The sequence below is a fragment of the Haemaphysalis longicornis genome, unplaced genomic scaffold (genome assembly GCF_048455015.1).
Source record: "Haemaphysalis longicornis isolate Haplotype H1 unplaced genomic scaffold, Haemaphysalis longicornis Haplotype H1 scaffold_4, whole genome shotgun sequence".
Taxonomy (NCBI): domain Eukaryota; kingdom Metazoa; phylum Arthropoda; class Arachnida; order Ixodida; family Ixodidae; genus Haemaphysalis; species Haemaphysalis longicornis.
The window spans coordinates 121,384,556-121,456,254 of record NW_027526361.1 but is presented as its reverse complement, the minus strand read 5'-3'; the positions used below and the strand labels follow the sequence as shown (position 1 = coordinate 121,456,254).

Genomic DNA, 71,699 nt, shown 5'->3' with positions numbered 1-71,699 from the left:
TTAGAAATTTCGCTCGTGGTCTTATTTCGCCACTCGCCCTCCAAATTACGAACCGCAATTGTCCAACCACCCCGGTAGAACTAATTTGGGACCCCGGCTCATGCTGGCCCCGGGGGGAAATGAGGCAGCCTACGCAGTCCCACGAGGACTTACAATCCGATTGGGCCCTCATTTCCTACCATGGGGCCACACCTGCCAGGGACAGACCGACAACTTACCACGACAGTCAATCATTGCCGCCTCTCCCGCCGCAAATATCCACCACACGAAGGGACGCACATGGAGAGTCCTCTAGGCCCACACTCTCGCTTTCCGAGCTCTACTCCACCTCATCCACCCCTCTCTTTACGCCTCTCCCAATTTTCCTGCCTGTGGTCATTGGGGTAGCCACTAGAGTGGCTACACCAATTACCCTTTCCCCATTACTCCCTCCGACGAGAAGTGATAGGGGCGCCGGGCAGCTTGGACAAGGGGACAACTCCCCCTCGTGGACAGGGCTACGCTAGTCGTCGATAAGCTGGACCCTGGGGCCACCCCGACCCTCTAACCCTACTGCGACCAATAAAGCTCTCTATCTCTCCCTCCTGCAGTAGCACGACTCTCGGCAACTGTCGAGTCACCGCTGCAGCGTTGGCGAGACGCTCCCACCAACGGAAGGAACAGCAATTACCGTGCAGAGGCGCTGATGGCGTCCCGGTCTTCTAATGCGCCGACTTGGGCGAAATCGTATGCTTCGACGTCCACAGATGGCCTACCACTTGCAGCGAGCAGGAAGCTTGCTTCGTCCTGTACTGATGCCGCACGGGCCGCGGCATCGGTCGCGCTGCGGATGTCGGAGCAGTACTCAGTGCTTCCCGCGCTGCCCGCTGGCGTGGTCGAGCGCACCGAAGGAGACGTGGGCGGGGATGGCCCGGGAACGTCGGGGTCCATGTCTCGGGAGCGGCTGCTGCTACCCCGGAACAGACAGGCTGCACAACTCCGTCGGTCTGGACGTGGACGAAGCGAGCCGCAGCTGGATTGCTGTGATTCTTCCACGAGACTGTGCATGCACACGCGAGTCGTCGTCGTCGTTGTTGTTGCAGTTGTTGTCGTTCCTTCACTCGTAGCGCATACCCACTTGGGGGATTGGCCAAGAAACAGGGTATGTTTTATGCGCTTAGCTCATAGAACTATAAAATGAGTGTATAGAATTGAAGTGAAAGAACGATTACGCAATTGCGCACTAAAGCTGGAAAAGAATTGTAGATTGATGTTGGAAGGACTCAGACGAAAACAGTTTTCATGCGGGTTAACAGGGTAGACGCCTGGTCTCCGAAAAAATTTCCCCGCATTTCCCCGAGGGGAAGAATGTGAAAGTGCGAATGCAGGAGTTGAATTTGCGCGGTTCGGTAATGTTCGCGAAAGAGAGATCACACACACACACAACTACAAAGAAAGAAAGATGCATTTATTCACAGACACCTATTTGTGTTGTCGTTGTACTTGATTGCTAGAGCGGATCTCAGCTTTGAAATTTCGTGTCAGTACTCCTTTAAGCGGGTGCATTAGCCCTTCTCACGCCCGATTCCTGGCCAATCCCCCACGTGGGTATGTGTCATGTCAGCGGCCAGGCAGCGCGCGCCCATCTCCCCCCGTTGCCAAGGAAGACGAGGAGCGCGCGCACCCGCAGCTGTTGCTATGTGGACGGACGGCGGTCAACGGAATTCAGGGTCGCTTATAAAGTGCATTCGCACTTAATACGCGTGCATGGGCGCGACCACACCACCTAGCTGTGAAAGAATCCCATGGATGCGGTCCAGAACAATATGAGGACAGGCATCGAAAGAGTAAGGCCAAGGCTTTGACTCAGGGCGGCTAGGTAACGTTTTCTAATTAAACCAAAACCGCGGAAATAGATTCTCACGTGTTGCCTGTGCGGCTAATGGTGGTAGTGAAGCAGTGATGTGGCAATAAGTATGACCAACGCGGGGGGCGTTAAGAGTATGCCAGTCGGCGGACCCAGTGACGAGTTAAATGGGTGTTTATTTCAAGAACACCCTGACGAACAGGGCCCCTGGTCCATCGTCTCCCGGGCGGACCTTCGCGGGTAGCCGCTTCCTGCTTGTTCCTTTCTCCTGTTGAAGGCTCAGGTCACTCACACCGCCACGGCAGCGCAGTTCTGAGAAACCGACCTTGATCCCAGCCGACGCCGCACTCGCTATCCCCGAATCTGGCTTCGCGCACTCCGCGGGAAGAGAGAGAGAAATGAACTTTATTGCTAATGATATTTAGGAGGGAATTGCAGCTTGCCGGTGACCAAGGCAGCCCGTTCCGTCAGGCTTTTCTACATCATCGGGTCGGAGCTACCCAGCGCCGCCTCCCATTGTTTAGACCTACGGATTAATAGGAAGGGATCTTCGTTACAAGCCCGTAAGGTTTGGATGGTGTCGTTCAAGCCACATGCGGGACAGTGGGGGGATTGAAACAGGGTGCAGTTTGGCGCGACAGGGCAAACTGTTTGTTTGAATGAGGCGCCATATATAGCGTTCTTTAGAGTGAGACAGGGTAGGATGAGCTTGCGGGAATATGCGGCGGGCGAGGCGGTAATGCCCAGTTATGTCCCGATAGCTAAGCAAGCTGTCTCACGCTGATCGGGCTGATCGGGCTCCGTGTAAGGGGACGAGGCTCTAGCCTGCTCGGTCAGTGAGTTCTCGAGCTGTTTTTTGGCTGCCTCGTTGCCCACCAGCCCTGTATGAGCAGAAGTCCAAATCAGCGCCACAGGGTCGGTAGGGGGATTTCGAACAAGAATTCGAAGCGCTTGAGGAGAGGTGGTACCTCTGGCAAGGTTTTGAAGGACCATTTTCGAACTAATGATGATTGTGGGGGTTGGCCGTTGCGTATATAGTGCTAAGGCGATTGCCGTTCCCTCCGTCGTTTCCGGATGACGGGAGGGTATTGTGAGGGAGCTGAGGGTGGGGAATTTTGGATGAATATTGCCGCCACAGCGTACGAGTAGTGATGCCTATTGTATGCCGCGTCTACGTAGAGCGTGCTCGCCTTAATGGGGGTATTTCTAAGCCAAGGCCCGCGCTAGTTGTTCCCTGTGTGCTTTGTTCTGCACTGGGCGCATATTGCGTGGGAGAGGGCGGATGCAGAGGTGTGCATGAATGCATTGGGGGACTGGGGACTTTGGGAGCAGTTATTAGCGGAGCTCGCAGACTTAATCTATGCACGATCTGTCGACCAGTGGGTGTTGTCGATAGGCGTCTAAATTGATTGAGTCTATGGACAGTCGACTATTTCTTCTGCAGAGTTTTAGATGCCCAGCTGTACCAATCTGACAGTAGGAATGCTGTGAGGTAACGGCAATGCCGTCTTGTGTGTCTGGCGAATGAGGCAATTAATTTTTGCCAACTCTGCTTCAGAGGGATTGAGGTGTGGCGAAGAATACGTAACGCGGCTTACTACAAATCATCGGCATATTAAGCAGGATTACAGCTTTCAACAAAGGCCTTAAAAAAGCAGAGAGAATCCGCCTCGTACAGGCATTTGTAATCAGCCACAGCCGACAGAGCGCGGTCGAAACAGTCGCGGCTCTTCGGCCTTGCCTACCTACCCAATGTCTCCCCGAGGCGACAGGCGTACGGAGAACGAGAGAGAGAGAGAGAGAGAGAGAATGTTTATTGAAAGGAGGAATGGCCGCACTCAGAGAATGATGTTAGGCCTGCTAATTTCCACTGAGGAAAGGGTACGGGGTCAAAGGGACTAAGAGAGAAAGGAATGAATATTAAAGGCATGAGAAATGAACGTTCGGCAGCGGGCCAGAGCCGAAATTTTATCAGAGATTCGCAAGTGTCGCGCACGCAACAGAGGCTAGTGGTAGCATCACGAACAACAGCTGGTACAACCACGCTGCGACGCTGAACGAGACGGGGAAGATTTGGGGAAAAGGCGCAAAATTAGCTTTATCGGCTGCTGCTTGCCATGCATACGAGATCGCATGGTAATTCAGCCCATGAACGCGAGGGTTTCAGGTCACTCTGGACATTGTATGTTTATAGATAGCGCAGTGTTTATAAGAGAGAGAGAGACAACTTTATTACGCAATAATGCGAGAGTGGTTCCTCAGTCCAGGAGCCCATGTGATGTCCAGGCTGCCGTAGCCCTGGTCACAAGCAAGAGCTGGTCCTCGGGTTGACAGCTGGACAGCAGTATCTCCCACTACTCAGTGGAAGGGGACGGGTTCAGGGGCGGAAGGTCCGAGTTTTTTGTGCAGTCGAATAATATGTGTGTCAGAGTTCCTGGTTCGTGGCAGAATTTACACTTATCAGAGTACTGTGTAGGAAAGAGTAAATGCATATGGATGGGGTGAGAAAAAGTACCTCCTTGAATTTGTCTGAGTGTGGTTTCTTGGCTTTTGTTCAAAGATGTGTGAGCACTGGGGAATGTTCTGCCCCATGGTTCTGTAGTATTGGGTGATTTCTTGGTAGGTGAGGAGAGGTGCGGAAACAGCCCCGGTCTCAGCGGCTCGGCGAGTGAGGTCTCGAGCCTGTTGATTAGCAAAATTGTTGCCTGTCAGTGCAGAGTGGGCGGGAGTCCACACAATGTCCACCCGATGGGCAGGCGGATGTTCATTTAAAAGTCGGCATGTGGCGGGGGCCACCCGTCCCGACAAGAGCCTGTGGCAGGCGGCTTGCGAATCCGTCAATATAATCTTGGAGGTGGTTTGGGTAAGGGCGAGCGCAATAGCTAATTCTTCAGCGTCCAGGGAGGAATTTGTCCGAATTGAAGCGGTGGTGATGAGGGCGTTCTTAGATGTTACCACTGCCACCATAGTTTGGTTATCTGGGTAACTGCCCGCATCTGTGTAGATTACGTCGTATCGGCTGCTGTAAAGTTTTTTGTGGGCTTTGCTACGGGCTTCTCTAAGACCAGGGTGGAGGTCCGGGTGCATATTTCTGGGAATGTGGCGCACAAAAATGGACTGGCGCCAAGTGTCGGGGACGGTTACCAGGTGCGTCTGGTCAGGGCATAACCATTGAATATTTCGAAGGACTGCGCGGCCTGCTTTGGTTTTGGCAAGTCGAAGGCGTTGACTGGAAAGGTGTCCTTCGATGAGCTCCTCTATGGTATTGTGAAGCCCCATGCTAAGCAGTTTGGCCGTAGACGTGCTCATCGGGAGACCCAAAGCTTGTTTTGTTGCTTTACGAATGAGGCGATCGAGTTTGTCGGTGTCGGTTCGAGTTGGGACAATGTATGGCGCGACGTAAGTGAGGCGGGAGATGACAAACGCCTGAACGAGTCGAAGAGTATCTTTTTCTTTCATGCCTTGGTGCCGGTTGGTGATGCGACGAATCATATGTATTACCTGATCAGTCGCTTTACTTAAGTTGTGAAGTGTTTGGTCGTTTCTAGTGTTGGCTTGGATAGTAAGACCCAGGATATTCAAGGCTTTAGCCGGTTGTATAGTGTGTCCGTCGAGGGTAATCGAGATTTTGTCAGGGTTAGAGTTGAGGCTGTGCTTACGAACTATAATTAATTCGGACTTTTGAGGAGAACAGCGGAGGCCATTGCCTTGGGCATACGCGTTCACTGTGTCCACAGCCCGTTGGAGAGTTTCTTGAATTCCCCCGGGGGAATCGGTGCCCGTCCACAGGGTGATATCATCCGCATAAGGGTATGTCCAAGGTTGGGTATTTGCTCTAGGGCAGCGGGTACGAAAACGTGATGTCTGCGCATAAACCCAACTGGAAAAACCTTTAGGACGACCACGCTCTGCTACATCGCTGTCGTAACAGTTTTCCTATCAACCCATTCCGTCCTCTCAACTCATTCTCCTCTCATTTTTTTGCGATGAAACGCAAGGGGGGAGCGATGGTGGGGTCCTTATATCCAGCGATGGAGGTCAGGTGGTCTGCCAGGGTGAAGGCCTGTGCCTCGAAGGTGTCGTGTTCTGGCCGCTTGCAATGAAGGGCACGTCCACAGCAAATGTTCTGTGTCGGCATCTTCGGCAGGAGCCGTGCAGAAGGGGCAGTTCTGTGCGAACGGGGCATGGTAGCAGGGGTGGCCACTCCCGGGTCACAGCGGGAAAGAGGGCTACACCAGCACAAAATCTTCGCAGCAAGACCTCCTCCCAGCGAGCGAGTCTACTGGGGAGGTCAGTTCCACAAAGTGGAACTAGAGCCGCTGTGGCGCGACGAAGATCTTTCTGTTGGAGAAATTGTCCTGAAGCATCTATTGTCAGTGATGGCAATGGTCGTGGAACGAATGCAGTGTGGCAGGCACCATCCGCCGCAATGTGAGCGGGGAGCGTATTTCGCCAGACCCATGGGAGCCGAGAGGGCAGGGGCACGTATGCAGTATGGAATAAATGTACCTCGAGATAGCTAAGTTATTTACTCACCGTAAATCACGTATGCACGCCGTGGAGTCTGTATAGATTTCTAAAATAAAGCTCCAGGTGCCTAAAGAAAAGCAGGAGTTGGGGCTTGTAAGCCGTCCCGAATGGCTGTAAGCTCGGCCAGCATAGATGGCGGGGCGCGACGTGTTTCATGGAAGCAATTTTGACAAGCCTCAAGGGGGGAAGGGGGGTGGGTATTGAGTGCTGTGATGTCAGCTCGTCGTCCTTGGCCCCAGCGCCCACAAATGCCTGCACCACCTCGGGTTGAGACTCAGCCGCCAGTTCTTGTGCGACCGCGAAAAGTGTCAGAATGTCCGCCGGATCGATTGTGCAGTCGCGTTAAGGCCTGTTGTCGGTTATCTGGTGGTGCAGCCAGGGTTGCCTGGTAACGATGCAGGCTGGGGATGTGGTCAGTTAACGACCCACGTACTTACCTAACGCCGTTGCCTCAGCAACAAAAGTGAGTTTATGCATGCGGGCGTACCGACGCTGACGGACAAGCTCATCCAAGGTGTTAACTTGAGCCTGAAGAGCAGGGATCGCTGTTATCCTAGGGAGGCAAGTAATTGTACTCATGGCGGCTCGGTTAATCGCCTCGAGTCGGGCCCACTCCGCCTGGTTCAGGTGTAGGAATTGGGCCTGGTAAACAAGCCAAGGCTGGAGTACAGACGTAGTGCCGGCCACCCTAACGAGTCTTCGCCGAGCACTGGAGGGGCATCTACGTCAAGTGGTGCTAGACCACAAGGGAGGCAGCCCAAGGTGAACGCAGAGAAGGTGGAGACCAAATTTGTACGTTCTGGGGGAGCACATGAGATGAGAAAGAGAGAGAGACTTTATTGAGCCAAGCTCTGTTACGAGGACGTGGTGGCCGCTGGCTTTAGCTTGGCGGCGACAATTTTAGCCCCACTCGTCAAAGAGGCTTGAACCACCGTATCGTAGCTGCTTCCCCTCTGCCAGATCTCGTTGAAGGTAATGGAAGGAAAGGGATAATCGGGACATGATGGGCAGTTTGGGAAGGGAAATAGTGACGGGATAATATGGTCAAGAAGCGCGCGACAGGAGAGGCGATTTGTCTGCAGTAGGCGCCACGTGCGTTCTTGCACGTTGTCAAGACTTACATCGGCGCTAAAGGGTTGAACAATGCGCTCAAACGCCGAAGGAAAAGGGCAGCAAGAAACTTTGTTATGTGCGCAGAACAGCGAAATAATATAAAATGTGATGATCACCTGCCAGATAAAAATAAGGAGGAAGTCGTACAGTGGACAAATAGAAGAGTGTTGTGCCATATCATTCACGTGACTACGTGACTCGAAAGCACGATAAGCGAATGATAATCTGAAGCGAACGGGGCCCAATAATGCTATCGCATTCTACGCTTAATAAAATGCGAAGCTTAAGCGTGCCTCAAACTTTAATCGCTGGGGAGGGACGAGGGGAGGGCCGGGCGGGGGTGGAGGGGGTAGCGGGGAGCGGGGTGTTTCGTAACTGTCGTTGTCAGGACCACCCCTCAAATTTTCTGAATATCGCCTACCCGCATCCCCCCCCCAACTCCTCTTCGACATACTAAAATGCAAAATCGAAAAAAAAAGAAGAGTGTCGGTTCATTAAAAAAATATGGTTGATCCCTCTTTCATAGGAATCGGCAAAACACTAAAGTGAGATGTGCCTTCACAAGATCAGTTGAATGCTTGTTCTGCATCGATATGAGCTTGCACATCGCTATTTATATTTCGTCGGTATGACACCATCAGACTTATCAACTTTAGACACTGGATTGCACGCGGCGGAGCACTGCGTAAACCCGAATGAAACCACACGTGCTCGCAAACCATACGAACGAAACCGAACGGGTTGCCAGCGAATCGTTTGGTGAATACACGGTCCGCTGCAGCGGAAGAGCATCATTTGGGGGGGGGGGGGGGGGGCTGTCTTGTGGGTGTGCTTGGCGTACGACAACCTGCTGGTGCGCCGCTTTCGCGAGTGTGCGACCACTGTGTCCCTGCTCCGTGGAGTGTACGGCAGACGGTTGCGTTGCGGCGAGCTCAGCTAGCGCCAACTGTCGGCGCTCATTAGCATCGTGATGCACTACTTCGCTTCACTTCTCTGAGACGGCAGCACCATCGAAATAGAGGTGGTTATAAGAAAGATATATGGCGCATTCATACGGCTGTCTGCGCTTCAGCTCCTAGCGGAGTCGGTAGAGCGCCTGGCACCTCCGTTGCGGCGACGGAGCACCCAGCTCGGATCCTGGCGCAGCCGCGTTTTTCTGGCGATGTCATTTCCGTGACGGATATGACGTCAGTCAGATCTTGGTGGATCGCGGCATAAAACACTTTCGTGTTAAAATGGTTCCCCGGAGTCTCCTGTGCACTCGTAATTTTAAGTAGATGTTTCAGTGAACGAAACAAATCCTTTGGATGCAGGCCGTTTTTGTCTTTATTTTTTATCGGCTGCTTATAAAACCATAAAACTAAAATATTTCTGGAAACGTGCATCACTTGTCAGCGATTATTTTTGGGAACTTAATTAGTGGCTCTAGAACCAACGAAGCCATGGGAGACATTCTTAATGCCATGGCATTGGCTTTTCTGAAAAGCAAACTCCGCACAGACAATTGTTGACGTATTTCTGCGCAGTATCCGCGCCTTGGTGTAGTACCGCAAAGTGGTTAATACTTATTAGACCATGTTTGAGTGTCTATAACGAGTAGGCTGAGGGGCTCGAAAAGCGTATACCAACGAAAACTAATTGGCAATTCCCTTACGAAAAAGAAATGCGCAAACCGTGCAGTGTTCGGCTACGCCTTGTGACACGTTATCAAGTTTCGTCCTTGCTTCACTGAACGATAAAAGCGGTAACAATTAAAGGCAACAACAGTGACTGTCCGTCGTTAAAAGCACTCAAAAAAATTTTAAATGCGGAGCATTTCTTAGGCTCGCCTGGTCCTCCGTCGTTGATGGCGGCGCCGTCCACACTCACACTGCGCATGCGCAACTTTCCTCCTTACACCCACAGCTCCGCGATACTACACTATAAAAAAAAAGAAATAGTTAGCGGCGCCCGGTTTCGATCCCACGACTCTCTGGCCGCAACGGGAGGTACGCGGTGCTCTTCCCACTACGCTACAAATCCGGGACAGGAGCAAGTGCTACGAACGCGCCTTATGTCCTTGACTCATTTAAACTACGTCAAGAAGCTACTGATACAACGAAGGCACTCGAAGCTAAACGTCAATGGAAACGACGAACTGAAAACTTTAGAGGGGGATGCTGAATTTCCCGTGGGAAAGCTGTGGCGGGAAGCGCCACGCGCCTTGCAGCTCAACCAGCCCCGTCCGCAGAGCCTCTAATGCTGATTGTGGCAGGATGCCCCTAGGGATTGGCCAACCAAAGAATCCATCACGAGATAGGTTCGCGTTCAACCACCGTCGTCATCTTCCCGTAGGGGAACCGCCGAAGAAGAAGAAGAACGAGAAGGCAAAGTGCCGGTTCTTTTATCATTTGGGGCTTCAGAAACTGGATATGGCCGCCGGGATGTTTGCTCTGCTCTTCTGCGCTTCATAGAAAATTCCAAAAGATTCACAACCTAATTCGTATCTTATTCTGGAACCTCACCAGAGCCCTCCAAACGTTTCCATTGCTGTTTTTTTTTAATAATTATTATTCTCCTCCTCCTCCTCCTCCTCCTCCTCCTCCTCCTCCTCCTCCTCCTCCTCCTCCTTCTTCTTCTTCTTCTTCTTCTTCTTCTTCTTCGTCTTCTTCTTCGTCTTTCTTTCTTTCTTTCTCTATTTATTTTGTTTCAATTTTGACTAATTTCCAATCTCGATTCCTCAAAAACAAGAAGAAAAAAGCTTCCAAAATTTTCTAACTTTCCTTGCATCATCCACCTAGGCAGCAATCTCATTCGAATTAGCAACTGATGTTTGGCCGATCCCCTGATTGGGTATGCGCCATTTTGCGAAGGAACAACAACAACAACAACAACAAAGCTGCGAAGAGGAGGGCGTGTACATTTCTCTCAGCCGGTGCACCAATGTCAACAACCTTTACCTCACCAAAGCTGACGGAGACTACCGATTCTACCACAGAGACAACATCGACAAGAACATGATGGACCGAGTTTCGGCGCCTCGAGAACCACCGCCTACTCACCGTAGCACAACAGCACTTGCGTGCCTTTGCCACCGGTGTGGACCCGGACGCGGAATTCCCTCTGGCGCTAGTAAAAACCAGATCACTCAACATAACGGCAACACAATGGAACCACACGGAACCGCCACGATGCTTCGCATCCTCATCAGGATTCCCCACGGGAAGATGGTGTAATTTTTTTCCTTGCTGTTCATTCAGACAAATGCTAGAGGCACTAACAAATGCTATCTGATTTCGAGAGTACAAGCAGGGATGAGACTCCAAAACAGTCCATACGTCGAGAACTTCGGTGTCAAGAACCTGACCCACAGCATGAGCGAAAAATTGGCAACCATTAATCATAGTACTGCGTGCAATTCTCCAAATTTTCATTTCAATGTTTCGCAGTACGGCTTAACGCCTCCCCGTTTGCAATAAAAAAATCCCTTCTTTATTACGGCGGAGTCATTTAGTACTGTTAGGGGGGCGCGGGGGTGTAGTGGGGATAAGATAAGAGGACGTCATCTTCTCTATGTAGGCGAGTTAAGGCTCAGGGCAATGAAATCGGGCGGGCTTAAAAGAAGTGCGAGGAAGGCTCACATCTGCATCCAGGGACTCCGGAACGCTTTGGGGAGTGGAGGCCAAGTATTGTCGTCTTTGTATGTTGTGCTTATCATGTACTTTTTTAAAATATTTGTCAACTTTTATTTGCTTACATTACAATTTATTATTTTATTAATTAGTATTATTTCAACGGTATGAATTATTAATGTTCTAATTCATTTAATCTGTAATAAATTTTACATATTTGCATCCGCATTGATATACACTTCAAAATTGAGTGGAAGTCAGAGACGTACTAAAAACCCGCGCAGACCGCGCAAATGACGTAACGCGCAAATGACGTAACGTAAACCACGTCGCAAAGGGTTCGACAGCTGCGAAAAATCATTTTTAATATTTCTGCATTCGCTCCCGCAGTGAAGGAAATGTAAACTGACGCAAGTACACAAACGCGATACAATAGACAAGAAAGTAGGCACTGTATAGGTACAAAGCTATTATCGCATACTGATGAGTTTCATGGCTGACATGGCAAGAGGGCGACGGGCAGTTGAGGTTGTCAAATGTGACCGAAGGTTGGTGTTCGTTCGGCCGTTCTGGACACGAACTCTTTCATAACGGCACAGTGCAAGTGCAGTTTCGCAGCTCCCTTCTTGTGCACGTGGAGGAGGAGAAGGTAAGGTATGTCAGCCTCCTCTGCGTCATTCGACTGCACAAAAATGTTTTTACTCGCCTCACAGCACTGAGAGATCGCTCTCCTCAAGCAGCTGACGCATGCACAAAACAAGGCTTGCAGGTACCGGAAAACTTAAATTTTACTGAAATCTGCAGACTTCCCCCGCAGAATCTGCAAAATTCGTTCACCAATTGCGACCGGACCTTCGTTCGTTACGCAGAAGCGTTGGGAGAAGCACAATTTGCGCTATCAGCCTGCTGATATCAAAATCTCCATCCAGCGTGTGCTCCTAAAAGCTCATCCAGGTCGTTTGCGGCGATGTTTGGAAATTCAGCCGGCGTCCGTCAAAATGCGCTCGCGGCTGATCAGCTGCTTCATGCCAGGCTGTTCAAATCGCCGCCGGATCATCGATAGCGGTAAAAAGCTATTTTCTCTGTGACGACTTGCCGCCATGCATGCGCTGCAGCCTCCTCACGCTTGTCCGGGAGCGGGCCACAAAACACGAGCAAAACATACGAAAGGATGATGCAGAGAAGATTTTAGTTTTGAGATATCTCGGGGAACCTTAAACTTCTTTCATGAATAAAAGCGCAAAAGAAAAATGTGGAACCCCCCACGATTTTGCATGCCTTCTGGGCGGCTGCGAAACTCCAAGCACACGAGGTTCCTTGAGAACTAACTCTCTTGCACTTGATGTTTGTCCGCTGCAGTAAGACGTCAAACAAGGCGTCAGAGCGTGGCTGTGACAAGCGGCCACAAACAGCCTCTGCTGCTTCTTTAATCCTGCAGCACGGTAAACTGGACGTTGAAGCATACTCGCTAATTGCTCGCATGGGCCAAACAGTACTATATAAAGGTTGACACCCACTAAGGTTGCGAAGTTCTTTAGTACTTACTCATATCGTCGTATGGCGGTCTTGGTGGTTCCACTGAGACAGCTTTGAACTTGTACCAGTTTCTGCTAAGTCGCCTGCACCCTACACTCTTAGGCAAAAAAAAATTGCCCCCACCTCCCCGAAGGGAATCGTGAGGAAGTGCGAATGCATTTCTTGCGCCGAGAGTACACGGCGTAGTAATTCTGCCATCGCCTTGAGAGGTGCAGTACCGGCGAGGGGGAGCTGTCAGGCGAGGGGAGAGGCGCGCGCCGAGGGTGAGTGCAAACCTAACGGGGGGAGAGGCGCGCCAGCTGCAGAGCATGTGACGTCATGGCGCGAGGAGAGGGGGAGCAGACGCAAAGGCGCCAGCGCGCGGTCACGTGGGAGTGTGACGTCACGGCGCGAGGAGCGGTGCGGGAGCCGGCGCGGGCGCGCGCAGCCACGGCGCGGGAGGCGGAGCGCGCGTGGGTCACGTGGGGTGTGACGTCGCTGCGCCGTTGCTGCAGACGCTCCTCTCCGCTCCTCGCGCCGTTGCTAGGGGAGAGGTGGAGGAGCAATGCGGACGGCGGAAGGTTCGGGGTCGCTTATAAAGTGCATCGCACTTAAGAGGTCTAAAAGTTCGTCCTTTGGGGGACTAACGGCCTTTGCCACAATCATTAGTCCCTTTGGGGACTAAATGTGAGGGGACGAACGGTTAGTCCGCCACCCGGTTGGTCCGTTCCGATACTCACCAAGGGACGAACTTCCGAGTCTCAGAAAAAAAAATCACGCCATATCCACGGAATGAATGATGATAAGTGGGGCGAAGCTCGAGAGGGGGAGATCATCGGTAACCGTAACTCTCCCGTGAAAGTTCGCCCATTACATCATTAAGAGAGACGTAAGACTGTGTGCGTACATTGTACAAATCAACTTTTATTTTTGGAGTCAATGCTCCCAGGCTCAGACCTGGTGAAAGACCCCGCGCCATCGAGGACTACCCCGCACCTCCACCACAATTTGTCACGTAGGATGGGACACAACGGTAAAGAAAGAACTTTTATTTAGGGCGAACTTGTGCCCGAACAAGACGAGAGGAAACGAGCAAAGGTCCTTGCGTCTCGTTCGATCTCCGAGAACGACTGCCTGCGTTCGTGGCGTGCTCTCTTGCGTGATCTCCCCCTCGCAGTGCACGTGCGCTCGCGCCTCCGTTGGCGAACACAGACAAGCTCGCGCTCCCGGTGCCGAGTTTGCGCTGCCGGTTGCAGCCGGTTCTTGCGCGTACAACGCGGCCCACTGTGCGACATCTCCGAAAGCATGCGGCGGTCACGTACCACGATACACAAGGGATGGACAGGCCCATGGCTTTAGGAGCTTCGCCCCTAAAAAACAATAACAACAACAACAACAACAAAAAAAAACAGACGTCCAACAGCAGGGATCGAACCGCTGATGGCCGCAAATACACGCAATGATCCCGACGCGCTACCACTTCACCACGCCGCCGGACGGTTTTTTTTTTTTTTTTTTTTCCAAACACAACTTTTATTTACAAGTATATACATATATACATTATGCACTGGCACGCTCGATGCGTTGGTCGGGTAGATAATTTTCAAGTGTGCAGTGTGTAGTGCTGTGCCAGGTGATGGATTCATTGCAACTGGTGCCGGAATTTCTATCCGTGCAAACGACCGTGACCGCGATTTGCGGTTTGGGCTTAAATTAGCGCTTTGCTAACTTGAGGGTCCATTGCTCATTTCGATTCTAAGTACAGCCTCACAATCAGTTTTTTCTCGTAAAGAGCAATCAACTCGTCGCCTGTTGAGATAGATGGCTGGGTGATCGGACGACTCATTTGCTTACGCACAAATTAGCGCAAACTTAGTGTATTCTTAGTGTTCGGTACATGCGTTAAGTGCTCTAGGTACCTTGTGTGAAAGCGGTCGTCTGTGTGAGTGTCAGAATAGGGAAACAGACCATATTTTCCTGCAACGGCGAAATCAAATTTGGTGTTGCTTAGCCTGAATTCTTCAAGTTAGCGTCGCTAGGCGATCTGGACTGGGTGATGCAACTGGGTTTTACAGCAGTTGCAGCATTGTCATAGATTTGGTTCACATGGCAATTATGTACCGAGTGTAAAAGATAACTTCAAGACGCTTACCTGTAGCGAGCATTTTTATTTTGCAGTTGTTGTCATCAGCAACTAATGCGTTTTTTCGCGTTAAACATATATTCATTACGCTTGGGGATCAACGTTTGCTATTGTCAGTAATATTTGTGTTATTGTTGACGGGCTTGAAATCTTTCTTTGGCCTTTAATTATTACCTCGCCCGAATCGTATGCAACACAGCGTATCAACATAACCTCGCCGAGAAGCGTCTGTTGATCACGCATCTCCGCTCCTTGCCATTACCAGCCGCTCGATTGACACTAGGCGTTTTTTTTATAATTAACATAGAGATTTTTTCCAGTGGCACCATGTAAAGAACCCACTGACTGCAATAACTTGCATGTGTTTTGGAAATCTGAAACTGTCCACAGATATATGCGCGAAATGGAAACGACGACGCCATTAGGAGATTAACGACGCAGCAATGCGTTTCGTCTTCCCGTTACTGGTTATAGATCGGCGGGGACGAACAGTTAGTCCGCATTTGTGCACACGGCACACACTCTGCTACAGCTACTCCCATTGGAGATGAACATGTTGCCCGCGAAGACTAAAAGCTGTATTTTATTATTTAGGCCTTTTTGCCTAAGAGTGTAGTTCATAGACCTCAATGAACCTTTCCATTTATTTCACTCTATACTGCCCGCCTCTTTGGGCATAGTGGTAGAAGTAGGGTGTCCGGCTAGGAAAAATCATCGATCATTACCCGGAGAATGTACAACGCCAAAAAAAAAAACAGTCTATAAATCGGCATACGTGTGGTAAATTGTCGAAATACGTCAGTGATTACGTCAAAATACGTCAGTGAATAAAATACCTAACAGACAACAAGAAAAGATAGCTTCTTATATGGAACAGAAAAAAAAGTTGAACTTAGGGTACGCTATTGTACCTGACTGATAAGTTTCCGTTCAGTAGCATTACAGAAAGAGCTGCCATAAAGCCGACATGCTGGTCAATGATATGGTTGATCGTTTTTACGAGTTTTTCTACGGCTTGGTGTGTGCATACCCTGGCGTTTGATTATTTCAGGTTTCTATTCTGTGGTGTTTGGAAATTTGCGTGTCAGGACTATTCTTTCCGTTCTTGTTAATGGAGCGCCGTCTACGAGCTGGTCATCGATTTCCGCATATTTTCGCATTAGCAAGAGTTGTGGTCAGTTTTGTTGGGAGAGTTTTGTTGCCTGGTTTGTGTATTTGTAGAGAAGTGGGGTCGCATATGCTTCTTATTCATTGATGTGTTGTTGTTCCCTCTCCGTGTGCAAGCCAATATCCCGCTAGTTTTTGTGTGCATCTGTTTGGCGTGCCAAATTAATTCACGGCATCTTAACCGGCCATACTGCCACCGTTGTACGTCCAATAAATCATCGGCCTTTGGAAATAATTGGACCGCACAACCACATACCAGATTGAAAATTTAAGCACAGGTCTTGTCACCATTTTCATTTCGTCGTAGACGGTCGGAAAGTGTGTGTGTGTGTGTGTGTGTGTGTGTGTGAGGAAGGGGAAAGGGGGGGAGGCGGTCCTCCGGGGGTTCCGGAGTCCTTGTGTGCATCCTAGGATCACTAAGGATAACAATCGCCGTACCAGCAGGCCACAAAACACGAGCAAAGACACAAAAGAATGATGGAGAGAAGATACAGGCATTAAGATACCTCGGTGAGCGTAACTTCTTTCATGAATGAAACTGAAACTGCAAAAAAATGTGGAACGCTTCACGATTTTGCGTGTCATCCTTGCGCAGGGGCCATGCTAATCTTCTCTGTATCGTTCCAATTTTAGTATATGTACTTTGGAAGTACACTGCCAGCACAATGATTCACATATTTATAGTCGGCATATTTGCAAAGCATGTCATCCGGTGTGCACAACAGTTTTGTCAAAAAGAATAATATTATGTGCGTAATTTATTTACAATTTTATAATTATATCACAAATATGTTCTCAGGTTACACAATTCTGTTAGTTAAAACTTTGAAATTAATACAATTTTTAGTTGCAAACAATGTAATTTAGGGATGGACAGAATGGCAGCACAAAGGGAGGGCTTGAAGATGCGTTAGGAGTAAAGGTTGTAGTATTTGTACAGCATTCTTCCAATTTACCTTTCGTCAATTTTCCAAAAAACTGTTAAGTGCACTAATTGTAAGAATATGCTCAATGTAGAGTACTTTGAATTACTCTAACTGCCGCAGCGGCCACAAAAGGTCGAAGAAGAAGCCAAGTCGAGCCAAGCTGCTAGCCCCTCGTGTCAAAAAAAGAAAAAAATTGCGGCTTGACGCTCTACTTTTACGCTGTGCTGCTACTTTATCACACACCCCAGGCAAAATTTGGTTGCATTAGTGCCTGACGACGTAGATACGTTTACAAATATTCGAGTCCGTACTTTTAAAGCCGGAAAATTCGTAGCGGTTCCGTACAATTCGACGCCAAGGCCGAGACACACACTGGCTGCGGAGAACCCGCCTTGCTGCTTTTTTGAGTTGCGCCCGCAGGTCATGTAGACGCGCCAAGGTAAATTTGACGCGCCTTCCGCACCTTCCGTGCCCACCGACTGTGCAAACAGTCGATAAGTGTGACCCCGCCAGAACTCGCTTTTGATAGCAAACATAAGAGAACGCGGCGGGACGCGATCGCGGAGAAAACGAGCAACGCACTCCAATCCACCTCGGCGGCGAATCAGCTGGCCCTCGACAGCCGGGAGAGAAGCGCTGTGGTATGACGACATGACAGGAAACTCGGCGTCGATCTGTAGTGCGCCGGGCAGCGGGCGACGCGTTGCGACGGCGCTTTCGCTAAGCGGAAGAAATGAGCGGCTTGTTTCGACCGAGCAGCAGCTGCGAGTCGCGGTGTGCGTCGAGGGAAGCGCACGCTACAATGACGGCGGACAGCGAGGAGTGGGACAGTTTCTTCCACATTAACAAGCCGCCCCCGGACTACGACGCCGAGCTTCGGCGTATCCAGGACTTCTGTGACAAGTTTGCGAACGGCAAAGAACGTGTGGTGCTGATCACGGTAGGCACTGCGCGGCGTGTTTGAAATTTGGCGTCTGTAGACGACAGTGGAGAAATATCGCGCCCTTCGATCCGTAGTCGATTTGGCAGTGGGCGACTTGGGTTCCCGTATTTGTGTGCCGTATTTAGCGCATCTATACATCGCGGTTGTTGAGGCGCGTGCGCGGGTTTCAGGGAGTTGTAGTTTGATATCTTTCTGTGATCGGAGTGAGCGTCGCGTTCGTTTATGGCGTCCGCTGCCGCGTGTTTTTTCCTTTTTTTTTTTTTCTGGTGAAAGAGCGCATGGATTGCGAGTTTTGATGAAAACAAAAGCAGTTCAGTAAGTCCTGAGTATAGTTTGCAGTGTACTTTGAAGGCCTTAGCAGCTACTATAAAAGAGGGGAAAAAAAAGACCAATGAAATTACTCGGTCCCATAATCTCAATATATATATTTAACAAATTCATTAATACCACGTGCCTACTTTTATTAGAATATATGAAGAATGACACTGTCTGCACGAAAAAAATCACTGTACATGTATTACTGCAGGAAGGCATCTTCATATGAAAGGAGATTTATTTTTCCCCCCCCCCCCCAAATAGTGCAGCAAATTGCATGTCAGACTTATCAGCATCGAGGTCTCAATGAGGGGAAGTTACGTACAAACAAGCCAGCAGTTTAAGCGTGAAATTATCTTAAATTTGTTAACACTTCGCTGTTGCGTAACCCACTGGTACATCGTAACTTATAGGTACAAAAGCTCTGGAAAAAAAAAGACGACGTTGCTCAAAGAGAATGAACATATTAGCCACGCAGGTCACTCATGAGACTGGCTTCCCCTGTAATTTTTTCTTTTGGTGTTACGCAACACACCACTGCTGCTTTCCTTGTGAAACCACTTGCAGCATTTACGACTGCGAACGGCAACAAAGTGCCATAGAATTTAGACGGAGTTTCATTGTGTTCACATAGAGTAGAATCACTGGATTGTACGCACAGGTCACATAAAATCAAGTGTTTCAAACCCCATTCCCACTTTGTATTTTAAGGACAGGCACTTATCGTAAATGGTCTATAAAAGGAAAGATAGCTGTATGCTTCAAAAGATAGATAGGGACTGCATAGCGCGGTCTTCAGCCTTCTTGGATGCAGTGGCCGCGTTCGCATATTTGTGCCGTGCATTTTGATCTTACCTCGCATCATTTGGCCTGCGCCCTTAATTATAAAGTGCTGGTGTCACCACTAATTGGCTGCGGGTTGATGTTCTGCTAGTACCTGTACATCAAATTATTCCTTGGCTGACGCGAGTGTAGGAACATTTCAGAAGGCTGCTTTGGTCTAGGCAGCCGTAAATCAACTAGCCACATCTTTTACTGGTTAAAGGTACCCTGCAACACTTTCGATAAGCGCTTTCACTCTTTCCTTCGCGTCGAGAACCGCTGCGAAAGCTACAGTTATCGGCAGCACTAAGCGGCACTGTGTGATTTGCTCGTCGCCTTCCATTTCTGCTTTCTTTTTCCCACGTTTTTTTTTGAAGGTGCTGTCGGAAAACATTGATTGCTGCAACTGAAGGAAAACCGGCCAACAGCCGGTACATGGCCTTAAGTGACGCAATTCGAGCCGTCAAAGAACGTGAAGACTGAAAAAGAGAAAAATGTTTTGAGTGAGTTTACAAGTTATCTGGTGGGCATAGGGCAGTAATTTTTGGCTGAGGTACTTTGTAACCCCCTAATCTAAGTACTGGGTGTGTTGGGTTACTACGTTCTGCAAGCATTTGAGATTTCAAAAAAAGTTGAAAAGAGTGTTGCGGGGGCCCTTTAAGACACAAATTATCTTGCTTTTGGACGTCACAAGCCGGAACGGTCCAATGCACCTGTATTCTATAGGGCATAGAGAGCAAAATTGACGTTCCAGTTCACGTTAGCGATACAAGGCCTCTGTTGTTCGTATGTCTGGAATAGAGCAGCCAGCAGCTTGTTGCCGGCTGTACAGCACGCTAAGCAAGTAGAAAAACTTATCAGAACAAAAGAAAAGAGAGAGCAAAAGCATCGGATGAAATGTCAAGTAAGGAATGTAGGATGCTAGTAAATGCTTAGTGGTCCCTCTGTGTATGTGCTATGCAAATAGATGCGGAGTAAAAGCCTAATAACCTCTCTAAGCTTGTCAGTTTGAAACTTCACATAATTAGAGCTGCCTGCGTGATATCTAAAAAAAAAAAAGAACCTGATTTGTTGTTGCTTCCCTACTTTGAAGTAGAGATAATTGAGATATGTTTGCATTGTAACAAACTCAGATAGGGATGGTCAGGTAGGGATAATTCAGATATATACTCAGCACCGTCTGATCCCCTGGGTGATACTGCCTGGGGTCTTCAGCAAGTAACCTTCGGCGTTTTTTAAGACTGCAGAGAAAAAGCTCAGAGGATCGGAGGAATCTCCTAATGGGCTGGGTAAATACGACGTTACAGGGATGGCTGGGTACTATGCAAACCGTGTTACAAGGGAATGATGAAATTGGGCAATGTGGTAATAAAATGCTGTGTATCAGTGTTAGGGAAGTAGAATTTCTGAAAGGAAAAAAAAACCAATCTGTGCCCCCGTCATTCTCCCCGAGACGCTCTTTTTACATTTCGATGGATGACCTGCTCTGGGAGCATTACATATGAACAAGGTGTTTCTGGCAAAGAACTCCGTGCTGTCTTTACATAATAACGGGTACACCATAATATTGTCACGGGGCTCGCATATGTGGACAATGTCCTACAGCGTTTTGACCCAAGACTACGTGATGACCATGTACATAGTGTAAATACATCGCTCCTTATTCTCAACCATGGTTCCTTTCACTTCTGTCCTGCCACCACATAACCATATCTTTCTTTTTTTCCCTATAGAGAGCACGAAGTGTAAATACATCGCTCCTTATTCTCAACCATGGTTCCTTTCACTTCTGTCCTGCCACCACATAACCATATCTTTCTTTTTTTCCCTATAGAGAGCACGAATATACGATTTGTGCAAAAGCAGCAGTTTAGGAAAACAGTTTGCTTTCTTTTCCTTTTTTTTTATGCTTCGCTTAAATGGCTTTTGCCCGCACGAACCTTACAAAAACAAAAAAAGAGCGTATTAACTGATTATGTGCATAAATGCAGGGTTCTTTCTTCCTTTTTCGTCAAAGGTCTCGGTCCAACTTCCCATTTTTTTTGCAGAAGCTCACCGAATGCATTATCCCCTTCACCTTTCATTAACTGTTTTGAATGCTTTTTTTCTTTTTCTACTTGGCCTGGCAGTCTGGCGGAACATCCGTGCCTCTGGAGCACAACACCGTGCGATTCGTCGACAACTTCAGCGCTGGAACCAGGGGCTCCGCTTCAGCCGAGTATCCTTTGCGTTTCTGCTTCCCATTTCCAGCTGCGTTTGTTTCAGTGGTCTCGGGTTCGCATAATTTGCAGAGTCTAACCTAGCATGCACGGCGTAGTAGTACCGTCAGTACTGTCAGTGATGTTCCCTCGACAAGCTGCTCTTGTGTGCTGTCTCTCATGGCAGCTTCATAATATTGCCTATCTTGTGGTTCTTGCTTCTCTGAAAAGCTGTGTTAACTTGAACGTCATGCATTTTGTTGGAACGCTAGAGGAGGGCAGCGTCATTCTGCGCGAAATGGAATTAACCGGTTTTTGTTGAATACTGCCGCCTTCTGTCATCAGTCGGGCTACTTGCTTTGAGCAGCCGTTGCAAGTAATATCTACGAATACTGAAGGAATACTACAAAAAAAATTTCTGAAACTTCTACCTTCGTTCTTTTGTGGCATTTTCACAACACGGTTGTTTCTAGTTAAAAATTTATACCCTGGATTTCCTCAAGCCACAATAATACAGTTTTGCAATGATGCAAGTTTTGTTTCTTTTCTAAACTGAATTGCTAACGTTAAGAAAAACAAAACGCTTGGGTTTTTGCTAAACCTACAAAGTGTCCTTTGTGGCAAGAAGAGCATTCACAATCCAGGCAGTGGTATAGTGGGATGTGTGAGCTGTTTAGTGGAGGCCTGGGAAAGATACTGTCTGCTCCCATTCGATTACCTCAGTGAGGCGACGACACAATTACCCACTGCTCGAAAACAGCCTGAATGAAGCACGCACTTTCAGTGTTGCTGAAATAGCTGCGTCGAATTAAATGGATTTTCGGCTGATGAGGTAGTTTCGTTCCTATTTTCACTTGAGTAGTTCCGCATTTTTCGCTGCAATAAACGTTTAATATTACAGCTAAAACCAGTTTTAGTCAGTTTGAGTGCCCAGTAAAACTGCTAACCCTGTTTTAATTAAGCGTGTCGGTGCCAAATTAATCGAAATCAAGGCATCCTAAAGGTTGGGTTCTTTGAAAGGGCCATGCAGACAAAACGCAAGTTTGGTTCATTCGAAAGATTGCCTCGTTAGATTCATACTGACCCCACTGTTAACATAAACTTTGCTCAAATAAGGTTTATAATTAGGGAAAAAAGGAATGGCCACGCAACCCACTAGCTCATTTCCCGCAACAGAACCTGTAATGTCATATGCGACAGCTCTTCAATTGGCTGAGGCCAGCAGAAGCAAACACAAATTTTCAGGGCTTATAAGCTTGCCAAACGAGCTATTTGCGCTTACATTTAGGGCATATTCTGTTTATAGCAGTAAGAATTGTGGGGTAAACAGTGAAAATTACGAAAGTACATGCAAACGTAAAAGTACTGATGCGTACTCCCGTTGGTACTGCGCACACTATGCTGTTTTAGCTGCACAGCACTGTGGTGCTTTGGGGTTGTCCACGGCGTGGCTTGTCTCAGACGACACTGGCTGATTGGTGTAAGCGACGGTGTCCTACGTGACCATATGTGTCGAGGAAACATCGTGTTTCACGAAACGATAGTTTTCTACCTGAACAAAAGCAATGCAGGTAGAAGTACGATAAAAAAAAAGGCAGAAAACGGTCTGCCGCGGCATGGTGGCGCCATCTAGTTGAACTAACGGTAAACAAGGCTCCCCACCACATATGCCATCATTGCAGATGTCACGGAAACACACGAATTGGCGGGAGAATCAAAATTTTAATTTAAATTGATGAATTTCGCAGTGAATAGAGCATCGTTTGCTTCTGGACAAGCGCTGGGGGCGCCACAAAACACGAAATCTTTCGAATAAAACAAACTTGTTGGTGTTCGTGGCCCCTCTAAGCCTTGCTGGTTATCTCTGAAGTGGAGAGGTGTGAGGCCCCTTAACCCGGCGCTATGTTCAAAAGGTACTTCCTGGAGGAAGGCTATGCAGTGTTGTTCCTGTTCCGATCGACGAGCCTGCAGCCTTTCGCAAGGCGCTTCAAGCCCGGTGAGCTCCTCAGCTGCCTCCAGTTTGCGCCCGGGGACAGCAGCCGCATTGAGGGTGAGTAGCCATCGACTTTGAGCACAGTTGAACCCCTTTATAAGAGACATGATGCGGGGAGCAGTTTCTGTCTCTTATATGAGAGGTCTCTTATAAGCAGGGTGCCATGTTTTCACGTACGATCAACCCCTAGTTCAAAGGGGGCGCTGTACGCTAATAAGCTAAATAGAACGCTACAGCATGTCATAAAAGGTTTATTCTAATTTATGTTTTGCAACCAGAATTTATGAAATGGTTTTGCATCTGTGTTTTCTTCACGACTATTTGCACTGGTTTTTACAACAGCTTCTGCAAGCTTTTTCTTGTTTCACTGTTTGCAGAAGATGAATCATAGGTGTTGAGTTCACAAGCCTCATGAATAGCCAGAGCTCACAGTTGCTCCAATTATGTGCTGTGGCTATTCATCAGGCTTGCAAGACTCGACATCTGCGATGCTTCTTAATTGGGAGCTACGCGATTGGGAGAGTCCACTGCGCACTCCTGGTATTCTTGTGTTGCGCAGATGCCGGCATGCGCGGCTGCGCTCGTACGCCTGGCAGTAAGCTTTAAGCACTTCTGTGCTTGGCAGTAAGCTTTAACCACTTCTGTACATTGCATTTCCATTGGCAGGGCTTTTCGTCGTCGTTTCATACCTGACTGAACCACTGTGTGTTTGCTGAAGTCATAATAGCGTCTGCGGGCGTCTGTCATCCCCTTTGATTCCACTACGGACACAACTGCAGTTAGGGACGGCTGGCACAACATCTAAAGTTGAATGTTTCTTACAAGCGAGATTGTTGACCAAAATTCGAGGATAACTTGTCCTTTTGTAACCAAATATTTTCTACATCTGATGTCTGTCATAAAAGTGGTCAATTTAAGATCGGGCGGCCATCCATGTGGGTGAATAGTGTCTCTTATATCAATGCCTCTTATAACGAGGCTCAACTGTAGTCATTTGTTTCGTTGTTCGCATCATGTTGGGCGCTCTAAGCTATCCATGCACCAAGTCATGCCTGGAATCGTGTAGCATATTTTGCAGTATCAAGCAGAGGTGAGGCATTTAGTGTCAAAACATTTGTGCGTGTGGACTGACTGAAAAAAACATCTTCAAAGCAGACTCAGGGGAATAATGGTGCAATAGCCCCCTTCGCTGCTTTCTAGTGTAGTGCTGATTTCTAAGGGAACCAGCTCCTTGCAGCAAGAACAGACAGGACCACAGCGCCACGGTCTTGTCTTTTCTTCACCTTCGTCCAGCATCTTTTCTTGCGCAGCTTGAACCAAGTTGTCTGAGCGCAAACTTGCCCAACAATGCACTTTAATCTAATATATTTCGTGCTGCTGCCAGGTAATATCTGACAGACAGTATTGTTTCGCAGTGAGAGTTCGGCAGCTTGGAGAGATTTAACGTATTTTCCTTGGGAAGCTCACAGGTGGAGCCTAAGCATTTGTCCAAGTATTTAAAAGAATCCTACACATTTCCCACTGTCTAGTGTTCACTTCGGTGGAGTGGTCATGCTTGTGAAAAACTGCTTAATTAAAGAATCGACAACATGTTCGATAACTTCCGCAAGAATTTTATCACTACTTGGCAGAAAAAAATGTCAAAGCACAGGTACCACGCAGGATCCAGTTTTGAGGAAAGAAGCTTATCGTTCTGCAAGGTCCTTCTTGCAGTCGGGTAAAATTTCAACGAGGACATAGAATCTAAAAAAAACAAATGCTGGCTGCGGTTTGGAAGAACCCCGCTGTTCACCTCAGTGAGAGAAACAACTGAGGAAAAGAAGTTAATTTTGCAGAATGGGGTAGAGCAGAAACTGTGCAGCCAAATTTGCCGACAATGACACGTGGAACTGTTACCTTTCCATCTTTCAGCTTTGTGGGTGCTGGCAGAAAACACAAAGGAGGAAACGTGCGAGGGGAATTATTTAGATTTTTTACCCAAGGGTATAAAGACGTAATGAGGCTCCTTAAGTGGCATAGCGGCATTACTTTCATTTTCCTTTATTTCTTTGTAGTATAAAATAAGCAGGTTCACGTTTATTCATATCTGTGTTGCTGGAGTTGTGCTATTTTTATCACCAGGAAGCTTGTCTCACTTGGGTGCTTTTTTTCCTCGTCAGACTTTCCTTTCTTTTTCCTCATCGTCACCAACTGTTGTTCCTTTTCCTGTCTGACTGCTTTTGTAGCTGTGGCTCTTTTTGTCTTCAGAATCACAATGAGTATAAATGTGCTCCAACCTGTGCCTTTAAGCTTAGGTGAGACACGGTTTTTGCTTTGTCAAATTGTACGCTGTGCACTCAAGCAAAGTAACTGTGTTGCACATGTAAGAAATTAACATATTTTTCTTGTACTCATTTCCAGATTGGCCGGGATGTATATTTCAACCACGTGTCAACATTGTTGTAATTTTTGCTGCGATAATTGCAATCATTGATGGTGATCGTAAGCAGTTGCAATGACAATGTTTGTAACAATCGCACGAAACAGAATCGCGGAAAGTGCAGTAGGTATATCAGTGTTTGGCCTTGGTAGTGGTTGCGGCATTGCTGTCAGGTACTGTGGAGGAAATAAGTGGAAGGAAATGGAATTCATTTTGCGGAACCAGCCCTGGGCAGCCGCAGGACAGAATTGTTAATGGTGATCCTTTTGGCTAAGAGCAGCTCAATACCTGAGTTACTCCCATTACTTCTGGGCATAGTTACGAGTGTACTCTATGGTGTTAAAACAGTGGGTTGTTTTTTCCTTCGATCACAGCCAGTGTGAGGCTAACGTCACATGCTTAGTAATTTATCGTCCCTGCATGTGAATTGTCACGATGAACCGTTACAAGTTTTTTTTTTTTTTATGTTTGAACATTGCGCCATGGGTAGGAAATTACAGAGCTTGCATTTGATGATAACTTGAGAGTTGTTCATGCTCAAACATCGAGTAATTGGGAGGCAGTTTTAAAGAGTGTTACTCAGCTGGAAAACTGGGTGACAGTGTTTGGAGTGGTGTTGTACTGTAGGGGCATGCTACTTTAGGTGAGTTTTGGCTTGGCTTCCTCGAGCTGCTGTAAATGGTACGTTCAAAATAACGCCCCATCAAGTTGAACAAAGCAAGATAGCGCAACAGTATGGTAACAGCACAATTTTACCAGAACTTCTGGTACTTCTATTGATCAAATATGTAGTAAAAAAAGGTAATAAGGGCGTAAGCAGAATTTGAAATGAGCATGAAGCAAGGTGTGAGACTTAGATGGGCCTTGAGAGGAAGGGCTTCACAATGTAAGGTATTTGTTGAGTTGATGATACGTTTGCACTGCCAGTCAGCACAGTAAGAAAGTCGTATAGCACGCAGAACAGTCACTTAAGTGACTGTTCTATGCATGCTTCACAAGTCTGTGTGCTTCATGAGAATGGATTGGTCCTCATTGGCGCCAGTCCATTCTCCATCTGGACTCATCACGCAATGACACGTGGAACTATGAGAACCTGATGTGTGCTGGCTACAACTGAGGAACATTTGTCAGTGCGGAATCTGCCTAAGTTCTCTCTCTGGTGTATGGTTTTGCTTGGGGGTTGCATGGTTTCAAAGGTGTACTTAGTGCGTGGCCAACTAGCCCAGACTTTCCTAACGCTGCTGCCCGTAATATTGTAGTTTGACCCGCCATGGTGGCTCAGTGGCTAAGGCGTCGCGCTTCTGAGGCCAAGGATGCGGGTTTAATCCTGGCTGTGGTGGCTGCTTTTTAAATGGAGGTGAAAAGCGAAAAATGCCCACGTGTTCAGATTTCGGCACATGTTAAAGGGACCCCGCAACGGTTTTGCGAATGTTTTTCGAAATCTGAAATGCTCGCAGAACGCAGTCAACCAACTCATCCAGTGCTTTGATTAGGGCACCACAAAGTACTTCAGCCAGACATTTTTGCTCTATGCCTGTCAGATAATGTCTAAACTTGCTCAAAAGATGTTTCTCCCTTTTCCTGTCCTGACATTCTTCGACGGCCCGAATTACGCCATTACAGCGCTGCAGTGGCTATTGGGCAACCTTCCTTCAGTTGCAGCAATGAACGTAATCGATAGCCACTTTAAAAAGAAGGGCCACAAAAGCAAAGCATAAATGGAAGGCGTATCGGCTGCAGCGAGCAAATCACGTCGTGCTGCTCCGTGCTGGAAGTAATCGTAGCTTTCGCAGTGCTTCCAGACGCGAAGCATAGAGTGATTGAATATGTTGCAGTGCTCCTTTAAGTATCCCCTGCAGGTGGTCAAAATTACTCGGGGGGAACCCTTCACTACGGCGTGCCTTTCAGCCTAGGGCTAGCTTCACCATGTTAAACCCCACAAGCAAAGAATCAATCTGTCGATCGATCGGCATCGCAGTGCAGACTTGGCAGTAATGAAATTACAGTAATTAAATTACTTTTTGCTGTAATGAGTAATGTAATTAATTACATTTGTGTGTTGGTAATTTAGTAATTTAAGAAATTACTTCGGGCCAGTAATTTCACCGATATTACTCATTACTTTCCCATTTACTTTTGACTACGATATAGCCTGTCCGCTTCTCTTACGGCACATAAAGTTGACCAAGAAAAGTTGCCCAAGTAGAGTTCCAGTGCCCATAAAGTCTCTGGGCATTGGAACTCTACACGAATGCGAAGGAAAGAATGCTTCGATCAGAGCTCTGCCTGCTTTCTCGTGCCTCTTCGTTCCCTTTTCATGCGTTCCGGGAATGCCGTGGCGACAGTCAGTCGGGTTAAACAAACATGTGCAGATTGTGTTCAAGGCTTTGTTACACTGGTCACTGGTGTAAGCCTGCTGCTAGGAAGGCACTTTTTTTCCATGAGTGTAAATAAAGTGTGTATGAGTTGGTAGCATATGAATGATGAATTTTTGTTAAAGTAATTTCAAAGTAATTTCATTGCTTTTGAAAAGTAGTAGCAGAGTCCTTCAATGCTTTACTGGTCACGAAACTGCTCCGTAACTCAATGGGAGAGCTTCATATGCTGCGTTTGGCTGCCGTGCGGTGGCACCACCCTCTCACTGAGGTCACTCCTCGGGCGGCGTTGCGCTGGCTCGAACAGCGGAGCCGCGGCGAGTTGGGTTTGTTTTGTGCGGGAAAAAAAATGTAACGTGCATCTCGTGCTCTTGTGATGCGACTTAAGTAGTGCAACGACGATGCCTAACATGTGTTGCGTCCCGGGATGTCGTTCCTTGTACAACGATACCACAGAAAATATTTCCTTGTTCTGTTGACTGAGCGATGGGGAGCTGCGAGAGAAATGGAGGCGCGCCATTCCAAGGCAAGAAACGGGAGATTTCAGCTTCGATTATAAGTGTTACAGACAGTGCGTGGAAATCCACTGTGTGTGAGAATGGAAAAAGCAATGTACCCTTTTGAGAGCATCGTGGACCTAGAATTGTACAAGGCTAACTTAAAGCCGGATTTTCGTCATATCAGTCAGGTTGTAGCGGTGCTTCATTACTGTTTGCAAACTTGTATTACCTTGCGCTCAGGCTCGCGTGTAAAAAAGCTTTTGGACGTCCTTGTGCTTTTACTTTTCATATTTCCGCGAATTATCCCTTAGGGTTCGTCTTGTTTGTTTTGTAACCGCCCGTGGCCGATTCCGGTTCCTCATCTGGCGTTTCAACCGGAGTGCCCGTTTGCTCTTTTTGTCGTACGTCCCGTTGGGCAATATTGTTTGATATGAAAAGGGTGCCACCTTGTCGCCATCTTGATTTTTTGTTTCTTCGACAATGTTCTCGATCCCATTTACATGGATCTGAAATAATAACGTTCCGAGAGTAATGCATGCATAGCAAACGCCGCGCAACTCACTTTATTGACGTTCATCTGTGCATGTCACACTGCGGACTGCTTCTTGGACGTTTGGGTTTCATTCTAGTCTTCTGTAGAACAGGAGCTCGCTAGCTCGCTGCGTTCAGAAAAGCTTTGCGTCGTTCTTGGCTACGTGGCAATATTCTGTTTCCTCCGTGTGCTCCACATCACAGCGCGAAAAAATAAATTTTTGTATGCTGGACCACGCTCTTTTGTCTCCCTTCAAAACATTTAATTGTTGTTGCGTGTGATAAAATCAGTTTTATTGTTCTTTTTTCGCTTCCTGTTTTTGCAAGGATTGCAAAGCGTGGAAGCGGAAAGACACATGGTGCAAAATATACCTCTTTGTGTTTTGATCCTTCGCGTTTCTGCAGCGTTTTTAGATGTTCGCAATTATGTACCCAGTCATTGAAACGACAGTACTATTGGGCTATCTCTTTTAGTGTTCTGTGCATTCCAGAGCAATCAACGGATTCATTAAGCGTAGTCTGAACGACGCGTACTTGGTTTCTTTCAGTTTTTTTATTGTATTATCGATAGGCCCGCAGCAGTCCGTCACTACGCAGCTACCGTATGAGTGGTATTTACAACTTTTGCTTTAAGAAAAGAAGAAATGGAGATTTGAAAATCCGAAAACACGACGGCGCAGCGAATTGTGCCAGAGCACGCAGGAGCCGTTGCCGTTCGCGGCCGAAGTCTACGGTAATTTACTACGAAAAATAAAACCCCATTGAAGGCAGGTGATGACTGGACTATTCATCGCTAACTACTACGAAAAAAAAACACACCTAATCAGCGCGCAGACACCAAAGCAGCGAGCGTTTGCACGCCAAGAGCAGGCCAATACGCCGCGAAAGCGGCGGCTGGATGACCTTCGTGCGGCGGTGGCGCCTGTTGTGGCGCGCGCGGTCCCTATATGAAACGAGCGCCAGTTTCGTGAGCAGTAAAGCATTGAAGGACTCTGGTAGTAGTAATGTAATGTCATTACATTCGGCCACCTGTAATTTCTGATGTAATTTAATTACATTTTAGAAAACTCTATGAAAGTAATGAGTAGTGTAATTTAATTACTTTTTAGAAGTAATTTTGCCATCTCTGTCGCAGTGCGCCCCGATGCGGCACCCATGGTGCGTCCCGTGCTGGAGGGCTACCGGCGGGCAATGGCGGACGGCCCGGACAGGCGTCTCCTGCAAGTGGGCTTCAGCACGCTGAGCGACTACCTGTTCCTGCTCAAGGCCTGCGCCGTGGCTCTGCAGCCCCTCAGGGGGCGGGCCCTCCTCTACCTCGCTGCCGCCGTCTCGGACTTCTACGTGCCTCCCGCGGATCTGGTGAGCTGGCCGGCGGCGTTCGCTGGGACTGGGGACTGAGTTTGTAACCTTAAACCTTTTCTGGCCGTGATGCACCCCTCAGTGTTGGCTTGGTTTCCGGAATATTGAGGAGGGAGCATAGCGATTTATTTGACTATGATAGCGTCCAGGACTTAAAACGCGTCGGAAGGAGAGTGTGTGGGTGAGAAATCGCCTGTCTTCCGGATATTTTCAGTTTGCCCTGCACGCTTCCGAGACGACGACCCCATCGTTTCAACATCAGAATCTGACGCTGTGGAACTCGGACCCCTTCCTCGGATGAGAAAGTCTCAGAATGATATCTGATCTCGACTCGTAATCGATCGAAATCAGAAGAACCATCGCTTCTGTCCGCAGTCGAAGGCCCCGTGCGGTCAGCCATCCGAAAGTAACCGGGCGAATGCAGAGAGCCCTTTCAGCAGCCCGCACAACTCACAAAAATGACACATTGCGCAATCATGATGGCAGATAGAGATAAAAAGAAGACACAACATTGATACAACCACCTCGTTTGCCGCTGGCAGTGGCAAGTGAGGGCGTGGCGAACGGGCGAAAACTGTGATTGAGTCTTGTTTCGGTCTATTGGAGAGGCAACAGTGCACTGGGCTAACCTGGCAAGCTATAGCACATGCAGGAACAGAATGGAAAAAAAAAAAAAATGGCAGCATCTCCACTCTGTGGATGATGGCGAGAGTGCGGAGTATGGGGACTGGAAATGACATCCAAGTTGCGCCTCGAGTGACATCCTATTTGCGGCCCGACCGTGATTCGATTTGAGCCGAGAGTTGCACCTTGATTATTCCCTAAATGAAACTGCAACTCACGGCTCAAATCGAATTTCGCTTGATTTTCGCCTGGTGGTGGTGTGCGCACGGATGGACGCAGACGGACATTGGGAGGTCCTAAGGTACTCCGCCCCGTTACTGGCGAGGGAGTAAGCTGTTTGACTGCCGGGTACTAACTCATGGTCGTAGCCCAATGGGTAAGATGACTGACACTAACTCTGTCTGGTCTACCAGGCACAGGCTTGAATCCTGCCGGTGCCTGTGTGATTTTTTGCGATTGTAAATGCTATGTGCACGGACGCGGACGGACATTGTGCGGTCCTAAGGTACTCCGCACCTAAAAAATCTGGAAACCCGTTGCGGATGTCCCAACAACCCTTGCACCCATAATCGCACGTGTGGTCGCACCGTACTCTTCAATAGACCGGTATAAAGAGCTAGCGAGTGAAAATGCGAGCTACTAGAAAGATTCGACAGATGTCGCGAACAGTCCAGGCCCGCCAGTTTTGTGTGATAGCGTGAATTTTTAAACGCATAATGAAGAATGTACCGGTACGTCAGTCACACTGTGGAGGAGAAATGCAAAAACATACTGGTACGTGAGTGACAGCGAAAGGGTTATGAAAACTTGGTGGTCATGATTTTTTATTTTTTTTATTAGCATACCTACATTTGCCCTAAGTCATTGTTGTAGGGGGTGTTATACATGAATAAGAACAAAAAGTCTCAAGCGTGGCGTAATAATAACGAGGAAAATGAGAAAATATCGTTTGGCGTGATTACTCCAGTGGGCGCAGATTAGAGGTGAACCACCAGAGAACAGCAGCACACTCAGTGGTAACGGTTCAAGTCACGTTGCACTCGTGTGCAAGCGCTGCCAGAGCGCAGCGGAAAATATTTTAGAAGGGGTGGTAACAACAGTGTTGGGTAGGATGTTCCACTCCTGAATAATTTGGGGTAGAAATGAACTGTGGAATCCAAATATGCAGCGTTGAATATTCGCTGTTTTTTCAAGCTGTTATCTCTTTCTCTGAATGTGTATTTTAAAAATGTTAAAAGCTGAGTTTATACCCGATACAGTGGAGCGTTCGTGACCCCTGCACATCTTGGTCTGAATCAGAATTTGGAGACCAAGCTGTCAGAGGGCAGTGATGTCCAGGGCCTGCCATGGGGATGAACTGAAGTGCTGGGTGGGTGGGGGGGGGTCTCTTGAAGGCATTGCGTGGGCATTCTTATCTAGTAGCTGTTGACTGGGTCCACTTATGCGCAATCATATTATCTTATGCACAATCATATTATCAGCACTCAAAAAGGGAAACACAAGGCTTAGCGCCTCAAGGAGAGGACCCCGCTTCAAGGTTGCATCTGGGATGTGCATGCCAAGGTTAGGCTGCTTAAAGATAAAGGCAAGGGGAAACACAAGAGGCTGGCGGGAATTTCTTATCTCCATGGCACCTTGCAGCGCATCATAAAGATGACAAGTCTGATCTGAATGTCTGTGCTTGTGCCAAGAATGAGCTAGAAAAAGTGGATATCTGCTCGGTTTGCTGGAAATGTCATCAGCAGACGATACTCTCCTGCCGCCCCTGCCACGGTGCCGCCTCTCTTCCCTTCCCTGCCCACCTCTCAAGCTCTTGCGCTCCCATATTCTCCTTCCACGATAAACACGGTGGAGGCTTGGTCAAGTCAATTCAATTTTCCCGCCTTGTGCTGCTCGCGCCCCATCTGTTTGAACCTTTTGTTACTGTTGCGCTTGGGGTGCCACCTCGAGTTAGAGTGCGAGCTCTTCTTTTATTTTTTGTTTACCATCGTTTTCCATGCTTTTTTTTTTTTCTCGCAAAAACCAAGTCCACGTCAATTTTTCATCAAAGGTGCAGTGGCATTATCAGTTATGTGTTTATGCTTCACCTCAGATATGCCTGATGTTTTCTTTTTGGGCTGAACAGTGTTGGTGAGTATGAGGTGTGCTATCATATTTAATGCTTTGGAAAGGTTTTGACTATGTACCAGCTTCACGATCAAGAATGCTTTAACTCTTGGGCAGGTGGCTGAATTGAGGTGCAGACATACAGACAGACGGACCAAAAATTTTTGCGTTAAAATAGCCCAAGAAAGGGTACCACCTTTCAAAACCTTTGCACTAGAATTGGTGGGAAGTCGAGCTGTACGAATTCATCCACGCCTGGAGTGTGTGGGTCAGAGGCAACGGGGTTGTCGTGTGGGCAAAAATGTTGTGTACCCTGTTCCACTGTGGTGCGGTTAAACTTATATGACGTACGGTTGTCACACTGCTGGAGTACTTACTTGCAGGAGCACTGAACTACAGTAAAGAACACTCCTAGTTCCCATTTGTCTGCTTGTAGTTCCGAAGACATCTGAATTTGGCTGCACGGGTATCATATTATAATACTCTCCGGTTCGAAATAGCAGAAGCTTTTTCCCTCTGCAAACAAATGAATACGTGTGCAAACACCGCATTAATAGCAATCCTTGATCGTGAAGTCTCCTTGCCGTACAACATGTGGATGATGACAGCGCGTTATTCTTGTTTAACTAGGTAATCTTTAGCAGGTGTGTGGAAATATTTGTGTTCTTTTCCAGTTTTAACAAAATATTTGTGCCAGTCAGCACACATCCTTTGTGTATAGTACTTCCCTTTGTCTCGTCTTTTTGTGGTGTACAAGCTGTGCACAAAATGAAGTCTCCCAAGTTACTGGTAGCGGTGCACCTGCCACCCTTACGTTTTTCCTCCGTGTCGGAATCACATCCCGATTAAACTCACCTTAATTGCAACAGGGATGAAGGGGACGGTTTTTACACGAGCATGTACAATGGGGGAAATGCAGGTGGGTTCTGCAAAGCACGAATTTGTGTTCGGTGCAAATAAGCCTCCCTTCACCACCTCTCGCCCCTTCTGATTTTAGTGTTGAGTGCTACCACAAAGTTCCGAGAGAACGCCCTCTCCCGAAATTCACCCACCCCCTTTTAGGGGTAGAATATTCAATTTACTAAAAGCCCCCAAAGATCGGCCACCCCCTAAAAATTGCGCTAGCCTCAACGCCTTCAAAAGATCGGGGAGCTCCCTTCGCGAAAGCGTCCTGTTGACGCGAACACCGTTGGGGTCTCAATTTTGAACAAAAGAGACACAACCTATCCAGCTTGACTGGCAAGAGGAGGAGGAAGGAGTGAAAAATAAAAGAGCGGGGAGATGCCATCTTTGTATCATTTATGCGCTGTGGCATCGAAAAGCTCAGGACAGCTTGGTGGACGAAGCGCTGCATCTCGTGTTCGACTCCGACAGCGACACATCGTTCGATGCCTTTAGCGACATTGAGTGAATAAAATAAACCCGAATCATCTATTCATGTGTCAGTGCGGTCACTTATTTGTCTGTTCCGTGCTTGATCTGCAAGTTCGCCCATCTTGAATTTTTTACTTGATATCTCCACAGTTTTAGTTGGCGATGCGGCCACTTAATTGCAGTTTTTCTCACCTGACCCAAAATTTTGCCGATCCCGTATTTTTCACTTGATATCTATGTAGTTTGGGTGGGTGTTCTTTCAGAACTTTACGGTATGTGCACGTGTGTATGTGTTGTATCTAAGTACAAGCTTTGTACCGATTGTCTAATTTTGTTGTGAACATTGTTCAGTTTTATAACACTGTGTAAAAAGATGTTTGCTGTTTGCTCAGTGTGTTCATGCATTGTAATTGCTCATCGAGTGTCCCAGGACAGTCTCAGGACTTGGGGAACCTTGTTTGTAAAATTAACTTCTTCTTCTGATGCAGCCAGTGCACAAGATTCACTCAGACTCCGGGCCTCTGCACCTGCACCTGCACCTGGTGCCCAAGATGTTGAAGCCCCTGGTCTGCCTCTGGAACCCTGAGGCATTCGTGGTGTCCTTCAAGGTGCGCCCCTGTGTCTGACGCTTTTCATATAGAAAGTCGCTTAGTTCGATCGTGAAAACGCGGTACTCTGTGTGAACTGCAAGTGGTAAAGCAGTCAATTCTTCTAGGTGAGTTCTCAGCCATAGAAGAGCAGGATCCCTTATGAACTTGAGTAAGGTGTGACAGTGGTGACATACGTAAAGGAGTTTCTGTTTGGGCATGAATTCAAGTTAAAGGGGCCATCAAAACCCGCTTTGACCAGTTTGTGTCATTAAAAAGACCACTTTTTTCTTATAGCAGGATGCCAATTTTATCGTTAACTGCAAACAAATAATGTATGTACAGTCGAACTTGCAGTAACGAATCTGCCTGGGAAAGCCAAAAAATAACACGGTGCTCGCTCAACAAACATGGTCACGTAAGACACCGTCGTTTGTGTCAATTGGCCAGTGTCATCTGAGAAAACCCCAAAGCCCTGCAGAGCTGTGCGTCTAAACCAATCATAGTGCGCGCAGCTCCAACAGCAGTACGCATCGGTACTTCTATGTTTACATGTGCTTTTGTAACTTCCACTGTTTGTCCCAACATTCTTACTGATATATAAAGAATGTGCCCAAATTTTAAGCGCAAATAACTCACTCGGCAAGGTTATAACCTCTGCCTAATTTGCGTCTGCTTTTGCCGGCCTGCGCCAATCGCAGAGCTGGCGCGTATGACATCATAGGTTCTGTTGTGGGAAATGAGCCAGTGGGTCGCATGGCCACTCCCTTTTTTAACTAATTATACAGCTCATTTGAGCGAAGTTTACATTAAAAGTGGTGTCAGCATGATTCTAACGTGGCAATCTTTCGAATGAACCAAACTTGCATTTCGTCTTCATGGCCCCTTTAAGGGGGGACACAAGTCTTTGGGTCAAAAAAATCGCGAAAAAGTCAATTTTTTGAAAATATCATTTTCGAATTCCGCAACTATTATTCTCTCTACGTGCGAAGTTTTGTGTCTCGTGAACCAGTATTTAAAACGTTATATTGATTTATAACGCGCGTGGGAGCTGAATTTTTGCTGAAGCCGATGCAAAAACGGCCCTACTTTCTTTCGCGTTGCGCGGTGGTCGTACCGCATGCCTGATCGCGGCAACCTCGGTATCGTTTGAAAGAGCGGCTTTTCTTCTTTTTTTTCGCGCCACAACTGCCCCCGTGCAGACATTGGCCGAATAGCAAAACGGCGCCAAAAACCCCCGCAACTAGCGATCCCATTCGCCGAGAGAAGGCACGTGACCAAATCTCGTCTCCTGATTGGCAGAGCCTGGTTTGCATCGTCTGCTCTGGTAGTGCGAGTGCATCCTGGGCAGCTCCATCTTGCTTATCGTGTTCGCACGGCAAGCAAAGAGCCATGCCGAAGGCCCAGCTAAAGTTTGCTACAGGGCACAAGTTTGGGAAAAAAGCGAAGCGGTTGTTGTACAACTTCCACAAGAGTCCTGCAGTTGCGGAGGAAAGCGCCGGGCCTGACGCGCTACCTGTGCCGAGCTGTGCGGAAGCCACCGCCGACGACGTAGGCCTAACGGCCCCACCAGTCAGCGGAAATGCGTCGGAAAGCGGCCGTATGAGACGCGACACAGTGATGCTGCAACCTGAAGATTTGCTGCAGAGAGAGGTGGTTGCACGAGAACAGTTGAAAGCGCTTTCTTCAACTCCTGCAACTGAGCGGAAATCCAACTTGTTCACGAGCGCCGACGACACTCCTCCCGGCCCACCTGACAAGAGCAGCTTCGTGATTGCGAGTTTGGACTGCGTCAACGTGTTGCTGTCGGCTGTAAAGTGCAGCGCTTGCGGTGACAGCGTGACATTTAGAACCGGCGAGCGGGCGTACGGCCTTTCCGTAAAGATGGTCATCGCGTGTGCGACCTGCGGTGATGTTGCCTCGGAGTGGAGCTCTCCCCGCGTGAACAGCGATAAGAAAGTTAATCCGTTTATCGGGAACGTTCTCGCCGCGCGAGCGATGCAGGCTACGGGAAATCGCCAAACCGCGCTGAACGATGTGTTTGCTACAATGAACATTTCTCACCGCGGGCTGCACACCAAAACGTGGCAAGGCTACGTGAAGGAGAAGCTTGCGCCCGCTGCGACTCGCGCTGCCGACAACGTGATGGCCGAAAGTGCGCATTCAGTGAGAAAGCTCTACGACGATCTGCAACTGGACAACCCCGGTAACATTTGTGTTACGTACGACGGGTCGTGGATGACGCGAGGCCACTCGTCTTACATCGGCGTCGGCGTGGTTATCGAACTCTTTACGGGATTAGTTCTAGACTTCGTCGTGCTGAGCAACTTTTGTGCTGGGTGCGAGCGCGGGCCAAAGGTAGGCGACCCAGCTTACCAAGCTTGGAAGGACAATCACGTCTGTCAAAAAAACACGGAAAAGAAGGCTGGTGAGATGGAGGTGGAGGCCGGTCTCATCCTCTTTGAGAGGTCACTGCAGCGGCACAAACTGAGGTACACCACAATTCTGTCAGATGGCGACAGCCGCACCTACTTGGCGTTGGTGGGTGCCAAGGTGTACGGTTATATTCCAATCAAGAAGGAAGACTGTGTCAATCATGTGAAGAAGAGGATGGGCACCACCCTGCGTAACCTGCTTGCAAAAGGTACGGGCTCGGCATCCGAGAGGCTCGGTGGCAAGGGTCGGCTAACTGGCGACCTTGTCACTAAGCTCAGTTCTTATTATGGCTGGGCATTGAAATCGCACAGTGGCGACGTCAGGGCCATGCACAAAGCGGTGATGGCCACCTACCACCACATCACTTCAAACGACACCGTGTCCAACCACAGCCTCTGCCCACCAGGCCTGGACTCGTGGTGCCGGCAGAACGCTGCCAAGGCGAAGGGGGAGCCCACACCAAAACACAGATACAACGTGCCACCTCACGTGTGCGAGGCTCTTCTACCTGTGTACGAGCGTCTTTCGGACGAAAAGCTCCTGCAGCGCTGCCTGCAAGGAAAAACGCAGAACTCCAATGAGTCCCTCCACTCCATGATATGGGCCCTGGCACCCAAGGAGAAGCACGCGTCGCTGTTCACTGTGCAAGCTGCTGTGGCTGAGGCGGTGCTGAAGTTTAACGCAGGCAACGAAAGAGCCTCGGCTTCCATTCTAAAGCAACTTGACCTGAACCCTGGGCTTGCCAGCACGAAGCGTACGGCAGAAAAAGACCGCCGTCGAGGATCCGCCTCTGCACGCAAGCACAAGTCAGCTGACGGCATGCAGCGAGCTTTCAAGAAGCGCCACTCCGGTGCCTCCAGTCAAACAGTATATGTGCCTGGTGGCTACTGACTCCATACCAGTGTAAATACACTGCAATTTTGTTGTTGTTCTCACTGAAAACGAGTCTGCTGTTTCTTTCTTCATTTTCTCAAAACACTAATTTTGGCCTGTTTGCAAACTTGCGGAAGAGCTATCTCAGCTCTCAGGGCACACAAAACTATAATTTTTGTTGTGCCATGGAGCAGAATGTGCAAAGCACACAATGGTAGGAACAGAATTTTTATTATATGCGTCGAAAAATTTTTATTTTGCTCTGAACCAGACCTCATGGTGCCAAGTTTTGAACAACAAACTTTAAACTGCCATAAAATCACTACTTGTGGCCTTATCAAAAAAGTACTCCTAACATTGTGTTCCTTGTGCTTTCTAGTACATTTTGGTGTGAAGAAAACAACTTTCAGTTAGTTTGTCTTTTTTCTACTAATTATGCAGAAAATCACTAATTAATGTTAATTATACTAAAAACTAATTGGCACAGAAACAAAATAAGTGCAGATTTGAGATCAGCACAACAAACTACACCAGGGAGTCAAGTTTCATTGCAGTTGGTGAAAAAACAAGGAAGATAGGTTTAAGACCAGTGTCCCCCCTTAAGGGTCTAGGCCGCCGTGTTTATGCAGTCAGTGGCCGCTTCCCAAATCCCTTGCTTTTGCGTGCAATTCTGGGAGTGTACCCAAAACTCAACTAATGGCAGGGTTTCACCACTTAGGTATATATTTTTTTGCTGGCTTCACCAGAGAACAGAATTCATTAGATTGTTCCTCTCTGTGCAACACTAAACCAGTACGATGAACTGAAACATGCGCAAGAAGCACCTGCAAAAATGCTCAACAGGGCCAAGAAGACAGAATACAGCTTTGCTCCATTGAAATAAACTGGCTTTTGTTAACTTGCTAGCTGTACTGCAGCGACGAAAGGACATTTTTTTTACTGATGAAAACACAAGAAATAGTTGAAGGCTTTCAAATTTTACGGTACAGTGACATCACACGGACGAGCACTAAAAGTACAGTTTCCAGTGTGTTAGCCGCACGCTGGAATCCAAGTGAAACGGAACTAGAGGCCCCACTACAATTTCTCAGTCATGTTCGTTGGCAGTGGCTTTGTTCTCACCGACAAGGTTCTGCGGCGTCATAGAAGAGAAATTGCTGAAGCTGGCGTGTGGAGTCGCCACTCCTTCATCACTTTTCATTACACAGTCAAACTCCGCGGCAACGACCTACTCGGCGAACATCCACAGAAGCCCACGTATTTCGTATCTTGCGGCAACGAAATGTTTTTGGAAAGCGATCCCGCTTTTACGAAATTTTCTGCAAGTCCGGTCGGCATTTTATATACCTATGTGAGGCTAACAGTGTCCAAAAAGTGCTCAAATGAATTTTTTTGGGGGGCTCAAACTGCGCCGCTTATGCCACCGAGCTAGCATGGCCGCCGCCATATTTCTTTGCAAAAAGGACCGCGCAGCAGGCGGCCATTCAGGCTGCCTCGCAGCAACACCTCCGCGGGGCGACAAATGGTGACTCATGGAACAGCTTTGGCTCGGGCTACGCTAGCCGGCTACCCGCTGAACAGCACGCGTGCGTTCCTTGTGTGTGCAGCAATCGGCACATTGGCCTCCCAATCAAAACCGGAACTTTATCACTACAAGATAAGGCAGCCATCATTGCCCAGTCAGTGGCCCAAGTGGAAGAAGGGATGATAGTGCCAACAAGTTTGGAAGCGCCTGTAGCTCGCTCTACCATTTTGAAAAGCAAGGACACCACTCTTTAGTGGCGCACCTGCCCAAAGCAAAACAGCGACGGCTGTGGCCTTTCTGAACGTCAACAAAGCGGTGCTCACTCACTTTTGTGGACAGCATTGGAACGACGAGGTGTCCCTTTCTGGCAAAGTTCGCCAGCAGAAGAAGCGGGACTTCGCTAGCACGCTCGGACATAGTCGGCGCCGAGGCCCAGGGAGAAAAAGGTGAACCCACGGGATGTACTTAACGTGTTTGACATGATTGGGTCGTTCTCAGGCGCGCATATGGCATGACAGCGAGCAATGAACCACTTGTTGTAGTGTGAAGTTGCTGCAAGGTAAGGCTTGCAAATCGATATACAATAGAACCCCATTAATACATTCCTGGTTCATACGATTTCCCACTTACGAAGCTCTCAATGGATTTTTTTCCAGTAGTGGTCTGCACATGAGGAGGCTGCCAGTCCGCCATTCTTGGCAGTTGCCTCGGGCACAAGCGACAAAATGGGGCCCCCTCAGCTTGCTGCTTGGGGAGCGGCTATGCCTCCTAGGGCTGCAAGCTTTTATTTCCTCTTTTCGGGCAGCTCGTAGTGACTTCGTACATTCACACAAAACAAGGCTATCAGAAGAAAGGGGCAAAAATGTTTGAGGCTGACCACGCGGCGGGCACTTGGCTGCCAGTGAGGGAGCAGCGAAAATGAAAAAAAAAAGTGAAGAAAAAAGGGTGCTTCGGCCACTGCAGATTAGTCACGCAACCGTGCGCCTGCTACTGTGACATTCACGTTAAAGGCACGGGTGACAAGTAGGTGTAAGAGGGGAAGCAGGACCAGGATATTTCTTGCACGGGTTCCTCGAAAGGCAAACATTATTGGGGGCATGCCTGACTGCCAGTTTAGGTTTGCCATGGTGGCCGCTAGGAGGACTGGAACTGGAAGAAGGTCCATTGTGAACACTACAAATGCCCCGTAGTATGTTTCTTCCCAGATAGTACTCTTTCCCACGTAGTACGTTTCTCCCTCGCGTTTTTTTTTTACAACGTATCAACGAGGTTCTACTGTAACTGACTTTCGTAAATAAATTTTTGGTTTGCGGCCGATTTTTTCGTTGTTTATATTTCATTCTCGTGGCAACGAAGTTTTCGCAAGAGCAAATTTTTTGGCTTTCCTTGGCAGTTTCATTATTCGGGGATTCGACTGTAGTTTAAAAGGCGTATTGTCGAAACGGAGATTGACGACATGGGAAAAACGACAAGAAAGCTTGCAGCAACAGTTGGTAGTTTAACATCTTCAGCTGACACTTGCTGACAAAGCAGGAGATGCAGGCAGCATTACGTACTTTGTAAAATCAAACAGCCTGAGAAAAACTTCAAAACCAAACAAATAAATAAACATTAACCACAACATGAAAAATAAAGCTGGGGAGCTTTCAAGAACTCATTAGCACTCATTTGAGTATTGTGCACTAATGTTTTGAGCCATTTTTCAAAGAACACCTTCTGCATTGTTGCGAAATAGTTATATTATAAACCATCCCAGATAAAGCATTAGAATGTCCTTAAAAACCCTTCAGTTTGTGCATTTGGAGACAGTATAAACCCTGCATCTGGTTCTGCTAGTACCGAACGGTTTTTTCGAACATACCAACCGGGCACTGGGCCACTACATTGCTTACATCTTGAACGCGGCAGTGAACTGCCACTGTGTTCCTGGAGTGTTGGCCCAGTTCAAGGTACACAACTAGAAATAAATATGCATTCAAGAATGAAGAATATTGCGAAATGGAAGACGAGAGTGCATAAGAAAGGTCTGCCATGCAGGTGTGGGTGATTGCTATGGTGGAACGCTTGGGCTCGCATCGTTGCTACACTAGAATTCACATTTTGCCAATGACTGCCATATAAGATCAGGGGCAACTCGTGTACACAATTTTGGGGGTGGGGGTGGATTTGGAATTATATTTTGGTTCATAAGGCAATAGATGGCTGGATGTTGAATTGCAAAATAACATTGATAGGAAATCTATCAGTTCGATTTTTTTTTGCATATCATGTATTCATATCGAATTGAATCTTCAATTTAATGGAAGAATTCTTCGGACTTCTGTCAGTGCGGCACTTATGGGGACCTGAAGCAGGTAGCAGCGAGTCTTCCAAATGCTACGGCTACAAATGAATGTCAATCCCAAAATTGCAAATTTCTTCACAAATGATAACCACACCACAGTTATCAATTCGGAAAAAAAAATTGTCTTCGTGACTCCTCGATTGTTTACTGACTGGCAAAAATGTTCATGATCCTGTAAAAATTTGGATTACGGGCAGTGTATTTTTAAAACCTTCATTCGCGACTTGTAGATTGTAGAAGCAGGGGTGGCTTAGTGCTTCAGGTATATTTTGGTGTACATGTACCGAGCCAACGACACGGCCATCTGTGCAAGTGACTGAGATTTCCAGGTCAAATCGGGAATGAAAGAAAAAAAAAAAAAAAGAAACAGACTAGAAACATTCACCAAGTTCCCCATTTTAACAGCAGAACTGTTAAAATGGTGAACTTAGCCTAGTCCGTTGGCGTTTGGAGAGAAAAAAAAAAAAAACACTCCTCTGACCTTGGCCCAGCCCCACTGTAAGTGGAGGCAAGCCTCACTCGCCTAGCTATGACATCATCACGCACGCCGGCACCGCTCAACCTTCAAGCACACTCTTCCCAGTTCGTGGTGTGATCTCTCGTGTGCTATTCTCCTCGCCAGTTCATGTGCGTTCGCGCCTAAGCGGGCCGCACAGAACAGCTTGCGCTGCGAACGCCAGGTTCGCAAAGCCGGTAGCCACCAGTTATAGCGCGTGCTGATGCGGTCTACTTTAAGAGAGATGGGAAAGCCTGCGGACAAAATCGATTCGGGCCTGCCAGTCACGGAGAACTTTCAGCGCAAAGTTCAAAAATTCATGTGAATTGCAACATATGGGTCTCTGACAAAGGGAGAGGGGCTGCCCGAACTGCTGCTTCCCCAGTCTTGCACCACTAGTCCAAGCTGCAGCAATTTTTTGTAATCGAAGCTGCCTCAGAAAGTGTTGAGCCTCATTCCTGGCTTTTTTTGTTATTCTAGTTGGAGACGGATGAGAACATTCTCCTTACCAAGGCGAGGAGGGCCCTGGATACGTACAAGCACAAGGCAAGTAACAATTTTAGTCACTGTACGACCTTGCCGAGTATTTTATTTTGTGCGAAGGGGCTGGGGTGTTGGCGGTCAATTGGTTTAGTAGTTCTTCAATGTATGCCGCAGACGTGCAAGGACAGTATAAGGAAGGAGGGAAGGAAGTGTCGGATCCTTTACCGGCGGTTTTTCTTTGTTCGTTTTGCTTTTGCTACAGGTATTAGGCAAATATTCGCAAAAGAGAACAGTCTTTTGGCAGAACTGCTTGTGTAATTGTGGTTGAACACTTTTTATTTTAGTATGGCACAATTACATGCATATTAGAGCCACCAGGGAATGCATCTTCTTATAACTGTTATAACGGTTGTTGTGGCTATAGTTGGGAGGCGCGGCCGCTACAGGAGTAGTGTGTACAATATAATGTGGCTTAACAGTAACGAAGTGGAATGACGAAGTCGTGGCATCGTTAATGGCTTGTCCTGTCATGAATTTGTTTTCTCTGAAGAAGTTTTCTGTTCATGAAGACTGCGTTTTCACATTATAATCTAGGGCGCACTATTTTTGAATGGACAAGGTGTGTTGTCAGCGTCGTTTAATCTGTTGGTTGCGCTTGCTGAAACTTTCTGCCGTGAGTTCCTCTTCACACTCATTGCCAGACACCCCATCAGCTCTTTCCACCGTCTGCTGGGTTCCAGGCCATGCTGGGATCGCTCGCAACAAGTTGGCTGATGAGAAGGCCGCTGCTGCTGCACTCAGAAACACTCTAGATGTAGCAACAGTACCCTACAGTGACCTCAAGCCACTCACCAGACAACACCTGTGTAAAACATGGCAAACACACTGCAGTGAACAGACAGACAACAAACTACATGTAATAAAACCACACTTGGGACCGTACACAACTGACTCACACCACAGACAGACACACCGAAGTGACCCTAGCAAGGTTACGGATCGACCACACACATGTAACACACTCCCACCTGCTCACTGGATCACCAAGACCCCTGTGCGGTGGGTGTGGAGAGGGCCTATCCGTAATCCACATGCTCATCCAATGCAAGGCACTTGACAAAACACGACACAAACAGTTCCCACAACTATACAAACAACACATCCCACTACACACATCATTCTTTTTAGGAGACGAGCTCATGTTTTCCATCAAGCATGTTTTTAAGTTATGTCAAGTTTTAACACGAAAGTTTTTTATGCTGGGATCCACCAAGGTCTGACTGACGTCATGTCTGTCACAGAAATGACATCGCCAGAACAGTTCCATTAACGCGGCTGCGCCAGGATTCGAGCCGGGATCTTTTTTGCTGGAACGGGAGGTGCCAGACGCTTTACCCACTGCACTATGAGCTGAAGCACAGACAGCTGTATGAACGCGTCATATATCCTTCCTATAACCTCTTCCATTTTGGTTGTGCCGTCTAAGAGAGGTGAAGCGAAGTAGTGCATCAGAATGCTAATGAGCGCTGACAGTTTGTGCCAGCTGAGCTGATTGCAATGCAATCGTCTGCAGTACACTCCACGGAGCAGGAACGCAGTGGTCGTACATTTGCCAACGCGACGCGCCAGCAGGTCGGCGCTCGCCAACCCACAACACAGCTCTGTCTCTCTCTTCGATGTCGTTTTGTCATCTTTTAGCATGAATTACTTCAACAGGCAGCCTGGCGATGCTTCAGACCGCAGCTTCCCAGAACCACAGTTCTCCGTGGCTTGCTTGGAACTGTTCTATTCACATGTCCCACTTTCCCCAGTCACGAGGCATGCACTAGCGTAACTTTTGTTCGGTCAATGACAATGTGCTGTGGTAGTGGTAGCTTTGCTCCTATTCTGAAGACCCAGGTTCAATTCCCATACGAACAAAAACGCCTATTTTATTTACTCCTTAACGGCACCCACTTTCTATACAAGACAACAGCATTGACAACAATGGTGTTTTTAAGTGCAGAGCACTTTATGGGCTCGCCTTGTCGCCGTAGCTCACTCTCCGGACCCAAGTAGAGCCACACTGAGTTTCGTCGTCACGGCGTAACCCAGAGACTTTCAAAGCCAAGTGGCTTATATAGTCATAAGCGTTCGAAACTCGTGAACCACTGGTGCTTGTCATACATCCCCCGTTGTTTAGCACAAAGAAAACTGCAGGAACATTTCAGGCTAAATGTATGTAATTAACCAGCAGCGCCCGCGTTTATTTAGTTAGGAACGCTGGTTGGGTTCAATTGGTTTTTACGATAGTAAGCGAAAAAAGGTGGCAGTGCAACGCTGGCACGTGCAGGAGGAAAAGCAAGCGCAAAGAAAACAGAACTCCTGCTGGCGCAGTTTCAGGCAGGGGGCGTGCGAGCACTGCGAAGGCGGGAAATTTGAATTGCGTTGGGTGGTAGCAGTGAGCGGGTAACGGCGCTGCAGCCCATTATGGCAAATCACTGCTGTGCACTTCCGACAGCAATGGTGAAGGCTTGGGCGAGTTGGTGCATAATTACAAAGAGGGGAACAGCGCAACATAGACGAAACACAATAAGAAAGTGACAACCGCGAGCGCTGACTTACAACTGAAATTTATTTTTCGGCATGTCACATATATACGCTGAGAGTCAAAAAATACAGGAAAAAAGAAATAACATAAATGCTGGTTATAACCCAGGCAATCGTCACACTACACCAACACCATGTGCGACAAACACATGCTGAACTATCTGTGGCACAGAAAATTAATCACTTTTTGGGAGAGGGACAACGAGGGTACGCTCACACAGTTTTCTTTCGGCAGTGTATTTCTGCTGCCTCAGTTATTTCTCTGGTTATTTTATCTTTGTGTTTTGCAATGACCTATGTTGCGCGAAAGATAGGAGCGCAGCCTCAGCAATCTCTGCAGTGGACACCCAAGTGGCCACTAAGCACCTTATCTACATTATAGTTATGCTCTTTTAATCTTTTATTATGGCATCGTCCCGTTTGCCCTACATACGTTTTTCCACAGGACAGCGGGATCGAATACACGACGCCTTCAACACACTCTACAAATCGGTTTTCGTGCTTAACAGAACAGGACTGCATAGTTCTTTTGGTTTTGTTGACTCTCATACACATAGTGGAAAGCTTTTTAGTTGCAAAAAATACAACTCTTACACCAGCTCGTTTCCCTGTCTTTTTCAAATTGTGGGCTATCCGATGCATGTAAGGAATCACTGTTATTTTATCACTTTTGTTACGTTCAATGGCTGCTTGGCTTTTCTGTTCATCTCTTTTTAATTCCTGCAGTATCGATTCTGCTACGGATGATAAGAGCTTCTTGGGGTACAGCTTTCACATTGAGTGGAGCGGCTTTAATTTTTTCCTAATGCCCCGACCTCTTTTATTAGTAGCTCGGTTTGCAGCTGAGTCGGCCATTATCTGCTCCTTGAGCTTTCGAACACTTGAGCTAGGGGTGCTCTACAGGTCGGGTCATATGAGTCGTACCTTCATAACTGCTTTGGAGAGATCCTTCCTTTTTCGTAAAGACTAATTTCCTCGTAAAAACTGCGAAAGTATTGTGGGTGAGTAGAGATGGTATGCAAAGGCATGCTGTGGACCCATTGCAGATGTTCTCTAGTATTCTTACGTAATGCTCGTCTACACCCTGATTCCACAATGCCTGAATGACTGCTGAGATTTCGACCGAGTCAGATGTTTTCTCATAATCTATGAAGGCTATCTATGAGAGGTTCAGTATACTCCACGCATTTCTCTATCACCCGGTTGACCGTGTGAATATGGTCGATTGTAGAATAGCCTTTGCAAAACCCTGCTTGTTCATTACCTTGACTGAAACCAGAGGTGGCAGAAATTCTGTTAGAAATCGCCTTGGTAAGTACCGTGTAGATGACTGACAGTAAGCTGATGGGCCTGTAATTTTGTTTTAGTGTTCATGTCATCCTTTTTATGGATTAGGATGATGTTCGCGTTCCTCCAAGATTCGGTACACTCGCGGTGATTGGGCATTGCGCGTACAGGTTTGCCAGTTTTTCTAGTACGACTTGGTCACCACCCGCCGCGGTGGCTCAGTGGCTAAGGCGTTGCGCTGCTGAGCACGAGGTCGCGGGTTCGATTCCCGGCCGCCGCGGCCGCTTTTCTGATGGAGGCGAAAAGCAAAAACGCCCGTGTGTACGAGATTTCGGCGCACGTTAAAGATCCCCAGGTGGTCAAAATTAATCCGGAGCCCTCCACTACGGCGCGCCTCATCGCCTTTGTTGCGTCGGCGCGTTAAACCCTACAATCAATCAATCAATCAATCAACGACTTGGTCACCATCCTTCAAGAGGTGTGCTGTTATCTGATCTTCACCAGTAAAGGATAGCAGTAAAATACCTAAAGGAAGGGCATCAAACAAGGAGACACAATCTCTCCAATATTATTCATAGCATGTTTACAAGAGGTATTCAGAACATTGGACTCGGAACAGGTGGGGTAAGGGTTAATGAAGAATACCTCAGTAACCTCAGATTTGCAATGGCGTTGCCTTGCTAAGTAACTCGGGTGATGAATTGCAAAGCATGATTACTGCACTGACAAGCAGAGTGGAACCGTGGGCCTTAAAATTAATGTGCAGAAAACTAAAGTAATGCTCAATAGCCTCGGGAGAGCACAGCGGTTTGAGATAGGTGGCGAGGCAGTGGAAGTGGTAAGCAAATATATCTACTTAGGCCAAGTTGTGACCCCAGATCCCAACCATGAGGCAGAGATAATTAGAAGGGTAAGAATGGGGTGGAGTGCATTCGGCAGGCATTCTCAGATAATGAATGGCAGCCTGCCATTGTCCCTGAAGAAGAAAGTGTATAACAGCTGCATCTTACTGGTACTCACCTACGGGGCAGAAACTTGAAGGCTCACTAAAGCCCCGTTTACATTGCCCTGACAACGCGAATTGAGTCGAACTAAGCGGGTTTTTGGACTGAACCCCCCCATGTTGGGACAGGTTGGGTCGGAGAGCCGTCATGGCGAGTCCAGCCGACCCGTGGGCAGGGGGTAAGTTGACTCGTTCGTCAGGCTGAGTCGGCGGACCACGAGGAGCAGAATACCGTATTTGCACGATTCTAATGTGCCCCCAATTGTAACGCACGCGCAAGTTGGCGCTGAAAAATTCGAAAAAAATAATTTCACACTGACTCTATTGCGCAGGTTAAAAACACGACACCACGTACCTGGAAGGAGGAGATTTTATTTGGCGTACGCAACTTTAGAAGCCAAAAATGAATTATGCTTCATAAGATTGCGTATCCAGCTGCTGCTGGAAATAAAGTTTTAGTGGGGAACATTGAAGCTGCTTGCGATTTCAAGTGCCTTGATCATCATAATTCTAGCCGTGACGGGCTAATATCAGCAGCACAAAAAATGTGTAACAGCTGACCGAGGTATGCAGCATGCCATTGAGGACTTAGTGCATTGAAATTCACTCACGTGGCATTGACTGATTGTTTTTATTGGATTGAGTTGAATTGTGGGGAGACCTCGTGTCCGTTTCGTATGGCAATGCTGCTGGCTGCTTTAAAGTCTATTTTCGTTTTGAGTCCAACTGTAGCGTGTGCAAAAATATTAAGGCTACCCTTTAGCAAAAAAGGGTGCCCGTTATAATCGCAAAAATATGATTAGCTCCTTTTCCAGGAGCCGCTCTGCTCCACTCACCTCAATTCTTTGGCCGGTGTTCATATAGGTAAATGCGGGAGGTGTCGAGGTAGCTGAACCCGCCAGTTGAATCAACCCTTTCTTGCCAAGTCCACATATCTCGGGCTTAAAATGGTTCAACTTAAACTGAGGACGACTCAGCGAGCAATGGAACGGAAGAGGATAGGTGTAACATTAAGGGACAAAAAGAGAGCGGAGTGGGTCGGGGAACAAACGCGTGCTAAGGACATATTAGTAGAAATTAAGAAGGAGAAATGGACGTGGGCAGGGCATGTAATGCAAAGGCAAGATTACCATTGGTCATTAAGGGTAACAGAGTGGATCCCTAGAGAAGGCAAGCGTTGCAGGGAGCGGCAGAAAGTCAGATGGGCAGATGGGATCAAGAAGTTTGCGGGGATAAATTGGTCGCAGTTAGCACAGGACCGGCGTAATTGGAGATTTATGGGAGAGACCTTTGCCCTGCAGTGGGTGTAGACACAGGCTGATGATGACGATGATGCAAAGGCATGCAATGATGGTTCATTTTGAAACTGCGTATTTTGCATTGGGCAGTGCTCTAAACCGTATCATACAAGTCAGCCATGGTGACGCCCGATTTCTGTCGACAGTTTCATAACCTATCAAGAAATTCCAAAACACCTAAAGGTGCGTAATGGCTTCAGAAGGATCGGCATTTGGGCGAGTTGGTACTGGTTGAACATCTTCAAACAACAGCGCAAAAACACAGACACTAGGGAAAGAAAATGACAGGACAACGCTGTACTCACAACTAATTTTATTGAAACCGCATCACCGCATAAGCACTACAACCCAAACCCCCATGCCCACATATTATGATGCACAGCAGATTATGCATTTCTCATGCAGTGCTATCATCGACTGTTCACTGATGCACCAATCACCACTTTTTGTAATGTGGACTGCCTCGATGATTTCCCTAGTTAGCTGATTGCAATGAATTGAAAGGATGGTGGTATCTTCAAACAGCGGAACACACCCGTGTTCTGAACAATGCCTAGTGATATGTGAATACATCTTTAGAGAGTTTTTGTGTTCTAATAATTTAATATTAATACAACGACTGGTCTGACTGACATAAACGTGACCACAGTCAAACAGAATTTGATAGATAACACCCATTTTACACTCGACGAACGGGGACCTGTGTTTAACCGTACAGCTGTTCTGTTTAACTCCGAGATCAGATTGCGCCAATCTTCTTTCTACGTGTCCACAAATTTTTCCCATCTTATTGGGGGCTGAAAAAAAAAAATCACTCCAAAACAGCTAGCTACATTCCTGAGACTATGCGACAATTTGTGCTTATACGGAATTACTGCAAACTTTTTTTTTTTTGCAAGGCTCACCATCTCTCGGTCCTTCGGAGGCCGATTCCTTTATTTGCCTAACAATCTGCTGCGCTGTTGCACATAGAACATACTCCGGAAACCTTGCCTTGCTCAATCGCGCCAGTTGTGCCAATAAACTGTCTGAAACCTGATGAAAACACGACTTAGAGAGTGCTGATAGCAAGCACGAAAAAGCAATACCATTTTTTACTACTTTTAAGTGCGCGGAATTAAAATTTATTATCGGCTTTTCCGATCTCGGGCTGTATTTACAGCACTCGTGTGTGTCCATCACTTTAAGCTTCACATCTAAAAACTGCAGCTGATTATTAGTTTGTACTTCATGCAGGAACCGAAGGCCAAAGCTGCACCTATGGAAGATTTCAACTATGGTAGTAATTGTCTGTTTTAAATTGCATTTTTTCACAAAAACTAGAAAATCAGCTACGTACCTTAGCACTTCGATTACTCCGCCGGGTACACTATTTTCTATGTTACTGTCCATTCTAGCAAGAAAAATGTTGCTGAGTGCTGGTGCAACCGTTAGACCCAATGCACACTCCACACCGTTGCCAACATACCGCGGCAAAGTTGGCGCGGCTCACTCAAACTCACTCACAATTCTTTTTTCCGAATCACCACTCACTCAAACTCAGACTCAATGCTGAGCACCACATCTATGCTCACTCAAACTCAAACTCACATTGAGCGCAAAACTCAGAACTCACTCGGACTCAAAACTCAAAATGTACTCAGAACTCAAAATGTACTCCAACTCAAAATGCACTCAAAACTCAAAATGTACTCAAAACTCAAAATGTACTCAGAACTCAAAATGTACTCAAACTCAAAATTACTCAAAACTCAACTCAAAATTACTCAAAACTCAAAATGTACTCAAACTCAAAATGTACTCAAAACTCAAAATGTACTCAAACTCAAAATGGACTCAAACTCAAATGTACTCAAACTCAAAATGGACTCAAACTAATCATCATCATCATCATCAGCCTATCTACGCCCACTGCAGGGCAAAGGCCTCTCTCATTATTCTCCAATTACCTCGGTCTTGTGCCAACTGTGACCAATTTATCCCCGCAAGCTTCTTGATCTCATCTGCCCATCTAACTTTCTGCCGCCCCCTGCAACGCTTGCCTTCTCTAGGGTTATCTTGCCTTCGCATTACATGCCCTGCCCACGTCCATTTCTTTTTCTTAATCTCTACTAATATGTCCTTAACACGTGTTTGTTCCCTGACCCACTCCGCTCTCTTCTTGTCCCTTAAAGGGGCCCTGAAAGGCGTTTTGAGCACACTAAATTGACTAGCGCAATCGTTAGATTGGGTCGTCAACATCATCTGTGCCAAGTATTACTCTTTTACGCGCAGCGGAAAGCTCACACTTTTGTTGCAAAGTTTGTCGCTTTTTTCTCACCCTTTCCTTCGTGTTTTTGGACGCCGCCATCTTCACATGTCTACATCATCGATTCCCAGATGTTCGTCATGAGCTAGACATCCTGCTATTGGGCGGCTTTTTCACGCACTTCCGGCAAAGAGATGAGTCGTCTGCTCAGCGTCGGCTCGCCGGCTGATCTGCCAGCGGAGTGCCGGAGTGCTTGGACATTTTACGACAAACGAAACAAGTGTAAACAAACGCTTAACCGTTTGTAATGAATGCAACAGGGCCATAACACGACATGAATATTCTCTTACTTGAGTACGTTCCATAAAGAAAGCGTTGAAGCCCCGTGGCACTTCTTTCTTGCAATCGCAGAGAACGCCCTGAGCCGAATGCCCGGGTTTGACGCATACATTTTATTCAACTTCCAAACAATCCAGAGATGCGTTTCGAACGAACACAACGTCACAACATGCGTTGCAAGTCCGAACCGCGATTGACAGACGATGGGTTGCCTCATCCTGCCCCTCGTAAATTCGGCACTCACCTCGCGCGCGGTTTGCGGGGACGAACAGCAAGTCACTTAACTCTGGCGCACAAGCCGAGATGGCTTTTAGCCACGCACACTGCACATACCCCATGCGAGGTTGAGTCGTACGCCGCTTGAGAAAGATAATCCAGACCATGGGAAGCACTATCCACCCGCAGAAGCACAACGTCGCATTTCATCGCGAAACAAAGGCGTCCACAACACACACACCATCGCCTCCTGTAATGCCAAACGCATCTCGCACTTCCAAATGGGAGTGAGTACCGTATTTACACGATTGTAGGTCGACCCTTTTTTTCAAATTTGACAATCCAATGTTGGGGGGTCGACTTAGAATCGAAGTTGAACCGTCTACCGCTAGTAGCGGCAAGAGAAACCAGAAATCGGGGGTGCTACGAGGTGGGGACAGCTTCGCACCCTCGTTCCCGTGGTTATGGTCTAAAGTGTGAACCGCATGGGGCGTTTTCTGCTCGCGGAAATGCGCCGCGCTGACGCTGCCGCGAATTCCACCCGCATGCTGTGCGCTACGCGATCGGCGGCGGCAACATGGCGGCGTCACCAGCCGCGAACAGGTGCGCGTAGCTCCAGCGACCGCTTTTAACCGCTCTTTAAGATATCATTGAAGGCACAAACGAAGACGTTTGTGCAGGAAAGGGGCTGATAATGTGGTCCAAAACGACACTATAAAGCATTATCCGCGCCGCTAGGGACAGCGCCAATCAAATATCCGCCACCTTGGTAAGCCTAAACATTGGCGGCGCCAGCCGGCTGGGGCAAGTCGTCAGGCTGCTCCCACTGCCGCGCTCGTCACGCGTCATACCGAGGTAGAATGGTAAAACTTCAAAGCAGCAGAAGCTGCCGCACGCGCGGAATCGTCGACACCGGCGTGAAAAAGTTGCCCGCGCAACGCCGACGCGATGGTGGGAGGTTAGTAAATCGCGCGCGGCCGCTTCCGTCAGCCGCCATGTTGTTTGTTTTCGTATCGCGCGGCTGTGGCCGCTGCCGGTTGCTTCGATGGTTGTCATCTCACAGCAGGTGTGCTCTTCCCGCTCAACCCACAGCACATGGTTATTCCGGGTGCTTTTACAAAAAGCTTTTCTTTTTTAACAAATATCGCGCATACCGCGAGCGCACGGCTCTTGTGGGAGCATCGATCATTGATGGTAGGGTAGAGACGTTGTGTGGGTTGACGGTAGAGCTTCTCTATGTGATACGATTTTCTAGGCGGCGCTCCCTTTTTTTTTTTTTTTTTTTAGAGATGCAATTTTGTGGGGGTCGACCTACATTCGAGTCGACTTACAATCGTGTAAATACGGTAGTATGCCTGCAGTGCCCATATGCCGCGAGGTGGGGCCCCAAGCTGAACCGGGATCACGCAACCGTAACTGACTTCTAGAGCGGTTTGTGCCTTGTTTCCAGGGCAACCGATGTTTGATATTGTCAAAGAAATGGTGCTCGCTCCAGCGCTAGAAAGCTCAGAGCCGCGGAGGAGCATGTTTTGCCAACGTTGCCGCTCTCCACCACGCGTCGCCCCAAGCTGAACTGGCGTTTTGTGCACGGGTTCTGTATCGGTTTAAAATGTCTTTTTCACATGCCGCCGTCAGGAATTACTACCGGCACAAAATAAGACCCGGCACCAGTGGGGCCACACACTGATACGGCGTTTTTTGGATAAACAGTGCGCTGTGCATCCAAGGGAGCGAGCGCAGGATCCTCCCCGTGCGGCTGTGAGTTCGCCGCCGATAAAGAGTCGCGTGCCACCGATAGCAAGGTTCTGCAGCAACGTACACCGCGAAAGGGCAAGGCCAGGCCGCCGCACACATGCGGCCAGATTTTTCGTTCGCTTTTCCAGCCTTGAGCGGAGAGCGGGATTCATGGTGTCAACAAAGCTTACCCGTAGCAGACGGCTGTGTGAGCAGCGCAATAGCGGAAGTACGTCACCGCCGAGGAGCGCAGCATCATGGGAGGGAAGGCTCGCTCGCCGTCAACAGCGGAGAGTAACTTGAAAGGAGGAGGAAACGCGGCGCGACGATAATACGCGGTTTTTGATTTACGATTTCTCAGCTAATACTCATCGCTTCAACAAAATTCTTGCGGGAGGAGATTGCTAATACATTGCTTTATTTGGTTACATGTACATACACGCATCGGCGGAAGGTATTTCAGGACCCCTTTAATGTTACACCTATCATTTTCCGCTCCATTGCCTGCTGAGTCGTTCTCAATTTAAGTTGAACCCTCTTAGTGAGCCTCCAGGTTTCCGCCCCGTAGATGAGTACCGGTAAGATGCAGCTGTCATACACTTTCTTCTTCAGCGACAATGGTAGGCTGCTATTCATTACCTGAGAATCTCTGCCATATGCACCCCACCCCATTCTTATCCTTCTAATTATCTCTGCCTCATGGTTGGGATCTGGGGTCACAACTTGGCCTAAGTAGATATATTCGCTTACCACTTCCACTGCCTCGCCACCTATCTCAAACTGCCCCGCACGGGGCACCTTGAGTAATCTTGGTGACGGTACTGGCGATACCGCGGACCCCGAGCCCCCAAACATAAGCTGGATCCAACCGTGGCGATGTGTTTATAGGTGGAGGGTTAGAAACCACGAACGGTGGCCGTCGGAGCCCAGGTCAAGCTCCGGCGGATGGGCTCCCTGTCTGTTCACCAGGGAGGGAGCTCCGGGACCTCTCAAGCTATTAGGGTAAGGTTTGAGACGAAAGTACCCCCGTCCCCTACTTTTTTCCAATGCTATATGGATAATTCAAAACCCCCCCCCAAACGTGATCGGCCCCCGAAAAGGGGCCGCACCGAAGTTTCCTTTCCATCCCTTCCAACAATCCACAGTCCGAAACCTGACAACTATCCTCGATTCTTGGTTATCGAGGCAGTTGACAAAACAAACCCTGTTTCTTCCATGTCCGTATTCTTGATCACTAAGTTCCTGGAAGGCATCCTCGGAAAATCGTTCGATGCTAAGAAACTCCGTACCGGTGAAGTTCTAGTCAATGTCAAGACGCAGCAACAAGCCACTAACCTCCTGTCGCAAACCTGCATGGCAGATCTGGCCATCAAAGTCACTCCCCATCGTAGCCTCAACAGCTCTCAGGGTGTGATTTCGGAGACTGATTTGTTGAATGAGACCGAAGCTGATCTGTTAGAAGGCCTGAAAGATCAGGGTGTAACTGCAGTGAGGCGTATAACCATCAGACGAGACAAGAAGGAAATCCCCACAAAACATATAATCCTGACTTTCAACCGCTCCACACTTCCTGAATCCATTAAGGCAGGCTTTATCTCGTGCTCCGTTCGAGCGTACATCCCGAATCCGCGTCGCTGCTACAAGTGCCAGCGGTTCGGGCATGGTACCAACTCGTGCCGGGGCCAGCCAACCTGCGCTAAATGTGCCCAACACCATCTCACTGATGACTGTTCATCAAATCAACTGCTCTGTGCTAATTGTCAAGGACCTCACGCTGCATATTCGCGAACCTGCGAGCGGTTCAAGCTTGAGAAAAAAATAATAAACATCAAGGTCACGGAAAACATCACCTTCCCAGAGGCGCGAAAGAGGTTCGCCTCTTTCCCCCTGGGGAGGTACGCCGACGCAGCTCGCCGAGGGGCGGAGCGGCGTCTGGTTTCGGCGGGGACCCAGTACCGCGAGTCGGACTTGGTCCCGCCCCCGCCCCCCCCTGGGTTGCCTCTGGCGGCCCAACCCGCCACCGCACCGCCTGCTAAGTCAGCAGCGGCTGTGGTGGCATCCACGTCCGTTGGGGATGCCGCTGCACCCTCTGTTTCCTCCTCTCCACCGGCCCAAAGCACACGCAAGGGCACGGAGATGGAGACGGAGGCAGTCGCAGCGACCCCCTCCCCCGCCTCACTGCCTGTGCCACCTGTGGTGCTCCCCACGCCTTCGGCACTGGCAGCGCAGGCAAAGAACACCCGAAAGGGTACCACGTCAAGGGGGCCCAGTCCGCTGGCCACCCCCTTGCCATCAGATGACGACATGGACGTCGAGCCCTTCCGGCTTTCATCGCAGCGGAAGGAACGGGCTGCGACGTCCAGGTCAGTAGAGAAGGTCAGAAAACCCCTTCCAAGAGTGCAAGCCCCGAAAGACCCTACATAAATAATCACACTCCAGTAGCTCTAACACATCATAATGGGAAGAGAAAACATTGTTCAATGGAACTGCAGAGGCCTTCTGAATAATCTTGACGACGTGCATGAGATTCTGCATGCCAATCAGCCAAGTTTAATGTGTGTCCAGGAAACACATCTTAATTCCAAACACACAAATTTCTTGAATAGTTACCTGGTATACAGGAAAGACAGGGATGGCTGCACACACTCTTCTGGCGGTGTGGCCATAATTGCCCGCAAATCCTTAGCATGCCACCCTGTCACCTTGAACACTGTCCTTGAGGCTGTAGCAATTCGAACAATAATATTTAATAGGTTGATAACGGTATGCTCCATATACATTCCTCCTGATGTCTCACTCTCGAGCTCTGACTTCGAGGCGCTGGTTGACCAACTGCCCGAACCATACATCCTTACAGGCGACCTTAATGCTCACAACTCTCTTTGGGGCTCTTCCAGAACGGATGCCCGAGGTCGCCTGATAGAGAAATTCCTTACATCTTCTGGAGCATGCCTTTTCAACAATAAACAGCCTACATACCATAACATAGGACATAACACATACTCATGTCTTGACTTGGCTATTGGTTCTGCAATTCTCTTTCCATGTCTTGAATGGGGCGTGGGCACAGACCCATATGGTAGTGACCATTTCCCCACTTCATTAACGCATATAGGTACAGGCCCGAGCAGTCCATCTTCCCATAAAAGGTTCAATGAAGCAAGAGCTAACTGGAACACATTTACAGAGACATCCAAACTACACCACACATCCATAGGACACCTACACGTTGAAGAAGCTACCCAACTGCTCACGGCGCACATCCTCGACGCCGCCGAAAGGTCCATTCCCCACACCTCTGGTGCCCCGCGCAACCAGCGGAGGCCGTGGTGGAATGAGAACTGTAGGCGGGCGCGAGAGGCCCAGAACAAGGCGTGGGGTATCCTTCGTCGGTACCCCACGTCGAGTAACCTCCTCTTGTTCAAACGGGCCAAGGCGTTCGGAAAACGTGTGCGCCGTGAGGCAAAACGCGATAGTTGGCGTACATTCATAACATCAATTAACTCCTACACAGACACACGGAAAGTATGGACGAGAATACGTAAACTCAAAGGACAACAAACACACAGCCTGCCTCTGGTCAACACAACAGGGGACACACTCGTAGACCAGGCTGACACACTCGCACAACACTTCCAACACGTGTCCAGTTCAGCACACTACACGAACACTTTCCTGAAGTATAAAGCCTCTTGTGAAAAGAAGTCCCTACACGACAACAACAAATCACAGACTTCTTACAACTCTCTGTTTTCACTACATGAGCTGAGGGCTGCTCTGAGCACGTGTAAACCCTCAGCTCCAGGCCCAGACAACATTACATACACAATGATACAACATCTACACGCAGACACACTTGAAGCACTTCTACATCTATATAATAAAATATGGCTTTCGGGGCACATTCCACACTCTTGGAGGGAGGCCATTGTAGTGGCTTTCTTGAAGGAGGGAAAGGACCCGTCGTCCCCCTCAAGTTACCGTCCAATAGCCCTGACGAGCTGCCTGTGCAAGCTCTTCGAGAAGATGATCAATCGCAGGCTTGTGTACTTCCTCGAGTACAATGGTCTTCTCGAGAGCTGCCAGGCAGGCTTTAGGGTGGGGCGATCGACGAACGATCAACTGGTTGCACTTGACTCATACATCAAGGATGCCTTCGTGCATAAGCAGTACTGCTTAACTGTCTTTTTCGACCTCGAGAAGGCCTACGACACCGCTTGGCGTTATGGGATCCTTAGTGATCTCAGGTCATTCGGTGTTTCGGGTAATATGTTGAACACCCTTGTTAGTTATTTGTCGGACAGAGCGTTCAGAGTAAGAGTTGGTTGTGCACTTTCAAAGGTTCACGTCCAAGAAAATGGCGTGCCGCAAGGAGGCGTGTTGAGTTGCACTCTCTTTATCGTAAAGATGAACTCTCTTGGAAAGGCACTGCCACCAACAATCTCTTATTCTATGTATGTAGACGACGTGCAAATATCTTTTAAATCATGTAATATGTCAATATGCGAACGTCAAGTCCAGCTTGGTGTCAAGAAGCTTGCCGGCTGGGCAGACAAGAATGGGTTTAAATTGAATCCTGCAAAAAGCTCCTGCGTTGTGTTCTCCAGGAAGCGCGGGGTCCATCCGGACCCAGACATTACTCTGAATGGCGTGTCGCTTCCTGTGAACAAGGAGCACAAGTTCTTAGGTGTTGTGTTTGACCAGAAACTGACATTCATTCCACACATCAAGAAACTTAAACATAAATGTCTGAAAACAATGAATATACTTAAGGTTCTCTCCCATCAATCGTATGGTTCCGACAAAGAACTCCTACTACGGCTCTATACTGCTTTGGTTGGGTCTCGTTTAGACTATGGTAGTGTGGTATATGGGTCGGCGTCGAAAACAGCGTTGCGAATGCTTGACCCAGTGCTACACTTGGGGCTACGGCTTGCATCGGGTGCTTTTCGCACGAGCCCTGTCGAGAGTCTGTATGCCGACTGTAATAAGTGGAGCCTTGAGAACCAACGGACGTACATGGACTTACTTTATGCATTTAAAATTTCATCGCTGAATAACCATCCTTTTTATCCTGTCTTTAACGACACATCCACATCTCTGCTTTTTGTAAATCGCCCATCCGTTCCTCTGCCCTTTTCACTTCGAGTGAGAGAGCGAGCCTCGGATCTGAGCGCTTCGTTTTTAGACGTGTACAGATCATCCTTTTCAGACATTTTACCTCCTTGGAAAGTTCGTCCTGTTTCCTCTGACCTTTCTTTTATGAAACTTGACAAAAATCGGGTACCGCGAGCTGCTATACTGCAGCACTTTCTGTCTCTGCAGTTTAAATACCCACTTGCAGAATTTTACAGTGACGCGTCTAAAACCTCCACTATGGTCTCCTGCGCTGCTCATGGTCCGAATTTCAGTGCAGCGAGAACCATGAGCGTCCACACAACAATTTTCTCAGCAGAAGCATATGGAATTTTATTGATTGTACGACACATACTTGAAAATCAAATTCCAAAGTCTATCATCTACACAGATTCCTTGAGTGTTGTTCGCGCACTGTCATCGCATACACCCCCCAAAAACCACATAGTTAATCTTGTATTTAAATCTATCATGTCTGTGTATGCGCAGAAGCATCAGCTGCTCCTCTGCTGGGTCCCAGGACACGCTGGGATCGCTGGAAACGAGTTGGCAGACGAGAGGGCAGCTGCTGCTGCACTCAGGAACACTGTCGACATAACAAGCGTACCATATACAGACCTCAAGCCTCACATAAAACAACACCTGCGCAGAACATGGCAAACACACTGGAACGAACAGACAGACAACAAACTACACGTAATAAAGCCACACTTGGGACGGTACACAACTGACTCACACAACAGACACACAGAAGTCGCCTTGGCAAGGCTGCGGATAGGGCACACCCATGCGACGCACTCGCATCTGCTGACGGGATCTTCTAGACCCCAGTGCAGCAGGTGCGGAGAGGCCCTATCCGTAGTGCACATACTAATCACATGCAAGGCACTTCACACAACACGACACAAACACTTTAGAGAACTCTACAGACAACATATTCCCCTACATCCATCATTTTTTCTAGGTGACGATGCCATTGTTTCTGTGAAACGTGTGTTTGAGTATTTGTTAGACGTCAAGTTTTTAAACCTCATTTCCTATCACGCATAATCAAATCTGGCTTTATACACCAGCCATCACCATTTTCTATAATTGATTTTACTATGTTCGGTTTACACTTTTTTTTTCTTCCTTTTTATACCTACCTTTGTATGGTAATCACTTCTCCATTAAATAACGTCTTCTCTGGCGCTCTTTGCCCTCGTTGGCCTTGCGCCATTAAACACTAACCATCATCATCATCATCATATCTCAAACTGCTGTGCTGTCCCGAGGTTATTGATCGTTACTTTAGTTTTCTGCATATTAATTTTCAGGCCCACGGTTCTACTCTGTTCGTCCAGTGCGGAAAGCATGCTTTGCAATTCGTCCCCCGAGTTACTTAGCAAGGCAACGTCATCAGCAAATCTGAGGTTACTGAGGTATTCTCCATTAACCCTTACTCCCACCTGTTCCCAATCCAACTTTCTGAATACTTCTTGTGAACATGCTGTGAATAGCAATGGAGAGATTGTGTCTCCTTGTCTGACACCCTTCCTTATAGGTATTTTACTGCTCTCCTTATGTAGGATGATGGTAGCTGTGGACCCATTGTAGATATCCTCTAGTATTTTTACATAATGCTCATCTGCCTCCTGGTTCCGTAATGCCTGAATGACTGCTAGGGTTTCGACCGAGTCAAATGCTTTCTCATAATCTATGAAGGCTATATATAATAGGGGTTCAGTATACTCAGCGGACTTCTCTATCACCTGATTGATCGTGTGAATATGGCCCGTTGTTGAATAACCTTTTCGGAACCCTGCTTGTTCTTTAGGTTGACTGAAATCTAAGGATGCAGAAATTCTGTTAGCAATTGCCTTGGTAAGTACCTTGTCGACGACTGACAGTAAGCTGATCGGCCTGTAATTTTTCAAGTGCTTCATGTCGCCTTTCTTATGGATTTGGATGATGTTCGCGTTCTTCCAAGATTCCGGTACACTTGGGGTCATTAGGCATTGCGTGTACAGGTGTGCCAGTTGTTAAGTACAATTTCTCCGCCATCCTTCAAGAGGTCTGCTGTTATCTGATCCTCACCAGGGGCTTTGCCCCCTTTCATTTCTTTCAAAGCCTTCCTTACTTCTTCGGTCGTTACTGGTGGGATGTCTATCTCCTCTGAGCTACTGTCTCGTTCGGCATTATCCTGGATGTCCCGGCTGCTGTACAGGTCCCTATAGAACCCCTCGGCCACTGTGACTATTGTATCCCTATTTGTGATGACATTGCCTTGCTTATCTTTCAGTGCATACATCTGATTTTTCCCCACGCCAAGACGCCTCTTCACTGCTTTCAGGCTACCTCCGTTCTTTACAGCGTATTCGATCCTCTCCATATTATACTTCCGTATGTCAGCTGTGTTACGCTTATTGATTAACTTCGAAAGCTCCGCTAGTTCTATTTTGTCAGCTGCGGTAGAGATTGTCATGGTTTGCCGTTTCCTAATTAGATCTTTCGTCTCCTGTGAAAGTTTACCAGTATCCTGTCTAGCCATAGTGCCCCCGACTTCTACTGCACACCCTGTGATAATGCGTGTAAGGCTGTCGCTGGCTTCCTGTGTCGTAAGCTCGGCTTCATCGTTAAAAGCTGAATATCGGTTCTGCAGCGCGATCCTGAATTCTTCTGCTTTACATCTTACTGTTAGTTCATTTATCGGCTTCTTTCGTACTAGCTTGTTGTGGTCCCTCCTCAAATCTAGCCTAATTCGAGATGTTACCATACGTTGGTCACTACACCTTACCCTTCCGAGCACTTCCACATTCCGCACGATGCCAGGGTTATCGCATAATATGAGGTCTATTTCATTTTTATGCTCCCCATTCGGGCTCCTCCAGGTCCACTTCCGGCTCTCCCGTTTACAGAAGAAAGTATTCATTATGCGTAGGTTATTCTGTTCCTCAAACTCAACTAGTAGGTCCCCACTGCTATTTCTACAGCCCAGTCCATAGTTCCCAACTGCCTTGTTTCCAGCCTGATGGCTGCCTACTTTAGCATTGAAGTCCCCCATAACTACGGTATACTGTGTTTTTACTTTTGCCATTGCCGATTCCACATCTTCATAGAAGCGTCCCACTACTTGGTCATCGTGGCTGGATGTGGGCGTGTAGCCCTGCACCACCTTGAGCTTGTACCTCTTATTGAGCCTAATTACAAGACCTGCTGGCCTTTCGTTAATGCCATAGTATTCTTCTATGTTGCCAGCTATGCTTTTATTGACTAGAAATCCCACTACCAGTTCTCTTCTGTCCTCTAGACCCCGGTAACATAGGACGTGTCCATTTTTCAGCACCGTAAGTGCTTCGCCTGCCCTCCTAGCCTCGCTAAGCCCTATTACATCCCATTTAAGGGGGCAGACTGGTCTTAGAGCTATATTTTTTATTTACCAACCAATTTTAATGAAACTGCACTGCGTTATAGAGTTTTTTGTGCTGATTTCAAATCTCCTATTAGATTTTTTGCAAGCTGATTATATTTTGAGTTAATTAATGATTAATTGCCATTATTTTGGGACACAGTTACAAAATAACCACTTCATTCAGAATGGCAATTACCACGTGGCTAGGCAGACAAATGACTAAAGAATACAACATAGGAAGAACTTTTTTGATTTAACTATTTTTGGTCGTTTTACAACACAGGGAACTTCGCTTCTCCCGCACTCTGCCAGAAATGGCTCGCAGGTGGTGCCAATTGAACACAATAATAATTTTCCAAAGCCTCCATTTAAAAAATTTGTTTCCTATATTGTATTCTCCACACATTTTGGTATCAGAAGCAAAAAGAATTAAAGTTGTACCTGCTCTGGGTGCCAAGATATCTGAGGATGAAATGCTAGCTTTGCATTGCAAGAAAAGTGCCGTTTCACCATCGAATTCTGCGCTAACTGAGCTGTAGAGTGCACTTTAAAATGCTATTATAATATAATAACAACAAAATATGATGCCGTTTGATGAGGAAATTTACAGACTGTTAGAAAAATGGCCGTGGAGGCTAAAAATTCCATTTTTGAGAAAACGCTTTTTTTTACCGTTTTTCGGCCCCAAAGACCCAACTGCCCCCTTAATGCCCTCTAATTCCTCGAACAACACCTCTAGACTCGCTTCGCTTGATAAGGTCCGCGCGTTAAACATTGCCAGGTTCAGATTCCATTGGTGGCCTGTCCGGATCCAGGGATTCTTAGCACCCTCTGCTGCGTCACAGGTCTGATCGCCGCCGTGGTCAGTTGCTTCGCAGCCGCTGGGGACTGAGGGCCGAGGGTTAATTGGCGTATTCATGGGTGGTTGTGGCCGTTACTACACCAGGGTGGCCAATCCTGCTCTGGTGAGGGAGTGCATTGCCGGCAATGGTTGCCGGGGTCAGGCCGCACCCCAAGCCCCTTTGTGCAATTCCATCAATACGCGGATTTTTTTTTTTAATCCGGTGGGAATTGTCCGGCACCGGGATTCGAACCACGGTCCTTCTGCACGCGAGGCGGATGCTCTACCTCTATGCCATCGCTGCGCTACTCAAACTCAAAATATACTCAAAATTCAAAATGTACTCAAACTCAAAATGTACTCAAACTCAAAATGGACTCAAAACTCAAATGTACTCAAAATTCAAAATGAACTCAGAACTCAAAATGGGCTGAGAACTCAAAATGAATTCAGAACTCAAATGGCCTCACAACTCTCTCGTGCTAGGAATTTACTCGGGCTCAGATGGACTGTGATTTCATTAGCATTTTTGTGTTTTCAAATTCGTGCGTTGTGAAAATATCACGGGTGCAAATTCGTGAGCTCAAACTCTTCATTCGGCACGACATGACACCGTAGCTCCTGTGAGGTCGGAAACAATTTTCGTTGCAGATTTAATACAGCTATACCTGCTGCCCATGATGACTAGCGCTGGTTGCAAGCGATTGTACATATATATTGGATACCAAACTCTTGATGTAGGCTCCGTGTTCGTGTTTATGACAGAGGCAGTCTAGACTTGATTTTGTGCTGGGTCCCTGGGTCGAAACAAGCAAGATTGGGCGAGGGGACGTGCGATCACTGCTTCGTTCATTTACGTCGAAGCTGTTTAGGGTTACGGTTCCGTGCATTCTTGCTCTGCATCCTGAAAAAACGCCTCGTGTCAAAGCGAACTGTCCCCGCGAATCTCTGAAGCGCGAGGCGTTCATGGATATGCCTTTGCTTTTTTAATGCGTAGCATTCTTTGCCGAGTACCCCCTCTCCCTACCCCCACCAGGATCGTGTAACGCCCTGCATTTACACAAAAATGCAGATATCAGGGAAGTTCAACCTGCAATAATTATAAAAGCTCAAATGTAGACAATTGATCAAACTAAATGTTAAAAAACTAAAAAAATAATAAGAAAAAATAGCGAAAATGGCGAACCGTGCAACACGGGAGTCATGGATATTCTCAGATTGGGTTAAAATTCAGAGAGGTGTGGCGCTAAAGAATCTGGGGTATCAGATTGAGGGTCTCGAGGAGGGAAATCATGTGGAACAAACAGAAAAGTGTCTCGTTGCTTGCTGAGGCACTTATATTAGTTTTTATTAGCATTTGTTAGGTGGGATGAGCTCTCGTAGCTCGGAAAAGCACCACGCTATCGTTGTGAGCAATTACCGCCACCGTACCCAGCTTTTAACTTCCAGCATGCACGCGTGTGCGTGTGCGAGTGCATGTGTGCGTGCATTTGCGTGTGTGCGTGCGTGTGCGTGTGTGTGTGTGTGTGTGTGTGTGTGTGTGTGTGTGTGCGTGCGCGTGTGTGTGTGTGTGTGTGTGTGTGTGTGTGTTGCATCAGTCATCTGTTCTTTCATTGTGTTTGACATGTAGTCGTTGGAGCAGTGCAGAGCCCAAGTTAATTCTTTTCCAATAAAATCAGTTCGAGCGCACACACAAACTGCGCCTGCTTATTTTTCTGAAGTGTTTTCCGTCTGTCGCAATGTCTGTTATGTCTTGGTGGCTCTGTGGCCTCTCCTACACTCTAGCAAGGAGTTAATGTCTCACATGTAATTGGCCAATTCTGGATTCGAGTGCACGTTGGTACACTGTGGGAAGTAAATTACGGACACAAAACGCGGCCGCAAGGCTTATTCATAAACAAATGTGAAATTCGCCTTTCTGATAAGCTCTGATTCCCCAGGGCCTGTTACCTATGGTCGTCCACAATTTCCACGACACCATGTGTCGATGGATTTGCTTTTTGTTTGGGACACGGGGAAATCGAGGAAGAAACGTTTGAATGGCAGTTATTAGCAAAGAGTTTTTGAGTCTGGTTATTTAAGTTCAAGAGCTTGGCCTGGCTTTTGTTTTTCCCCATGCCATCCTGCCTCGATGATTCAGCAATCAGACGCCAATATTTTTATTACCAGAACTACCCATGGGAATGATGGGTAGTTCTGGAACCGGATTGCGTAGGATCGAAACTGGCCAATGGCTGTGCAAATTGTGTTTTCTGACAAAAAACTTATTGCCCGGTTCGCCGTTTACAAATTACATGGCGAACAAGAAAGTTAGTGACTAAAAACTGATTTTGTGCAAAATAAAACTGCGCGTTTAATTATAAAGTAGACGCGGAGTTGAGGGGGTTTGCGGAGTAGGTTTGCCATTCGCCACCAACTACAGGGGGACGCGGACTTTAAAAACTAGTTGTAAAAGTTTGGGTTTGCTTGTAGTTCTCAATATTAAAAAAGTTTTGTGCTCCTAAAAAAAGAGAAACCTATTACCTTTGGAGAAGTTATTCTAGCCTGAATTAGTGACATTCGTCAAACTGCGTTCCTATCAGCCGCTGGTACTGCTGGTCTACGCTGTAGGAGCCGGCGTTCGCACGAAAAATGTGACTGTCCCTAGAAGTTCGCAACCGTCGACAGCTTCGAAAATACATTGCTCTGCCGAATAAGTAGCGCCGCAACTTCTAATTCGTACGCAACTTCGCCGCACACAGCGCCACCATTTGTGTTTTCGTGCTCGCCGTGCCGGCAATGAATTGATAACCCAGCCGATTTTGCAACTGTGGTTATAAAACATTTCCCCTCAGGCCGGCGTCAGTGCGCATGCGTGGCATTCACATCAAGGAGAAACGCATTTTTGAACGCTTCTTCCGACAAGGGCGAATATGTTCATGCAAGTCTAAAATGAAAACGAAACTGGCTACAGGATTCACTTCATAATAACTCCCGCAAGCCATTGAGTGCCTGCCAATCCGAATCCAGAAGTACCCATCACGCCCATCGCGGCAGATGATCGCAGCGCCTGGCAGCGCCAGATTCCTCTCTAGTTGTTGTATGAAACTATGGGAAACGAGCTTGATTAACTCATTCTGCACGGAGGATTCTGCGAACCCTTCTGATGTGGCCGGATGATGGCTGTAGTAATCGACAGGGCAGCTGTACTTCACCGGGGCACAGGACCTATCTTGCATGCCATGACAGGATCCCGCTCTTGCAAATACGCACAGCCATTATCGACGCGAGAGCACTTGGGCTAGATAGGCCATAGTAGTGAGGACGAATAAAAGGGCCCGATGTAATAGAAATGTACTGCAGAAGAATCAACATTTGGGCATTCCACATTAGGTGGCTTGTGCATTGGTGAACTGTCGATAGCACTGCATGATAAAGAATTTTTGTTTTTGGATCAGTCGGTTTGAGATATGTATAATGGTTTGGGTTGTAGTCGTTTTGTGGTGATGAGGTTTCAATAAAATTAGTTACGAGTACAGTGTCGTCCTGTGATTTTCTTCCCCTGGTGTCTGTGTTTTTACGCCGTTGTTCCAAGAGGTTCAACGTAATGTCTTGCTGTTTCGCGCTTGTCTGCCGCCACGGTGGAATGTTCTTTCTTTTTTGTTCCTTAAGTACGCTTTCGTTTCGTTTATTATTTTTTCATTAGTTTGACGTCAGCTTTTCATCACAGAATGTGATTCCAGGGAAAGTTTGGCACCAACCTAAGATGCTCGTCTTATGGCTGCAAAAGAATGTCTTACAGCTTTTTTTAAAAACTTGGCTGTTGAAGGAGAGTCATGTAAAGCAGCTTGCACCAGTATTAATGTAGGAGCGCTATTAGCGACACCTTCTTAATTCCTATCTACTTTGACCGCAGCTGGTAATTGGAAACGAGCTCCACAGCCGCAAGAACCGAGTCGTGTTCGTGACGAACGAGGACCACGAGGTGATCAGCCTCACGCCTGAGCAGAAGGCAGAAGGCGTCGAAATCGAGCAAATCATCGTGCGCAAGCTGTCGCTACGCCACACGGATCACATTGCCAGCCCATGCAGTGGCTCCACTGGAAGCTCCACTGGAAGCATAAGTGGCAACAGCACACCGCCAAATATGCCTACGCTGTAAAATAAGTTACACCCTTAAGGTGAATTTTTACTCCCTATAATTAACACTTTTACACCCTAGCAGAAAGAGTAAGAATACGCCATTTTAGAGGGTGTTTTATAGTTTATTACACCCTTTGAAAGAGTGTTTTTCTTTGTTATTTGATAAAGTGAAAGGGTGTTAGTTATCGAAAAAAGGTTGTAAATCATTTAACAGTTTAGTAACCTTGTCGATGAGAAGCGTTTCGACATGACACCATGTGCCTTGTTGCTCTGTTGTGTAAGGCTCGTAAGATAACCCCTCCCATGTTTTTCGCCGCCATAGTTTTGTACATGTGTTCATGATAGACCTGTTGTGTTCACGCATATTCGTGGGGCGGAGGTATTGTTAGGGGTTTTATTTTGTTCCACACTACCTGCTGTGCTGAGTAGTGTTTCGTGTTTAATGTAGTTTTGTACAGTTACGTGCATGTTGGCGTGTTTTGTATTAAAGGCATTTAGCGGTTTCGTTATCCGCGAGCGTGTGGGTGCGGTTGGGAGGTAATAAGTGGAGTTTGGATTCTCTGTTCTTTGACTAAAACACTGAATGGCATATTTTGTATAGCTCATGCTCTTCTGAGAGCCCAATTTGAAGCAAATAAATTGTTACCACATTGTGAGGTTGGCAATTTATTTTGTCGGCAGTCTATATTTGCGTCCAACTTGGCAGGTTCTCATTTTGCACAATGTCGGCTACTTTTTTTGCAATATCTGAGGAACTAGAAGGATTCCTTATGAGTGGCAACGGCTTTTCTGCAAGAGCAGTGTGGGAGGTTGATTGCAAGCACTAGGCAGCCATTGTTGTTGTTAAAGCAGAGTTGAAGAGTGAAAGATTTTGGTGTTATCAGTATTCCAATAAAAGTGCAAGTGCCTCTGATTTATTTTTCCTGTTGTTTTCATGGTCATCCCTTCAATTTCCCGGTGTAATATATTAATGACATTTCCGTTGTCATAGCTGGGTAGATGTTTGCATTGACGAGAGCAGTTGCAAGGATTTTAGTGATTACTTGTCTAGTTTATTTCATTTGCTGATTCATATATTTTCTCGATTGCGTTGTCTGCACATGAGACCAAGCAGCCAACCCAATTTAAATGATGAAATCCAACACACTTGTGCTTCCATCCTCGCCTGATGCAAGCAGCTCTAGAGAGAAAGCTGTGAAAGCGCAGAAGCGCAGTCTTGCCCCTTCCATGTAAAGTAGGTAGCCATTCGTGGTAACAATGCCTCAGCAATGCAGAAAATGGTGCCAACGAGGTTCTCCAAATCGATGCACATTTAGTGCAATTAAAGATTTTTCTCATCAAAGCACAGTTATTACTAAAGTGCATCTAAAATCCGTGGGCTGTTGAGTAGGGTTGCCACCTTCCCCTGAAAATAAATAAATAAATAAATAAAAAATGGCCCTTCGGTGGAGAAGGCGGGTCAGGGAGTATACGTTGAATTTGCGTTGAAAAAAAACGCCATGTTTTTTTGACATGCAATGCCATATATTGTAGCGTTTCTGTAGAGAGTAATCAACATAATGTTTGAATTGAGAGTGACTGAGGAAGAGGTATTGCTTATCACTTCGTTCGTTAAAAGCTCTTTGCATATGAATTGCAGCGGCAACATTTCGTTCTGTTGCTCCTTCCCTTAATCCCCCTTCATCTCAGGGAGCACGCTTGCCTGCATGTTTTTCCTGCTCACATGTATCTGTGCAGCTTGTCGACACGTGTTATTGTCATAGTTGCTCAATTGACTTATAATACACACAAAAAAAAAAAGTGGCACAACGGCCAAAAAACCGGCCAACGATGGCCGGTTTTAAGTTCAGACTGGCAACCGGCCTGCTGTCTAAAAAACACCAGTTGGGCCGGTACAAAACCAGGCAGGTGGCAACCCTATTGTTCAGGTTGTGCACGTTTGATCATGATGATGAGGTTTTGTGGTGCAAGGGCGTCATGGCTGAAGAGCGACAAGTACATTGTGCTCGATGTGAAGATAAAGGCACTAAAAGCATACTCGTGTAAAGAGGCATAAAATCATAGGTGAATCCAAGTACAATAAGAAAGCATGCATTGATTAATACTATAAATGCATTACGAAAAGTAAGGAGATTTTACTCAGTTGGGATTTACCAGAGACAACAAAGTTATTTCTTGCCCAACAAAGGTACTGAACTCAATTCATCATTACAGGAGTGTGATAAGATTACAAAGTTACTTACGGCATGCCATTGCAGTGAGGATGCCATTGCGGCCATCGTGCTACAGCTTCTACAATCACCGTTTTGCCAGCTTATGACTATTGTTCGTTTTCAGCGTGTGGGCATTTCTATTGGCGACATCCACTGGTGCTTCCGTGACTCAGGCGGGGGCCTGTAGAGAGTGCATGTATGAGGGGTGACATTATGGCGCCGCCAGAGCAGTTTCCCCAGAAGTCATCCAGACCGATGTCGTAGACAGCCACAGGGACGGTGCCCATGCCGTCGTCGTATGAGTTGCTCATCCGCAATAACAATGCACTTTTCTCTGCGAATGTCGCCACCTGGAAGATCGAAAAAATTAGCTCATTTCACCGTGGGAAAGTGGTTGACTGGCAAAGCTGTATTGGCTACACAATGGTACCAAAGTACAACTACATTTACATCACATTTTAGATGAATTTTTTTTCTGCATGCAAAGTCGTATCTTTCATTCGGCGTTGCGGCCCCATTCTGCTTCCTGGGCCGCTGCTTCGGCCCGACAGTGACGGTTGCATTCAAGGGCACGAGCGCACTCTCATTTTCTCATCACCGTTTCAGTGGCGCAACGGTGACAATTCATTTGCATTCCCGCGGCTGCTTGTGGCCTCGTTCCTCATGCCAACGCTTGATTCGCTGGCAAAGTGTCCTCTTCCTCCCTGCAGTGGCCCACCAACTAGGTCACAAACATGTGTTCATGGTGCATTTTGCTGCAATACACCCTGATGCTCCCTTTCCCTTGCCCCTTGACGCCCCACGCACTTGGTTTCTTCATAAAAGCGCATGCGCACTCCATGCTTAGGACAGTTTTCTAGGCAAGAGGTATTGCCTAGCCACACACAGCAGACAGCTTCGCTGTAAAATGTGTTGGTTGTCAAAAATGTGTGAGTGTAACTAGGACTGCACTAGTTTTGAAAGGGTTGTGTTTCGTGTGCTCTTGGTGACATGCTGGGTAAATGCTGATGCAGTTGGTACAGAGGCATCTTGTGTGCAAAGGATGCTTAGATAGCAATACTTAAGGGTAAAATAGGCGCTTACGGTAATAGGAGGAAAGAAGCTGTTGAGGGGGAAATCTAGAAAAGACAAAAAAAAAGACATTGCAGGCATGTGTAGACCATGCATGCAGGGGACAGCCAGATGGGATAAAGAGCAAAGACTATAATCTTTACTCAATAGGGAACATTTTTATGCAACCCTCACCCATTAGATAAATAGGCAGAAATCATTTTAATTTTGCACTACACATTCTGAAGTTCGAAAGGTGCCACCATGTGGCGTCAAAGTGTGACATTACGTGTTGTGGGATCCTGGCGCCTGAGCCATTGCGCGATCGCTGGGTTTGTGCCATATTGCGCACGCTTTTCCCCTCTCTCCTCGAAATTCCGGCTCGTCTCGGCGCCACTGTGTAGAGCCGAGCCGTCTTCTCAAACTCTTGCGTGAGGTGAAGGCTGCAGCGACCGTTGCGGCGATAAAACACTGTCGCACAGCAAGTTCTCCGCCCTTGTAGTCGAGCTAACCTCACCTCATTGGTCCGTTTGAACGATTCCCGAACCCCCCTCTCGCCGGGATGCGAACGTCCGTTCGGGGAGACGCTTCCAGGACGCCGAAGGCGTTGGCCGAAGGTATGTGACGCTTTCTTTACCAGCCGGCTGCAACTCTGTTGCGCTAGCGAAAGCCCACCAGCCCTCCCGGCTGCCGGACCGTGCCTAAGGCTGCTCCTGTTGCCCCTACGCTTGCATATAGTAAGGCCGTACCTACCACTCGACGATCACGCCGTGCGGTACGCGCCTGTGAGCGAATGGGCCCCGTCTCCCTCGCTGCTGCGAGCCGATCTGGCCAGCACGGCGAAGCGCGCGCGCACAACGTGCGCGCACCCCGGAATTTGCCCTGACCGAAGAGCCCACTGGCTTTGCGCCGACGACGCGCACACTTGCGCGTGGCGCCCCATCGCCTCTTTCACCTCAAGGGAATTGTGCGTACTTGTACTTTAAATTGTGTAACTGGGACGTTAAAGGGACACTGAAGCGAATTTGTCAAGCTCCCGTTTTTGCTTGCACTGCGTAGACTGGCTCAAATTAGCACA

The 71,699-nt window shown here is 47.6% G+C and overlaps 2 protein-coding genes and 1 non-coding gene across 3 annotated transcripts; 2 read left to right on the top strand and 1 right to left on the bottom strand.

Moving 5' to 3' along the window:
• Window positions 1-16,475: 16,475 nt before the first annotated feature.
• On the bottom strand, window positions 16,476-16,578 carry LOC144180771 (U6 spliceosomal RNA). Its single transcript, XR_013324552.1, has one exon. It is a non-coding gene; the product is annotated as a U6 spliceosomal RNA (small nuclear RNA).
• A 440-nt stretch (window positions 16,579-17,018) lies between these two features.
• Window positions 17,019-68,271, top strand: Ppcs (phosphopantothenoylcysteine synthetase). The gene is made up of 7 exons (XM_077707670.1): window positions 17,019-17,791; window positions 21,061-21,149; window positions 23,043-23,179; window positions 30,083-30,306; window positions 34,899-35,018; window positions 43,152-43,217; window positions 67,132-68,271. The coding sequence occupies exons 1-7, from the start codon at window positions 17,585-17,587 to the stop codon at window positions 67,375-67,377; spliced, it is 1,089 nt and encodes a 362-aa protein (XP_077563796.1). The 5' UTR covers window positions 17,019-17,584; the 3' UTR covers window positions 67,378-68,271.
• LOC144179350 (uncharacterized) lies at window positions 35,045-39,532 on the top strand. Its single transcript, XM_077707669.1, has one exon. It carries the CDS (start codon window positions 36,390-36,392, stop codon window positions 38,322-38,324), a length of 1,935 nt encoding a protein of 644 aa, XP_077563795.1. The 5' UTR covers window positions 35,045-36,389; the 3' UTR covers window positions 38,325-39,532.
• Window positions 68,272-71,699: the final 3,428 nt, after the last annotated feature.

Coding starts and splice junctions, on each gene's coding strand:
- LOC144179350 (XM_077707669.1), top strand. CDS start 36,390: ATGCCGAAGGCCCAGCTAAAGTTTGCTACAGGGCACAAGTTTGGGAAA.
- Ppcs (XM_077707670.1), top strand. CDS start 17,585: ATGAGCGGCTTGTTTCGACCGAGCAGCAGCTGCGAGTCGCGGTGTGCG. Junction 30,307..34,898: donor ACGTGCCTCCCGCGGATCTG/GTGAGCTGGCCG, acceptor CTTCTGATGCAG/CCAGTGCACAAGATTCACTC. Junction 35,019..43,151: donor CATTCGTGGTGTCCTTCAAG/GTGCGCCCCTGT, acceptor TTGTTATTCTAG/TTGGAGACGGATGAGAACAT.